Below are 72089 nucleotides of genomic sequence, written 5' to 3'. Positions count from 1 at the left end.
ATTCCTTTGGGACAATTTTCTTCCCCTTTAGGAATCCCTATTATTTGTATGTTTGAATGCTTCATGGAGTCTTGTAGTTCTCTAAGTGCCTGTTCTGCTTTCTCTCTCTTCTGCCTCTTTAACTGCCTGGGTTAACTCCAAAACTTTATCCTCTAGCTCTGAGGTTCTTCCTTCTCCATGGTCTAACGTAGCTTTGATACTTTCTAGTGTATCTTTACATTCCCTGATTGTCTCCTTCATTTCCTTAAGCTCTGCCATATCCTTTCTATATTCTACATATCTCTCATCTGACTTTTGGTTCTGTCTTTCCATTTTCTTGTCCATTCCTTTTATCATCTTTATCATCCATATTTCAAATTCCCGTTCTGTCAAAGTCCTTTAATTCTTTATAGGTGGAGTCTTCCGCAGTAGCTGCCTCATGGTTCCTTGGGGGAGTTCCCCTGTTTTGGTTTTTCATGTTGCTCAAATTTTTCTGTTTGTTCCTCCTCATGTGTACTTTGTTCTTGTTCACCTCCTTGTCCTCCTTTTTCCCCTCTCACTGCCTCCTTTGTGTCAAACAGAAGTCCTTGCTCTTGGTGACAGTATGTTGCAATATGTCTCCAGGATACCAGGTAGTGCTGTGCTTTTTTAGGAGACAGAGCACACAGCGAGCAACCTCTATGGCCCTTATTCCAAACTAAGCTGTCTTTGGTGATCACCTGATTGTTTCCTCAGCATTTAGACCCTGCCAGGTTGTGATCTTAAAAGCTCATAAGAATCTTCAGGGGCATGTCTCACAGTGCTCTCTGACTCCAGCTCCCATGGGGTGCAGGAGCACCCCAGCCTGTCCCAATAGTAGTTCTGATCCTGGAAAGTGGAATTAAGATGGCTGTGCTTTAGGCCCCTGCTAAGATCTTCTCATGAGTTTCCCACAAGAGCAGCCCCCTGACCTCTGATACCTTCTCAGTATGGCTGCCTCACCAGCCACCAAACCTATGGCAAATCGACTCCAACCAGCATTGAAATCTGATTTGCTATATACTGTTCAAGTCTGCCCACTCTTCCAAGCTTGCCACTCCATGTGCAGCTTCCTCCAACAACTGAAAACTCAGGAAAGGTTTCTTCTCATCCCAGACCTCTTTGGGTGACAGCTGATCCCACAATCACTTGCCTAATGCTTCAGATTTCTACTGCTCCAGGTCATATGCTGTATTCAGCTCACCATCATCTCACTGTGCTCCCTGAGCTATGACTCCGGGTAAGATCCCTGCACCAGGTATGGCTTGCTGGGAGAATGGGGACTGAAGACCCTATTCTTGGGAAAGGAAAAGCACCCCCAGAAAAAGAAGAAAATTAAAAAGTAAGCTGAGTGACTCAGAACAAAGAAAAGTCAGCTGGATAACATTTCTGAAATTCTAGCCTGTTGGGGATATAGCTTACAAATACCTTGCTGGGTCTGTGAGCACTCTGAGGAGAATAATGGTCATAGAAAAGTCTATAACAAGTCCTAGAAAAAGATATATCTTCTAGGGCATTTCCTGTCCATTAAACAAGCAAAGCAGATATTTATTGTGGAGATTTGCCTTTGCCTGGAGCAGAGACCAAGGGAGTAGCTTGAGCTCTAAGATATGGGCAGAAGAGCTTATACCCCTTATAGCAGAGGAAAATCCTGTGTGGTGATGATGGGAGGAAAATGCCTCCCTCCCATTGATACCTCAGAGGAGATTAACACTGATGGTGTTTTACTTCATAGAGAATTAGTGGAGCTTAACACCTCCCTAGAAATCTCTGTGTGTGACCTCAAGCAGGAGGCTCTCCCAATCCAAGGCTTAGATTTCAGATTACTGAAGGCCACACTTAAAGTTAATTATAATAACAATAGAAGCTCAGGCAGCGCCTGTGGCTCAGTCGGTAAGGCACCGGCCCCATATACCGAGGGTGGCGGGTTCAAACCTGGCCCCAGCCAAACTGCAACCAAAAAATAGCCAGGCATTGTAGCGGGCACCTGTAGTCCCAGCTACTTGGGAGGCTGAGGCAAGAGAATCGCTTAAGCCCAGGAGTTGGAGGTTGCTGTGAGCTGTGTGAGGCCACGGCACTCTACCGAGGGCCATAAAGTGAGACTCTGTCTCTACACACACACACACACAAAAAAAAAACTCTTAAAAAAAGAAAAAAAAACAATAGAAGCTGATATGATCAGTCTGAGAAACTGCTGATGTCTTTGTTCCCTCCCTCATCTTACCCGCTGGGAAAATAGACTTCAATAAAATCAGAGTGGAGCAAACACTCTGGGCCATTGCTGGAATCCCACCATGGGCAATGGACCCCTGAGCTCCCACTTTTAATTCTACTCTATGTCTCTTGTCTTTCTTTACCATCACTTCTAACTGTATTTCTTCAGTCGATCACTGCCAGTTTCCACATGTTTCAGTGGACACAGCTTTCTAGGTGGGACCCCGACAATGGCTGAGTTCTTTCTTTTTCCCCAGTCCTTCTGAGAGAGCTCAGCTGAATGATCCTTCTGGTCTGCCATCTTACCATTCTCTTCCCCCTCATGCCTTTTAGTCTTGCTGCTGTTCTTTCCAGCACCTGGTCGGGAGAAGGGTGTGAGCAACTGCTTCCATGGCTTTGAAACTGGGCTGCTGGCACAGGCATGCCACAAGGACAAAAGGTAGTGTGACTATGGGCTCTTGGAAGGAAAAGAAGCCCCATAAAACAACCAGATGTGTCACAGTTAGATTCAGAGTAGGTCCACTCCAGCAAATAGGAGGAAGAGAGTAGCACGGTAATTTTGGAAACAAGTTCTACTAACCAGAAGGCAATGCTTACACTCCAGCTTAGTGTGGGAGGGAATGCTAAGGACTCCTGCATTAGCACAGAAGAGAGCAACCATGGCCACCATGGCAGCTTCTAATGGGAAGACTAGAGCCAGAAGACAGGACTGGCCCTGGCCGGCCACCTACTAGCCATGGAAACTTGGGCATGTCCCTTAAGTTGTCCCTTAAGTTTTTCTCATTCGTCACCAAAGGCCATTCCTGAATGCTTGTTCTATTTGTCGTCTCTGCAGCATTTGACTCTAGTTCCCACCCTGACCCTAAGACGCCTTTCTTCCTCCATTGGCTCTCTACCCTCCTGTTCCCTGGCTCTCACAAACCTGGAGCCACTCTGTCTCACCTGCTGCTTTTGCTTCTCCCCAGAGTTCACTCTCAAATGCCAGTACTCCCAGGACTTATTCTTCTTCCCATCTCACGCTTTTGTCAATCTTGTTCATATCCAGGCTCTGACTATTGGGTTGTTTCCCAAATCTTTAGCTCCAATTTCAACTTTTCTCATGGTCTTTGGACTGCCTACAGGACTGGGCATTTTTAGCAGGATATTTATTCTTCAGTCAACTCAAAGTCATCATCTAGTATCAAGTTTGTAGGCTTCTTTCCTTTCTCATCACCACAACCTACTTGTCTAGACACCTCAGAGTTGTCCATTCTCCTTCCTCTCCCTCACCTCAAGGTCAAGGCAGTCATGGAAACAGTACATCCTTTCCCTTTGTGTGCTCACGCACCTTCTGTCTGCCCTATTCCTCTGGTGGTAGAAGCTGTTAGTTTTCTGCCAGTTTTCATTCTAATCTTTCTTCTAGTATAAAGCCACAAGTGTTAGCTGTATATGAAGCTTCCCAGCTAGAGATACATTTCACAGGGTTCCTTAAAGCCAGGCAAGCCCCACAACCATGTGGTCACATAACTGGGTTCCAACCAACAGGAGGTCGGCAGAAGTGATACTTCCAGGTATTTTCCTTAAAAAGAAAATGGTTTGTCCTCTTATGCCTTTCTGGGCTCATAGTTCTGACCTCATAGATAAGGACAAAATGCTAGGTCAGTGTTTCTCAAATTTGTGTGTGCGTCAAAATCCCCTGGAGGGATTGTAAAAACCAAGATTGCTAGACCCTGCATCTAGAGTTTCTGACTCAGTAGGGCCAGGGGAGACCAGAACACTGGCGTTTCTTTTTTTTTTTTTTTTGTAGAGACAGAGTCTTACTTTACCGCCTTTGGTAGAGTGCCGTGGCATCACACAGCTCACAGCAACCTCCAACTCCTGGGCTTAAGCGATTCTCTTGCCTCAGCCTCCCGAGTAGCTGGGACTACAGGCGCCCGCCACAACGCCCGGCTATTTTTATGTTGCAGTTCAGCCGGGGCCGGGTTTGAACCCGCCACCCTCGGTATATGGGGCCGGCGCCTTACCTACTGAGCCACAGGTGCAGCCCAACACTGGCATTTCTAATTTGCTCCCATATGATACTGATGTTGCTGCAGTGATTGTACTTTGAGAACTTCTGTCTTAAGGGAACAAAAGAGCAAAAAGGCAAAAGGAAACTGAGCCCTGTGTGGCCTCACAGAGTGGTGCTCCTTCTGTGGCTCTCTACCACTCATTTTAAGATGATTAGATGGGACTCACCTTTGGGTCTTATTTTGAGTTATAGGAGCTGAGCCTATAAACAGATAATACACTCCTTCATTCATCCTCCTGGTACAACTTACACTCGCTTTTGGTTTTGTTTTTCTTAGAGAAAGGGTCTCACTATGTTGTCCAGTCTGGAGTGCAGTCACCATTCACACATGTGATCATGTGCGGTACAGCCTTGAACTTCTGGGCACAAGTGATCCTCCTGCCTCAGCTTCCTGATTATTTGGGACTACAGGCACCCACCACCACTCCTGGCTCAACTTACATTATCTTTTAAAATCCTGACCTGAAACATACTCTCCTTTAAGTTCTTCAAATCTTTCCTATTGTCTAGCACAGCTTGACTCAGAGAAGATGTCCTGACAAACAAGGAGACCTGGGACGTCTTGCAAAAAGGAAAGAATTCCAGGTAGCAGGCTGAGAATTGGGTATGACCCTCTTCTATACCCTGGGCCACAGTGAGGGATTCCCAAAAATCTGAGTGCTCCCAAGGGAGAAAGTACATAGTGAATTCCTCATCAGACAGTTAACAATAACCACCAGTATCCTGTGAGTTCTATGCCAGCCATATAATCACCAACAGCCCTGTGGGAATCTACTGATAATATGTTCATTTTGGCACTGAACAGGCGGAGACACAGAAGGAAGTAAACTACTTGTGGTGGACATGGAGAAGTGTTGCCCAGGGCCTGTCCGAGGGAGCACTCACCACCCAGAGATGAGGAGTGCAGTTAGCACACAGCTTCCTCTTTCAGGGTGTGCCCCGCTGAAGAGAGCCACATCCCTGAGGGTCAGCCAGGGACAGCCTGTACCTGGTGACTTAGCGAGGTGGGGTATAGAGGCCTGGCCATTTCAGCCTGATATGAGTCAACCCTGACAGGCCCTGCTCACTCCAGAACTTCCCGTCAGGTTGGCTAAGGCTTGGTTAAGCCTGCTGTTTGACATCTTCCTCTGTCCAGCCCACTTCCTCTTTCTTCCCCTCATAGGTATAGATTCTTAATAAACATTTTGAATTCCAAAGTCAGTCTCAGAATCTGCTTCCAGAGAACCCAACTTGCAACATAGCCTGTAAGTGGTATGGCAGGGCTTCAAACACAAGCAATCTACCCATAATCGCAACTCCATACAGGTTGTGAATCAGGATAAATCCTACTTCCTTAGCATGACATTCACGTCCCTTTATCATTTCATTCCAATCTTCTTTGCTCACCTTATCTCCTCCCATTCCCCAAGACAGGCCCTACTCGCACCCATACCAAGCACGGGCTCACATGGTATTTTGACTGGAGTGCCTTGCCTCCTCCCAACGAGTCCTTCCAACTCTAGTTCAGACTTCCCTGAGACCCCCAGAGAGTGAGGAGCAGAACAGAGCAGTGAACGAAGCCTGCCACTCCTGAGTTCAAGTTCAAGCCCCATGACATAACCATGTGACACAGAGAGAATTATCTAGTTCCAACTCCTCTCCTAGATGGGGATAATGGGGTTGTGAATTAAATAAAATCTGCAAATCACCTAGTCTAGTGTTTCTCAGTCTTTAATATGTGTAGACATGTCTTGAACATCCTGTTAAGATGAAGATTCTGAATCAGAGAATCTGGGATGGGGCCTGAGATTCTGCATTATTTTATTTTTTTGCAGTTTTTTGGCCGGGGCTAGGTTTGAACCTGCCGCCTCCAGCATATGGGGCCGGTGCCCTACTCCTTTGAGCCATAGGTGCCGCCCCAAGATTCTGCATTTCTGACAAGCTCCTAGGTGGAGCAGCTGCTGGTGGTCTGTGAACCACATGAGGAGTAGCAAGGTCCAGGCTCAGCACCTAGCCCTTGGCAGGCTCTCAGTGACATGTGCGGCTCCCCACCCACCTCAATCCTCCTTCCTCCTGTACCCGTAACATTTAACTCAGCTCATATGCTTAATGCTCCCCACATCACACACACCATTAGCTGCTGTATCTCCCACTAGACTGTACTGAGGATAGAAATTATATTGTCTGGTTCTCAGTGTCATCAGTGTCCAGGAGAGGGCCAAGTATATAAAAGAGGATCAATAAATGTTTGATGAACTCAACTTATAAAATGAAAATTGAAATAACCCCACTTGTCTCGACAAGTCATTTTAAGAGCAAATGCGATAATGTGGGAGACAGTGCGGAAACATGCTTTGTGTGGTACAAATATCAAGCCTTACCATCCATCAGCTTTCCACCCAGTGGCAGTTCAGACTTAAGAAGCTCAAGCATGTTTAATTGTAGCAGTTGCCCATACTCTGTGATTTTAAAAATTCAGACTCATTTATAGTTTAAAAATAAAACAAATCTTCCCCAGGGCAACAACACCGACACTCCTTGCCTATGATAAGAAAGTAATTATAATGATTTCGATAAAAAGGATGTATCTTTCAATCAATAGTCAATCAATCAGTCAGGAAGCAGGCCCTGTCTCTATAGGTGGCACTGGGCTTACAAAAGACATTTGCTTATCTTCTTTCCCCAAACAAGCAAGCGATATCGGTGTTACCATCTTCTGCTTGTTTGAAGGGTATAACATTTGATGAGACATCCTGAGATGGAGAGAAGGAAATAGAAATATCACAAAATGTAGACCACAGCAAGGCAAAAATTGTTCTCACCCAGCCTGACACTAGAGATGCTTTCTGGATTCATGTTGGTCCTGGAAGTTGCAGACACGGTAGGAGGCAGATGGTCCACTCAGCTGGGTTCTAACGAGATTTCTAATCAAAGGATGACTTACTGAAGGTGGGCAGGGTTAAAATAACTAATCAGAGGCTAGTGAGGACTAGAGAGGCACCTTGGGGACAGCTACAGAGTGACATGTCACCACTCTAATGCCCTGAGTCAGGGAAGAAAGTACTTCTTAATCAGCGCTTGCTTAAATACTGGAGCCCAGAAATGTGGCCGCCTCAGGAGATCCACTGCAATAAATAATGGAGGATTATAAAGTAAGAGAGGGAAGAATACATGCTCTGATCTTCCTCTACATCCAGACTCTAATCACCCACTCACGATCAGCCTCTCATTGGCTTAACCTGCCCAGAAGACACCCAGCAAGGGAGCTCATGTGGTACTCCCCAGAGACCTCACCCTTCCAGGCACAGAGCAGGGCAGAGAAGGGTAGAAAATGAATCAGGGTTGGGAACAGAGTTTGGGCACCCTGTCAGCTCAGAGATATACTTTGAGCTCTTTTCTCAATTGCCCTAATCCTGGTGACATGGATTCCTAACTATCCCTTTCCCCACATTTTCTTGTTGCCTGGCCTTTCTGACTCTTCAGCCTTCTCAAAATTGCTCATAACTGCAGCAAATCCTCTAGTTATGTAACGTAAACCAGTATAATCTAAGACCACTCAGTTTCAACTAGAACCTGAGAGATTAAGACAGACTCAACCATCAGTTCTGCATTAGTCACAAGAGATAAAAATCTTGTGTAGTCCACCAAATTGTAGTGTCTAGTAGCCCAGGTCTGAGAAGTAAATTTATTTTACAAGTCCAGGCATAGTGGATTGCATCTGTGATTGCATTACTATGGGAGGCGAAGGAGGGAGGATTACTGGAGTTCCAGACCAACCTAGGACCGGTTACACTGGCTCATGCCTGTAAGCCTAGCACTGGGAGGCTGAGGTGAGCAGATTGCTTGAGCTCAGGAGTTCAAGACCAGCCAGAGCAAGAGTGAAACCCCATCTCTACTAAAAATAGAAAGGTTAGCAGAGCACTGTGGTGGGCATCCCAGCTAGTTGGGAGGCTGAGGCAGGAGGATCACTTGAACCCAGGAGTTTGAGGTTACTTTGAGCTACAAGTCCATGGCACTCTACCCAGGGCCACAGAGTAAGACTCTGTCTTAAAAAAAAAAAGACCAACCTTGGCAACACAGGGAGACTACATCTCTACAAAAAGTGAAGAAAGATTAGGTGGATGTGATGGCACACACCTATAATCCTCACTACTTGGGATGCTAAGTCAGGAGGGTCACTTGTGCCTGGGAGTTTGAGGCTATAGTGAGCTATGATTGTGCCACTGCACCCCAGTCTGGGTGAGAGAGTGACACCTATCTCAAAAAAAAAGAAAGAAAAGAAAAAGAAAAGTAATAAACCAAAGATTATTTTTTTGTTAATTGTGCACAAGTATATGCAAATCATGCCAAAGCAAAAGTAATTTATTAGGGCCAGGGTGTTTTGCAAATTCCCCCGTGCTTGTAAATTCCTATTGGATGTCCACAAATTCAGAGAGGCATCTGAGTTCACCCTAACTGGAAGAGAGCCTGTGTTCCCCCAAAAAGGACCTCTGCACAGTCAGCAGGCCGGCAGACTTTCAGTGTTTGGCCTGAAAAAGACACTGGCTGAATGCCACAGTCAAAGTTTTCTTTTTAAGCAATATGTTCATCATTCTCTTCATCAAAGTGGGGATAAAAAAAGGCCACAAAAAAGGATGACATAATCCTGGACCTGTTCTCTGTAGTTTACAGTATAAGCAAGATGTACCGGTGCAAATAAATACGTGCACACAGATCATAGATGTGTTGTTGCAAACCAGTTTAAAAAAAATAAAAAAGGAAGAGAATTCATAGCCTATATACAAAAAGAATAATAGCAAGAGTTAACATAGTGGTTGTGCAATAGTTCTATGGGGTGAGTATTGTTATTCCCGTTCTATAGAAGTTGCACAGGAAGTTTTAAACTTGTCACATTCTCATAACTGAGGAGGTAGACCAGGATGTGCACCCCGCAACTACCTCAGACACCTGTTCTAACCAATACACCATACTGCCTGTAGGCTTGGGGTCTGGCAGTCCATGCTCTATCACACTAGTTGTATAACCTTGTAAAAACCTTTGACCTTCTCAGCCACAGTTTCCTTGTTTATAAAAGAATGGACAACGCATCTACTTTGAACAGTTGTTATAAGGATTTGAGGAATTTATGTAAGGGAACTTCTCTCCAAAAGGGCTGTGTTAGTTTGCAGTCCCACCAGCAGTGTTGGAGTGTTACCTTCTCTCCACATCCACCCAAGTATCCAGTGTTTGGGGACTTTGTGATGTGGACTAATCTTGCGGGATTAGGTGATATCTTAGAGTGGTTTTGATTTTCATTTCTCTGATGATTAAAGAAGATGAGCATTTTTTCGCTGGGGCTGGGTTTGAACCCACCACCTCCAGCATATGGGGCCAGCAGCCTACTCCTTTGAGCCACACGCTGCCCAAGAAGATGATCATTTTTTCATGTGTCTCTTGACCATTCGTCTGTCATCCTCAGAGAAGTTTCTATCCAAATCTTTTGCCCACTTATAGAGAGAGTTGTTTGCACTTTTCTTATTTTTATTTTTTTGAGACAGAGCCTCAAGCTCACCCTGGGTAGAGTGTCGTGGCATCACAGCTCACAGCAACCTCCAACTCCTGGGCTCAAGTGATTCTCCTGCCTCCGCCTCCCAAGTAGCTGGGACTACAGGCGGCTGCCACAATGCCCAGCTATTTTTTGGTTGCAGCCGTCATTGTTGTTTGGCGGGCCTGGGCTGGATTCAAACCTGCCAGCTCAGGTGTATGTGGCTGGCGCCTTAGCCGCTTCAGCCACAGGCACCGAGCCACACTTTTCTTATTGTTTGAGTTGTCTGTAGATTCTAGTTATCAGGCCTTTGTCAGATTCATATTTTTTAGTTTTTTTTTTGTTTTTTTTTGAGAGACAGAGTCTCACTTTATCGCCCTGGGTAGAGTGCTGTGGCATCACGGCTCATAGCAACCTCCAACTCAGGGGCTTAGGTGATTCTTTTGCCTCAGCCTCCCAAGTAGCTGAGACTACAAGCACCCACCACAACGCCCGGCTATTTTTTTGTTGCAGTTTGGCTGGGACAGGGTTTGAATCCACCACCATTGGTATAAAGGGCTGGCACCCTATCCACTGAGCCACAGGCACCATCCCCTTTGTCAGATTCATAACAAGTTAAAATCTTCTCCACTTATAGAGAGGGTTGTTTGCACTTTTCTTATTGTTTAATTTGAGTTTTCTGTAGACTCTAGTTATCAGGCCTTTATCAGATTCATAACATGTAAAAATCTTCTCCCATTCTGAGGGCTGTTTGCTCTGTTCGTGGTACTCTTAGTTGTGCAAAAGCTTTTTAGCTCGATCAAGTCCCAGTTATTTATTTTTGGTTTTGCTGCAATTGCTATGAGGGGGTCTTCCTCATAAAAGTTTTTCCCAATATCTTCAAGGGTTTTTCCCACACTCTCATCTAGAATTTTTATTGTTTTGTGTCTTAAATTTAAATCTTTCATCCAACAAGAATCAATTTTTGTCAATGGTAAGAGGTGCAGGTCCAGTTTCAGTCTTCTGCATGTGAATAACCAGTTCTCCCAGTACCATTTGTTAAATAAGGAGTTTCCATTGTGTGTTTTTGTTAGGCTTATCAAAGATTAAATGTCAATATGTGGCTGAGTTTATCTCTAGATTCTCTATCCTATTCCATGAATCTGTGTCTCTATTTTTGTGCCAGTACCATGCTGTTTTTCCCACTATAGCCTTGTAATATAATCTGAAGTCTGGCAATGTGATGCCTCCAGAATTGTTTTTCTTTCTTTCTTTCTTTTTTTTAGAGACAGAGTCTCACTTTATCACCCTCGGTAGAGTGCTATAGCATCACAGCTCATAGCAACCTCCAGCTCTTGGGCTTAGGTGATTCTCTTGCTTCAGCCTCCAGAGTAGCTGGGACTACAGGTGCCTGCCATAACGCCCAGCTATTTTTTGTTGCAGTTTTGGCCAGGGCCGGGTTTGAACTCGCCACCCTCGGTATATAGGGCAAGCACCCTACCTACTGAGCCACAGGCGCTGCCCCCAAAGTACTATTTTTTTAGGATCTTTAAAGTATGATATTGGTGCTTTGATGACGATTGCATTAAATTTATAGATTGCTTTGGGTAGTAAGGACACTTTAATGATGTTGGTTCTTCCCAGCCATGGTATGTTCTTCCATTTGTTGACATCTTCTGTTATTTCCTTTCTCAAAGTTTTATAATTCTTTTTAATTTTTTTTTTTTTTTTTGAGACAGAGTCTCAAGCTTTCACCCTGGGTAGAGTGCTGTGGCATCACAGCTCACAGCAACCTCCAACTCCTGGGCTCAAGTGATTCTCGTGCCTCCAACTCCCAAGTAGCTGGGACTACAGTGGCCCGCCACAATGCCCAGCTATTTTTTGGTTGCAGCCGTCATTGTTGTTTGGCAGGCCCAGGCTGGATTCGAACCTGCCAGCTCAGGTGTATGGGCTGGCCCCTTAGCCGCTTGAGCCACAGGCGCCTAGCCTTATGATTCTTTTGATAGAGATCTTTCACACCTTTTATTAGATACATTCCCAGGTATTTCATCTTCCTTGGTGCTATTGTAAAGGGCGTAGAGTCTTTGATTTTGTTCTCGGCTTGACAATTGTTGGCGTATATGAAGGCTACTGATTTGTGGGTATCGATTTTGTAACCTGATATGCTGCTATATTCCTTGATCACTTCTAAGAGTTTTGTAGTTGAGTCCCTGGGATTTTCCAGTTATAAAATCATGTCATCTGCGAAGAGGGAGAATTTGACCTCCTCTGCCCCCATTTGGATTCCTTTGATCTCCTCCTCTTGCTTGATTGCAATGGCTAGGACTTCCAACACTATGTTAAATAGCAGTGGAGACAGTGGACATCCTTGTCTGGTTCCAGATTTGAGTGGGAATGCTTTCAGTTTTACTCCATTCAATCTGATATTGGCTGTGGTTTTGCTGTAGATAGCCTCTATCAGCATAAGGAATGTTCCTTCTAAGCCTATTTTCTTCAGTGTTTTTATCATGAAAGGATGCTGGATGTTGTCAAAAGCCTTTTCTGCATCGACTGAAAAAATCATATGGTCTTTGTTTTTTATTCATTTATGTGGTGAATTATATTTATAGATTCACATCCTGGGAAAAAAAAATTTTTTTCTAAAAAAAGAAGAAAAGGAGACACAGCAGTGTGTGCCTGTGACCCTAGCTGCTCAGGAGGCCAACTTCAGACCAGGAGTTTGAAGCCAGCCTGAGCAACACAGAGAGACTCTATCTCTTAAAAAAAGAGAGCAAGAGAGACAGAAGTAAATTAACCAAAAGATTAGTAGTAGTAATTTATGAGTTACGGGCTCATGAATACTTTATATTAGTTATGTTTTCTGTATGTTCTAGATTTCCAGTCCTCCAAAACCCCCAGTCATGGACCTGTACCATCCATGGCCTGGTAGGAACCGGCTACACAACAAGAGGTGAGCAGCACATGAGTGAGCAAAGCTTCGTCTGTCACTGTCACTCATCACTCCCAGGTGGGACCATGTAGTTGCAGGAAAACAAGCTCAGGGATCCCACTGACTCTGTATTATGGTGAGTTGTATAATTATTCTTTATGTATCACAACATAATAAGAATAGAAATAAAGTATATAGCAAATGTAATATGCTTGAATCATCCTGAAACCATCTCCCCACCCCCAGTCCGTGGAAAAATGTGTCTTCCATGAAACTGGTCCCTGCTGCCAAAAAGGTTGAGGATCAATGTTCTATAGGGTCTATACCGATATATATTGCTTTTATAATAAAAAGATTAAGTTTTCATAAAGGACATAATAGCAGTAGAAAATCAGGAAAAGTCCTTAGTTACTCCATTCTAAATCTAGAAAAGGCCAGGCATGGTGGCTCACACCTATAAACCTAGCACTCTGGAAGGCTGAGGTGGAAGGATTCCTTGAGGTCAGGAGTTTGAGACCAGTCTGAGAAAGTGAGACCCTGTCTCTACTACAAACAGAAAAATTACCTGGGCATAGCTAGTAGTCCGAGCTACTCAGGAGGCTGAAGCAGGAGAATATTTGAGCCCAGGAATCTGAGGTTGCTATGAGCTAGGTTGACACCATGGCACTCTAGCCTGGGCAACAGAGTGAAACTTTGTCTCAAACAAACAAAAAATCTAGAATCAATCTTGATTCCTTTCTCATTTACCTTTTGCACCCAACTTATCAGCCAGCTCTTTTAACTCTATCCTCAAAATGTATCAAGAATCTCATGGTTTCTCCTCCTCTTCCTCCACCACCATCTGAGTTGAAGCCCATCACCTAGACAACACCGCAATAACCACCAACTGATTCGATTCCATCTTGACCCGTGCAATCCCTTTTCTCCACATCATAGCCAAAGAGAGCTTTTGACACATAAATAGGATCACATTGGTCCCTTGCTTTGGAACCTCCAAAGGTTCCCAAACACCCTTCCAAAGTCCTCACCCCAGCCAGAGCCCATCTCTTCAACCTCCTCTTTGACATCTCCCCCTCTCATTACTTAATTACAGTCACGCCATCCTTCTTTCTGTTTCTCAAACACGCCCAGCTCTTCCACACCCCAGGGAGAGCTTGCATTTACGGTTCCCCCCGCTTACACTTCTCACCCCACAGATGTTCTTCTCCCTGGAGCATCACCATCTGAAGGGGCCTGCCAGCATTCTTTAGCTCAGTGCTCTGATTTTAATTTTTTTCATAACTCTTGATATTTTCTACTTTCTAAGTGCATCACAAAGTAAAGCCATCCTGTCCTACTAGGGGGAATATTTACACCTAATATTCCTAAAATCTGGAAAAGAGCCCAGCACATAGAAAGTGCACAATATTTATTTTTAAAATACATTTGAGGGTCAGACATGATGGCTCACACCTGTCATTCTAGCACTCTAGGAGGTAGAAATGGGAGGATCCCTGGAGCTCAGGAGTTCAAGACCAGCCTGAGCAAGAGCAAAATCCTGTCTCTATTAAAAATAGAAAAACTAGGGCAGTGCCTGTGGCTCAGTGGGTAGGGTGCCGGCCCCATATATCGAGGGTGGCCCGTTCAAACCCAGCCCTGGCCGAACTGCAACAAAAAAATAGCTGGACGTTGTGGCAGGTGCCTGTAGTCCCAGCTACTTGGGAGGCTGAGGCAAGAGAATCACCTAAGCCCAGGAGTTGGAGGTTGCTGTGAGCAGTGTGATGCCACGGCACTCTACCGAGTGTGAGAGAGTAAGACTCTGTCTCTACAAAAAAAAAAAAAAAAGGAAAACTAGCTGGGCCTTGTGGCTGGTGCCTGTAGTCCGAGCTACTCGGGATCATTTGAGCCCAAGAATTCGAGGTTGCTGTGAGCTATGACATGGTGGCACTTTATCCAGGGTGGCAAAGTGAGACTGTCTCAAAATATAAAAAATAAATAAATAGATTTGAGGTTAGAGGAAAGGTGATTGATAGAATTCCAAGGCAAAGAAAAGCAAAATCCCTTTCTCTGGACAATTATGAGGGACAGAATGGGAAAGCTAAGAGATTTAGAGAGGTTTACAATTTTCCCAAATTGTCTCCTATCTACCTTTTTAGCCATCTTCCCCGATATTTCCAAACACTTTTTATTTATTTATTTATTTGTAGAGACAGAGTCAACAACTTTGGCCAACTTTATCGCCCACGGTAGAGTGCCGTGGTGTCACACCTCACAGCAACCTCCAACTCCTGGGCTTAGGCGATTCTCTTGCTTCAGCCCACAGGCGCCCGCCACAACACCCAGCTATTTTTTTTGGTTGTTGTTGCAGTTTGGCTGGGGCTGGGTTTGAACCTTCCACCCTTGGTATATGGGGTTGGCGCCCTACTCACTGAGCCACAGGCACCACCCTATCTTTTTTTAATTAATTTTTTTTTTTACTTTTCAAACCCTCCAGCATCAGTGTATGTACCCAGTGCCCTATCCACTGAGCTATGAGTGCTGCCCACCAAAAAGCCTTCCCTCACGGTATATATGACCTATTACTCTTTCTAATCTCTAAATTCCTCCTTCCCTCTGCCCTCAACCCTTTAGTTACATGATCTATAGTCCAAAACCCACATAACAATCACAAAAGCCAAAAAAACTGCTTTCCTCCTTGAGCATGAGTTCCTGGATCACTCAGGGTTCCCTGAAAAAAGCTTTGGTTTATTCTTTGCACCACCTCTGCCTCCGGCTCCACGCAGGAAATGCTGACATCATGGGAGAGAGATGTTTGGCCAACTGTACCACAGGATCTTTGAAGCCAGGCCAAGACTGAACACTTTGGACTATAGTGTGGATATGAGGACAGACCCACATGGTGTCTGATGACTCTCCCAGGGATTGTGCTCAAGGAGAAATACTGTGAGCAAAAGTCCCATTTTTTGGTTGTGTCACCTGAAGACTTTGCATTTAATAAGTTTTTAAAAACTGACTTTATGCCATCATCCAGAGATATGATTTTTAAAGATACCTGACTCAATAACATGTACATAGGCCAATATCCCAAGGACAGTTCCCTAAGTCCCTTACCCCGGAGGCAACCATTATTACCAACTTGAAAGATCACCATTTCGTTCACAGGATTTAGTCATGACTTCTGATCAGAATTTTCTAGGCTGTAAACATTTTCTCCAGCCCTTCCCACATTTTCAACTGTCACAAAGACATTGTGTAATGAGTATAAGATAAAAAATCAGAAGATCGTTTACCAAATTTGATTCAAATTCTTACCAGGCTATTGCCTAACCCTTTGAGGCCCTAGATGGCCCTGTACTGTTTGCTGCAGTTGGACAGACTGAAAATCTGGAATTCAAGACAAATGTGACATCTGGATAGATAATCTCCCTGTGGCGATTTCAGAGATTAGAATATTCATTGCCCCTTAACCTCACCCACAGGGGCTTTCCAAGATAAGTACAACCCCATCACCTTTGCTCTCAGGCAGCATGGTGTAACATGGGTTCACACGAACAACATGTGCTCAACAGGGCTGGATTCAAACCCCAGGTCTACTTCTTGTAAACTGTGTGATTTAGCACATGCTGCTTAATTTCTCTGAGCTCTTTTTTTCTCTATCATAAAATCAGAGCAGTATCTATCTCATAGGGTGGTTGTAAAGGTTAAATATAACGATACGTGTGGATGTCTCTCATCAAGTAGTCATTGCATGGTTTGTTAAATGACTTTGGATCCATTTAACATAGAGATGTCAGCCAGACACAGTGGCTCATGCCTGTAATCCTACCACTTTGAGAGGGAGGATCCTTGAGGCCTGGAGCTTGAGACCAGCCTGGGCAACATAGCAAGACCCCTTGTCTATCAAAAAAATTTAAAAATTAGCCAGGCATGGTGGTGTATATCTATAGACTTAGCTACGCAAGAGGCTGAGGCAGGAGGCTTGCTTGAGGCCAGTAGTTTGAGACCAGCATAGGTAACATAGCAAGACTCCATCTTTTTTTTTTTTTTTTTTTTTTTTTGAGACAGAGTCTTATTATGTCACTTTTGGTAGAGTGCCATGGCATCACAGCTCACAGCAACCTCAAACTCTTGAGCTTAAGCAATTCTCTTGCCTCAGCCTCCTGAGTAGCTGGGACTACATGTGCCCACCACCAAGCCTGGCTATTTTTTGTTGCAGTTGTCATTGTTATGTTAGCTGTCCTGGGCTGGGTTCGAACCTGCCAGCCTCGGTATATGTGGCTGGCACAGTAACCCCTGTGCTATGGGTGCTGAGCCTGCTCCTCTGTCTTGAATCTGTCTTTGTCCTTTGGCTCTTTTCTCACAGGCTTACTCAAATCTTTCATATTCAAAACAAAACGCCCATGGATGAATCTTAGCTCAAGATTTATGGAAAAATCTCACTCTTTTGCTTTCTCTCCTAACAAGTTTTTTTTAATATAAAAAGTTTTAAAAAAAAGTTAAGTAAACTTAAAAAGAGACTGGATGACTGGTCAGACACCGCAGCCAGGACAGAACTTCCAGGATCAGCTCACGACTGTAGGCTCAGTAGACCCCCTCCTCCTCTTGCAGAGCTGGCTTCCTGTTGGTGTGGGTGGAGAAGCCTTTGGGCACTGGCTGAGGCCTGGAGCTGGGTGGGAAGGACCCAACAGGGTGGAGGGGCCCATTTCTCCTCATTCTTCTCTGCTTTTAAGAGCCTGGGGAGATTCTGGGAGAAAGCCCAGCCTTCCTTCAGAAGAATCAAAAACTCTTTTTTTTTTTGAATCAGAGTCTTACTTGGTCACTCTCAGTAGAGTGCTGTTTCATCCTAGCTCACAGCAACCCCAAACTCTTGGGCTCAAGTGATCCTGTTGCCTCAGCCTCCCAAGTAGCTGGGACTACAGGCAGCCGCCACAATGCCCGGCTATTATTTAGAGACAGGGGTCTCACTCTTGCTCAGGCTAGTCCTAAACTCATGAGCCTGCCTCAGCCTCCCAGAGTGCTGGGATTACAGGCATGAGCTACAGCATCCAGGCTTTTTTTTTTCTTCTTTTTTTGAAACAAAGTCTCACTCTGTTGACCAGGCTGGAGTGCTGTGGTGTCCTAGCTCACCAGCAACCTCAAACTCCTGGGTTCAGTGATCCTCCTGTCTTATCCTCCTGGGTAGCTGGGATTATAGATGCCCATCACAATACTTGGCTAGATTTTCCTTTTTTTTTTTTTTTTGCAGTTTTTGGCCAGGGCTGGGTTTGAACCCACCGCCTCCGGCATAGGGGGCCAGCACCCTACTCCTTTGAGCCACTGGCACTGCCCTAGATTTTCTATTTTTAGTAGAGGCAGGGTCTTGCTCTTGCTCAGGCTGGTCTCAAACTCTGAGCTCAAGGGATCCTCCCGCCTCGACCTCCCAGAGTGCTAGGATTACAGGCGTGAGCCAAAGCTTCCAGCCATGAACAAACCATTTTAATTGAGTTCAAGCTTGACCCAGGAGAGAAAGAAGTCGTGGGGCTTCCCTTCACTCAGAAGTTTGAGGACTACACTTTCAATGAATACCAAGCTGCACCTTTTTCTTAGAGACAGTCTCATTTTTGTCACCCTCAGTAGAGTGCTATGGCGTCACAGCTCACAGCAACCTCTAGCTCAGGGGCTTAGGTGATTCTCTTGCCTCAGCCTCCCAAGTAGATAAGACTACAAGCACCTGCCACAACGCCTGGCTATTTTGTTGTTGTTGTTGTTGTTGTTGTTGTTGTTGCAGTTTGGCTGGGGCTGGGTTCGAACCCACCATCCTAGGTATATGGGGCTGGCGCCCTACTCACTGAGCCACAGGCACCGCACTCGAGCTGCACCTTTGATGTCTCCTCCAGAGAGCTAGTGTCCCACGGGGGCTGAGCAGGAGCAACCCAGGCCCCTTGGATGATGGGGACACTCACACTTCATAAAACACTAGCTCTCCAGACCCTAGATACCAGGAGAGGGTAGGAGGGACTGGACATGATAAGAGGAAATCAGAGCAAAGGCAGCACCTTTACTTTCTGTCCCGAAAGGAAGGAGCTCAGGAAAGTGCTCTTAGTCCAAGGGTGGGCAGATGGTCTTCCCCTTCTTCCCAGCCAGCCTGCATCACTGAGAGCTATACACACTCCTGCGGAGTCCCTTGGGTTGTTGTAATGGAGGACAAACAACCACCATCCACCAGTGGAGGGAAGCAAAAGATGGAGGTCAGAGGGGTCTAGCGGAAGAGGAGTCATGTTGGGAAGAGGGTTCTCCTCTGACTCCTCTGCCAGTGTTACACGCAGAGGAGCTTCCTGCCTACCTTAGGGTTCTTGTTCCTTATGTCTTAGCTCCAGAGGCAAGAGGGAGGACAGAGAGAAAGGGAGGTCTAACCAGCATGTAGGCATGGATCTCAGCAAGCTCTGTGAAAGAACAAGCCACACTCACCTGCCTCTCTTTCTCCACTCCCATCCCCTGCTCAATCCGTCCCTCACCAAGCCGGGGACCACCGTTACTGGGGTTACTGAAGACTCCCTGTGTAAAGAACCCAATGCACTTTAGAGTCCTCACTTCCTGGAGTTGCTACATCCCCTTCTGTAAACTTTCTTTAGCTCCTGCAACTCTCAGATTCTGCTGCTCCCTCTCCGGTATCAGGACTTTTGTTTCTCTTTGTGGGTTTGACCTATGTTTACCCTCTAAAACTTGCTGTCTAGGGATTTTTCCTTGGACCACTGTCCTCTTCTGTCCCACCTGGGCAACCTCATCCAGTCTCAGATTGTTAACTAACTCTTCTGTGTGAGTAACTTACAAATTTCCTGCGTAGCCCTGAACTCCCCTCTGAGCAGTGGCAACAGTACATGTTTAAACTGAATGCTGGGCATCTCCACTAGGAAATCCCAGGCAGCCCTCAGAATTAACATCGCTTAAACTGACCTCATTACCTTCACTCCACTTAATCCCACCCCAGATTCTACAGAACAAACCCTCAGATACTCTCCCCTTAGTCCATATGTAAGTTCACAGACCTGCCGTCTACTCAGACATCTGGACCAGAACTCAGGTGTCCTCTTAGACGTTGGTCTTCCTTATCCTTCACGTTAACGTTTTGTGCCCAAATACCAAATTCTGATGATGCTTGTTTCCTAAATGTCTCCTCTCCACTATAACCAGTCAGAGCTCACCTTCTTTCTTCTGGACTCTAACCTAACTGCCTCTGGACCAGCTCCTTCTTCACATCAGGTGCCATCCTAGAGCTGGAGTGAACCACATCAGGTTCCATCCTAGAGCTGGAGTGAACCACATCAGGTTCCATCCTAGAGCTGGAGTGATAAATCCAAATCTTCCCTGTCATCCTCCTGCAGAAAAACCTGAACGACTCCCTCTCACCCGTGAGACTCTTGGCTCGCCTTGATTTGACCCCGATCTATCTCTCAGCCATCCTCCAAATTATACTCGTTGTCCCCACATCTTGCCATGCTAATCCTTTGCCCTTTGCTCTGGATTGTGCTGGGAACACCCTGCCCATCTCTCTTTACCTGCAAACTCTTACCCTCAAAGATAAAATTCAGATGTTATGATCTCTAAGAATTCTTTTCTGAATCTTAAGGGTGGGTTGTGGTCTACCCTGTGATTACATGTCCCAGGGAATAACCAGGAAGACTAGCAATCAGTCTTCCTAAGACGTTCCTTGGGTGAGTTTGCCAATCCAAAGTCTACACTCAATTTGGCAGTCTCAGAAACCTGATTCATCAGCACGTTAGAAACAGAGGCATCCCTGAGTGGCAGACTCAAATTAACAATTTTCTTGAAAAATGTATAAAGTCAGAATATGAACAGATTAATTTCAATAAGAACTATAATTTCCTAAGATGGTAATACTGGAATATGAGAGACTAGTGCATTTTTGCCCTGCAAACAGACCTACCCTTGGAGACGAATGGAAAACAGAGCAATGGAAGCTATTATAGATAAGGTAAACCACTAGTGGAATCAGGATAAAAAAATTTGATGCTTCCATCTCCATATCAACAATGAGCCTGCTAATGGGTTTATGGTACTAGAAGACTCTTCATTACAGTTCACTCTTCCTGGCTATAGTCCGGAAAGTCACCACGAATGCTGGTCTCTGGAATCCCCTGTTTATTTCCCTGGCCAATCCAGTGTTCCTCCCTACCCTAGCCTGGGTCCTTCTCACTCCTTTAATCCTTTAATGCGGCAGATGAGTCCTTTAATGAGTTTATTGAAGAGCCTGTTAGCAAAGGCCACCCTTTCAGCTCATACTTTGATCCTTTAAGTGTGGATTTCGTAAATTAAGCACTGAACTTTATTTCCAGCCTCAGTGAGCAGACTCTGAGATGTGTAAGGAAGGAAGGGGAAGGAAGGCATAGTTTGTTCTGTGCTTTCACACCTCAGCCCCACTCCCACCCACCAGTCCTCAGTCAAGACAGTGGCTCCAAGTGCAGCTCCTGAGCCCCCGGCTCAATAGAGTCAGCATCACTTACAACTTATTAGAAATGCATCGTCTCGCACCACCACCACCCCCACCACCCTCACCCCCCGCCACACCTACCAAATCAGATACTGTAGGGCTGAGGCCTGTAACCATGTCCTCGGGGTGACTGGCCCAGGACACAGCCCCTGACCCTCCTCACAGGGCACACACCCCAACCCCACCCAGGCAGACCTGCTTTCTGGATCAAGTCCCCTGATGTTAGAAAGGGGTCTACCTCAGTCAGCCTTGGGGACTTGGTTTTATTTATGGGTACAAAGTTCTGCCAGTTAAGTTCCCAAACTTGCCCTCATTAGCTTATGTTGGCAGTACCATACAAACAACTCAGTAAGATTTCATCACCTTGACATATCAGTGTCTCACTGCTGTGGTCATGTTGACGTGTGGTGTCTTGCTGAGTAACATTCATTATGTTGCTGCTTATTTTTGTGTGCTGTATAATGACAGTTCTGGTGGTCATTCCAGAAAAAGAGTTCCAAAATTGCTTTGAAGGGGCCGGGTGCCATGGCTCAAGCTTATAATCCTGACACTCTGGGAGGCTGAGGTGGGTGGATCACCTGAGCTCATGAGTTTGAGACCAGTCTGAGCCAAAGTAAGACATCTCTAAAAATAGCTGGATATTGTGGCAGGCATCTGTAGTCCCAGCTACTTGTGAGGCGAAGGCAAGAGAATCACTTGAGCCCAAGAGTTGAGGTTGCTGTGAGCTGTGATGCCATGGCACTCTACCAATGAGTACAAAGTGAGACTCTGTCTCAAAAAACAAACATATGACAACAACAACAAAATCCACAAAATTGCTTTGAAGGGTGTACTGGGCACTAGCACTGGTGCAAAGCTCCCCAAGGGGAGTACTTCAAATATGACTGTAGTGGTATTTGGCAATGAGGTATATGGCACTATTTCTAGGATAAGTTCGTGGTCTTAATTGTCAGACCTCTGTACTTGTATTCTCTTGGCCTAGCACACAGAGGGCGTTTAACAGTGGGTAATGAACTAAACTGAATTGCATACTTTATGTACATTTGGGATAAGTTAACTCATTCCGTTCCTTAGGTCTCTACAATATAGCCAAGTTCTCTCTTTCATGCCATTTCTTTCAGTTTTCCTCAGGGTCTCTTTTACCTTCTCCATGTCCTGAATTCTGATGTTAGGGGCTCTCTACCTTCCTCTTCTGTGCAGCCTGCCCTTTCATCTCTAAAAAATTCAGTCCCTCAGAACCCAGATACCACTGCTATGGCATAATTTCCAGCTACAGACTCTACCTGAAGGTCCCCACATGTGGCGTCCAAGGTGGCTACCCCGTGCTCTCTGCCCCTTTATTCCTGCTCACCAGCCCACGGTGGCTCCAGCTCCTACTCCAGCTGACGTCCCTGCATCTCTCCTCCATCCGTTGTCCCCATGCTCTTCTAATTGGTACCACAGTAAAGTCTTCCTTCCTGTTAACTGTGAGTGGATCCCAACTGTCCTCCCTACCTCACGCCTCACTCCTGGATTAATTTTCATCTGACACCTCCACTGCCATGATAGGAGGGGCACACTGCAGAACAAACAGCAGTGAACAGGCACCATGCCTGTCACAGGCATTGGCATGTGTCCCTCCTGGGGAGGTCATCCACCTACCTTGCCCTCGGAGCCTGGGGCCTCTCCATCCCATTCACTCTAACTTTTCTCCCCTTCCTTCTCAGACTGCTCTGTAAGATTGAAAATCTACCTTCACTGGGTTAAGGCATTTGAACCCAGCCTTATTCCTGTTGGCTCCTCAGAACTGCCTTTTAATGATCAATGACCCACAAAATTGCTTAGCCAAGTCAAGTTCTTCAGCTAAATACCGTTCTTTCTCCTAAGAGGAGCTCTGTTGACTGATTTTAATCTTAACATGGTATTTTTTTCTCCCCACTCCAGGGTGATGAAGGCCAGAAAAGGTTCAAGTCACAGTGGATCACCATCTAGACCTGGCCTAGAACAGGCCCTTGGGTGGAAGATCAGGCCTCCAGGTGCCTCCTGAGATCACTGGGATATGAGACAGGGAAGGAACCAGCCTCAAGGAGGTGGTGGAAAGAAGGCGCCGAACAGGAGTTGCCCAAATCTACTTGCACAGAGAAAGCTGCACCCTTTTCCTTGAGAAGCCAGTAGAGGTGAGGCGACGGTTAGAGACACAGAGCCAAGGTGCCCTCTGATCGTAGAAAAACCTGGACAAGAAGAGAACCCAGACATTTCTTGGGAAGTCTTCCCAGATTTGCTGGAGATGACATAAGTGTTTTCTTAGTGGATATGCATCTCTTAATCCTGGAGAGATTTAGAATTAAATAGAGATATAATGAAGGAAACCAAAACTCATTTGTTTTTCTTTGTACATTTGATATTTTAAGTGCTTCTAATGTTTGATATTTTAAATACTTCTAATGTTATTAATATTTCCTCGACTTACTTTTTATGTTTACTAAAGTGTCTAAAAATTAACCTTGCAATGCTGATGTTTGTTTTGTTTTTGTTTTAGAGACGGTCTCACTCCACTCCTCAGGCTGGTGTCCAGGGGTACAATCATAACTGAGTGTAGCCTCCAACTCCTGGGCTCAGGCAATCCTCCTGCCTCAGCCTCCCAAGTAGCTAGGATTATAGGCACATGCCCCCATACATGGCTAATTTTTTTCTTTCTAGAGACAGGTTGTCACATTGTTGTCCAGGCTTGTCTTGAACTGCTGGCCTGAAGTGATCCTCCCACACTAACCTCCCAAAGTGCTGGCATCACAGGTCTGAGCCACAATGCCCAGCCAAAATGCTGATTTAAAGTGTATAGCTGACTGATTTTTTGTTTTAATTTTAAAATCTTTTAAAAGTTTATACAGTATTTGGGAACTTTTTTTTTTTTTTTTGTAGAGACTGAGTCTCACTGTACCACCCTTGGGTAGAGTGCCGTGGAGTCACACAGCTCACAGCAACCCCCAACTCTTGGGCTTACGCGATTCTCTTGCCTCAGCCTTCCGAGCAGCTGGGACTACAGGCACCCGCCACAAGCCACAGGCGCCACCCCTTTCTTTCTTTCTTTTTTTTTCTTTTTTGAGACAGAGCCTCAAGCTGTCAACCGGGGCAGAGTGCCATGACATCACAGCTCACAGCAACCTCCAACTCCTGGGCTCAAGTGATTCTCCTGCCTCAGCCTCCCAAGTAGCTGGGACTACAGGCACCCACCACAGTGCCCTGCTATTTTTGGTTGTAGCCGTCATTGTTGTTTGGCGGGCCCAGGCTGGATTCGAACCTGCCAGTGCAGGTGTCACCTTAGCCGCCTGAGCCACAGGCGCCGAGCCAGTATTTGGGAACTTTTAAGAGAAATTACACCTCACTATATGTATTCATTTAATTTATTATTATTAGTTAATGAAACTACTTAATAATTTGGAAAGTTGATTAATTAGAAAATTAATAAATACCGGGTGGTGCCTGTGGCTCAGTGAGTAGGGCGCCGGCCCCATATACCGAGGGTGGTGGGTTCAAACCCAGCCCCGGCCAAACTGCAACAAAAAAATAGCCGGGCGTTGTGGCAGGCGCCTGTAGTCCCAGCTGCTCGGGAGGCTGAGGCAAGAGAATTGCGTAAGCCCAAGAGTTAGAGGTTGCTGTGAGCCGTGTGACGCCACGGCACTCTACCTGAGGGCGGTACAGTGAGACTCTGTCTCTACCAAAAAAAAAAGAAAATTAATAAATACCATTTAAAACGTTTAAAATGATTGACCCAGTGGATCAGACACCAATTTGTTAGATTTATAAATAAAATAATAAAATGGGTAAGTTTAATGTCAAAGCTTAAGATTTTAAATTTGAAAGTAATGAATATTAATTTCTATTTATTTATTTATTTATTTATTTATTTTAAGACAGAGTCTCACTATGTTGCTTTCTGTAGAGTGTCCTGGCATCACAGTCATAGCAACCTCAAACTCTTGGGCTTAAGCTACGGGAGCCGAGCTTGTAACAGATGAACTTTTAAAAACCAAAGTAGCTCAGTGGTTAGGGCACAGGCCACATACACCAAGGTTGACGGGTTTGAACCCAGCCTTGGCCAGCTAAACAACAATGACAACTGCAACAAAAAAAATAGCCGGGCGTTGTGGCAGCTGCCTGTAGTCTCAGCTACTTAGGAGACTGAGGCAAGAGAATCGCTTGAGCCCCAGACTTTGAGGTTGCTGTGAGCTGTGACGCCACAGCACTCTACCGAGGGCGACATAATGAGACTCTGTCTCAAAAGAAAAAAAAACTTTTTCTTTTTTTTTAATTAAGTCTTTTGTACATAGATCATAAATACATTTATGCCATTTTCAATGTGTTGATTCTTTGTACAAATTGGAGTGCTTATCACAGAGAAAGTTCATGAAGAAATAGCCAGACCCATAATTATAAATTCTTCACAATAGTGAATTCCCAAGAAAAGTGCATTTGAGGCTGTGTGAGTAGGAAGCAAGTATGCGGAGTTGGGAAAGAGAGTCAGAGGTTAATCAAGATGACACCATATAAACTCTGACTTCTTTCTTACCTTCTTTCCAGACTTGTTTATCCAGTTGCCTGCATGCCTGGGACTGAACATCCTTGCACCATCCTTAGCTTTTGCATTTCAAAAGCTTGGCTCATCCTTATCTCCATCTCTCTGTTCTTGACCACTGCAGCCAAAAGGTTTCTTTTGTTAAATAATGTGTTTATTGCAGCACAATCAGCCCAGTGCACCCGGCTGGAAACCTTGCAGTCACTGGTCCTTCCTTCTGCTCCTTCTCTGCTCTAGCTCAGCCCCTGGTGCGGATGAGCTGCGCTAGGTCCTCTTTCTCCTGGTCTCCTCTCCCCCCTGCATCCTCTCACACCAGGAATGCCACCCTGGTCTCCTCTCCTGCTGCGGCTCACTCTGCACAGACTTGCCACAATAGTCAGCAAACTTTGTTCTCCTCTCTAACACAGTGTTTGCAAGAGCATTTGTCAAATAAAACCCAAGCTCCCCTTGACGTCTAAGGTCTGTTACCCACAGAGGCACTCCTAATCTTAGCATCCTCATCTTGCTGTATTTCCTCACGGGACCCCTCTATTTTTGTGAAGGTAATTTGCTGGCCATGTTCTCCAATGACACGGTGTCTACACACAGAGCTTTGCATAGACCATTTCCTCTGGCTGGAAGCCTCTGACTCCCTTTGTTTTTGACTCTTCAACTCTAGTTTCTTCCTCTCTTTCCAAATCCTGTTAAACATTCATCTCTTCCTATGCTCTGTAACAGATCTCATTTGGCTATATACGATTCACAACCTCCTTGGCACCAGTTTATATTTCTGTGATTAATTTCCATGTGTTTATATTACTCTGTAACAATGTCTTTGTTTTGCACGTGTATTGTTTCCTTAAAAGGCTCTATAAATTTAGGGGGTGAAGAATTTTATTAGCAAGATTTAATCTCTACTGAGCTCTGGTAACCTCAGCAATAAAACAGCCATAAAATGCTTTATAGATTGGGGGACTGGGAAGATCAAATAAATTGTCATCAATAAAAACTTTTTACAAACTTTAAAGCACCACCAAATGCATAGTTCTCAGTAATGACGTCATTACTGACATTTAAGCTGAGCTTGGAGGATGATGTGGAGAGCCCAAGAAGGAGCAAGCCAGACTGAGAGAAGGGCGAGTGCAGAGGTCATGGGGCAGGAAAGTGCTGGCTGTTTAGAGCCCGTGCTGCTAAATCCTAGTGACTAAGGGGCTGGAGCCAGATCATGCAAGGCCTGGGAGGCCTTAGTGAGGAGTTTGGATTTTATTCTTTGTGCAGTGGAAACTGACTAAAGGGGCTTACATGTGTCAGTCCATTCACACCGCTATAAAGGGATACCTGACAGTAGGTTATCTAAAAAGAAAAGAGGTTTATTTGGCTTACAGTTCTGCAGGCTCTACAAGAAGCAGCTCCCTAGGACCAGCTTCTGGTGAGGGCTTCAGGGAGAAGGTGAAGGGGGAGCTGGTGTGTCATGTGGGGAGAGGGAGGAGGTTTTGCCAGGCTCTTTTAAACAACCAGCTGTCACCAGAACTAATAAGTGGGAACTCACCATTACCTTGGGTAGGGCACCACGCCATTCAGGATCCAAACACCTCCCACCAGGCCACACCTCCAACACTGGGGATCAAATTACAACATGAGATTCGGAGGGGCTCAAACCACATTACATATTATTGAAAATTGTGCTTTTTTTTTTTTTTAGTCGTATTTAGTGTTAATCATAACATAGTGTCTTAGGGCACTTCACAAAGCTACATTTGTATCAAAATATAACTTTAAAAGAAAAAGGAAGCCAGGTGCAGTGGCACCAACCTGTAATCCCAGATACTCAGCTGAGACCAGAAAATTGTTGGGGGCCAGGAGTTTGACACTAGCATGGGTAACATAGCGATACCCCATCTCAAACAAACAAACAAATAAAAAAGAGGACTATGGGGTGGCGCCTGTGGCTCAGTGAGTAGGGCACCGGCCTCATAAACCAAGGGTAGTGGGTTCGAACCCGACCCCAGCCAAACTGCAACAACAACAACAACAACAAAATAGCCAGGCATTGTGGCCGGTGAGGCAAGAGAATCGCCTAAGCCCAAGAGCTGGAGGTTGCTGTGAGCTGTGATGCCACTGCACCCTACCAAGGGTGACAAAGTGAGACTCTGTCTCTAACAAAAAAAAAAAGAAAGAAAGAAAGAGGACTAGGCATTTTGAAATTTGGACCTCCTCCATAGTAGCAGGGTGCACTGAGTAAGGGCTGTTATAGGCTCTACCTGTTGCTATTACTACCTGCCTAGCAAAATTAGGATTCTTAACATTTCACGTGCAAGAAGCTATCTCTCATTGGTTGTGGAGGTGGCAGACACTCCATCTTCAGTTATCCTTTCAAATAGATTGTTTTTTTTTTTTTTTTAATTTTTGTTTTTGTAGAGACGGAGTCTCATTTTATCACCCTCGGTAGAGTGCCATGGCGTCACACAGCTCACAGCAACCTCCAACTCCTGGGTTCAGGTGATTCTCTTGCCTCAGCCTCCCGAGTAGCTGGGACTACAGGCGCCCACCACGACGTCCAGCTACTTTTTTGTTGCAATTTGGCAGGGTTCGGGTTTGAACCCACCACCCTCGGTAAATGCGGCCGGCGCCCTACCCACTGAGCCACAGGCACTGCCCTCAAATAGATTCTTAAATTAAGACTACAGTCACAGGAAGAAGGATACTGTTGATTAACAGATACAGAGTGATCCCTGAAATATGTTAACAGAACAGAAGCCTTGTGTACAACAATGATGTGCCGACATTACTTCTATATGTGTAAATATCTCTGGAATACATAAGAAACTAATATTGGTCACACCTGCATTGAAGGGACTTGGGTAGTGGGGGAAAACAGTGGAAGAGAATTTTTGGTGTAAACCTTTTTGTCTTTTTAATATTTTAAAACTATGAATATATTAAATAATAAATCAAAATCCTAAATTTTTTCAATATACATCTTTATCTGAAAGGAAATGGACAATGTTCCAGAACTGGTGAGAAGGAATTTGGATCACTTGGTAAACCTAAGTTGTTCTTTCTAATTAAAAGGAGGCTTAAAATCTAGACCTATACTATCCAATGCAGTAGTCATTAGCCACATGTATCTACTTAAATTTAAATTGATTTAAATTAAATCAAAAATTCAGTTTCTTGGTCACACTAGCCACATTTCAAGTGCTCAGTAACCATTAGCTACATGTGACTAATGGCTACTATATTGGTCAGCACAGATAAAGAATATTATTGTCATAACGGAAAGTTCTATTGGACAGTCTGCTATAGATTTACACAAAATACCACCAGGGTTATGAACTAACTTAGCTGATCAATACCTAGAAACTCAGGAGTATAATAATTCAAAGATATCCTGACTGGAATTTTCCTAAGACAACTCGCTAGAATGGCATTTTGAATTGCAATCAAAACTCCCAGTATTGGATTTCTAAAGCAGGCAGGGATGTGCTGGACAGGCGCCTACATACACAAATAATTTTGTCCGTATAAAAAATCAGTTCGTACTAGTATAGACACAGATAGTTATGGGCTAAGAGTTAAAGAATTCCTTTTCTCAGTATGAGCTTAAAATTGACATGCTTGATATTTACTGAATTTTGTATTTGGCGCCGATTCAATAAATGAGTCAATAGTACTAACATGGTAACAGGGTGGGTAATGAGATTTGATTATACTCAATATCTTTAGCATAATTTGTCGACTTTTCTCATTTTTGCTATCATTATGGACTCATAGCTTTTCACTCCTGAAGGCATTTCAACTAACCATAGTCATTGTTTTTGTCTTCATACTCAATTTGACAGAATCTAGTCAATACGTGTTCCATTAAACTGGCTCCTGTATTCTTCTATGTAACACTGTTATTTTTAAAAAGCATCCTTGCTTTCTGGCCCGACACAATGTTCTGAGTCCCAGACATGGAATCAGCCATTGGTCCAGCAGGGGTTCTCAACCTTCCTAGTGACTCCTAATGCTGCGACCCTTTGATACAATTCCTCATGTTGTGGTGACTCCAAACCATAAAATTATTTTTGTTGCTACTTCATAACTGTAATTTTGCTACTGTTATGAATTGTAATGTAAATATCCGATATGCAGGATGTATTTTCATTGTTAAAAAGAGATCACGACCCACAGGTTGAGAACCCTGGTACCAAGGCATGCTGTCTTCCTTGAAGTGAAGGTTAGTATTAGACTCCAAAATTTAGACAATAGGAAGATGTACTATCGGCTCATGATGGTGGAGTAATATAGGTTTTGGCCATTTCATTGAACAAAGCTAAGATGATTCTTAACATTTTATTATATGTTATTAGTTTATGGTAATTTTCCAACTTCATTCTCACATTACTTCACACTTACTTCAGTTTTTTATTCTTCTTCCAAATTATAATTGTATTTCCTTTTCTCTATAATTCAGTGAAACACCCAATTATGACTGTAAATAAAAATGTTGGATCCTTAACTAAGTTAGCATAATCATGAGAATACTGGGGCCATAAAACAATAAAGGTTAGCATAATCACTTTTGTTATTACTTTTGTTTGACCATATAAAAAAGCATAAAATGGTAATTACAAGTATTAATACTAACAGTAAAAACTATTGAATAACATTTAATTTTCTTTGCTTTTCTCTTAAAATGAATGTCACTGAGGATGACCAGGTCAATTATTTCCCCATCACTATAAGTATTCATTTTACTTTAATGCTTATTAGGTAGCAGATAGACTATTTTCCCATTATCTTTTTTTGTTGTCATTTTTAGTGTTTAACTTGGAATTTTTATCAAGAAGGAATATGTATGTATATATATATATACACACACACACATACAAGGTCAACATACACGTGCAATTTTAAAAGTTTCACATAGTAAATTGCACACAAACTTCATGGGCACCCTGTATGTATGTATGTATGTATGTGTATAAAATGCATGTGTATGTGTGTGTATGTGTGTGTATGTGTGTGTGTGTGTATATATATATATACACATATAAAATTTTCTTGAGACAGGCTGTCAGTCTGTTGCCCTGGGTAGACTGCAGCAGCATAATCATGGCTCACTGAAACCTCAAACCCCTGGGCTTAGGCAACCCTCCTGCCTCAGTCTCCCAAGTAGCTGGACTCCAGGCACTCACCGCCGTTCATAACTAATGTTTTCAATTTTTTTGAAAACAGGTCTCACTATTGTTCAGGGTGGTCTCAAAGGCCTGACCTGAAGCAATCCTCCTGTCCCGGCCTTTCAGGGTGCAAAGATTATAGGTGTGAGCCACGGCACCTGGCCAGGAAGGAATGCTGAATTATACGCATATCTCATGCCTGTTTCTTTTCTCTTGCATTGATTATATCAGTTTTCTCACTGGGCCTAATCACGTGATTATATGATTTTTTCCGTTGATATTTTATTTGTATATATTCTCGGAGTACAAGTGCAATTTTGCTGCTTGATATACTGCATTATGGAAAGTCAAGGCCTCCAGTGCTTCCATCACTGGAGCAGGACACATCCTTGGAGGGTGTTTGGGGGGTGTACCAAGCACCCTCCCATCACCCACACCCCAACTCTCCATTGTTCCACACTCTGCTTCCCTGTGCACACATTATTTAGCTCTCACAAGTGAGAACAAGGGGAATTTGTATTTCTGTGTCTAAATTGTTTCACTTAAGATAATTGCCTTGAGTTTCATCCATATTTCTTTTAACAATAGATTTTTATATGAAAAGAAATAAATAGGGTGGCACCTGTGGCTCAGTGAGTAGGGCACTGGCGGGTTCAAACTTGGCCCTGGCCAAACTACAACAACAACAAAAAAAGCCGAGCATTGTGGCAGGCACCTGTAGTCCCAGCTACTCAGGAGGCTGAGGCAAGAGAATTGCCTAAGCCCAGGAGTTGGAGGTTGCTGTGAGCTGTGATGCTACAGCACTCTACCGAGGGCAACAAAGTGAGACTCTGTCTCTAAAAAAAAGAAAAGACAAGAAATAAATAATGCTCCAAAATTATTACTGAAAAGAAACTGCCATAATCTGGGTAATCTGAGAAATTGGTTTAAAATCCAGAGTAGGCTGGGCATAGTGGCTCATGTCTTTAATCCCAACACTTTGGGAAGCCAAGGCAAGGGAGGATTGCTTAAAGCCAGGAATTTGAGACCAGCCTGGGCAACATAGTGAGACCTTGTCTCTACAAAAATACAAAAAACTTAGCAAGTGCCTGTAGTCCCAGCTACTCAAGAGGCCGAGATAGGAGGATGGCTTGAGCCCAGGAGTTCGAGGCTGCAATGAACTATGATACCACTGCACTTCAGTCTAGACAACAAAGAAAAGACCTTGTCCCTAAAAATGAATAATTAATGATATCCAGACCCTGTAACTACAAATTTCCAAGGCAGAGATACACCAGACAGGTACCTACACACATAAATCTGTTACTACAATCATTCAACATACACTTGTGAGGACACAAGTAGTTATCCATCATTTAGCATAAATATATTTTCTTGCTCAGCTTATGAATGAGTCAAAAGAAAGATTTGTAGAAGGGAGTGCTGTTCATACCTGATTGGTTTCCTCAAAGAAAAAGCCTAAATAAAGCAATGAACTATAGTTACAGGATCTGCTAAATACTTAGTAACACAAAGCTAGAATTGATTTCTTCCTTTCTGATGGGTAGTCACTGATGACCAACTGAGCTGGCCTAACCCAGAGCAGGCAGCCCTGCCACCCAGTGCATTGCCGGTGGGCCTGGACCTGGGGTTTAGCTGTGTGCTGATCTCTGGGCCTCACTTTGCTCCCCTGAGCTGTTCTGAGTAAAGGAGTTTATTAAATTATGACTATTATTAAGTTAAGAAAATGCAACCCGATTTCTCCCCTTAGGGCCCTAGTCCCAAACACTCCCAAAGCTGATTTCAGGGCAGTGTGCTTATGTAACCAGAACACCCTGTGCTCGTTACTCACATTAAACAAGAATTTTTTTTTTTTTTGTAGAGACAGAGTCTCACTTTATCGCCCTCAGTAGAGTGCCATGGCATCACACAGCTCATAGCAACCTCCAACTCCTGGGCTTAAGCGATTCTCTTGCCTCAGCCTCCCAAGTAGCTGGGACTACAGGCGCCCGCCACAACACCCGGCTATTTTTTTTATTGCAGTTTGGCCGGGGCCAGGTTTGAACCCGCCACCCTCCGTATATGGGGCCGGAGCCCTACAGACTGAGCCACAGGTGCCGCCCAAGAATTTTTTTTTTTGAGACAAGGTGTCTCTGTCTCCTGGGCTAGAGTATAGTGGTGTCATCATAGCTCACAACAACCTCAAAGTCCTGGGGTCAATCACCCCTCCCACCTTAGCCTCTTGAGTAGCTGAGACTACAGGTACCCGCTACCACACCACCTAATTTTTCTGCACCCCACCAGACTTCTTGATGTTAGACTTAAATACCTACTGAAATCAGTCAACAATGATTTATCTCAGGTATGAGATATATGTTATTCTAGGTACATCCTAGATAGTAGTAGCTTGAAAATTATTTATAAATCTCTAGGGAAGTAGTCAAATTTTATAGAGAACCTCACAATTAGTTTACAAAGATAAAAAAGGGAGGATTCCCATGGTGTTGATGTCATTATACATTCTTCAAAGTAAGGATTCTTTTGTCCATTTCTTTTTTTCATATATTTTTAGTCATGTGTATTTTAAGGGTAATATGATGTTTTCACACACATATGCATAAGCAGCATGTAAGGATCAAGTCAGGGTAATTGGAATATCTATCCCCTCACACAGTTATCTTTCCTTCATGCTGGGAATATTACATTTCTTCTCTTCTAGCTATTTTTGAAATATTCAACAATTTATTTATTTATTTTTTAGAGACAGAGTCTCATTTTGTCACCCTCGGTTGAGTGCATGGCATCACAGCTCACAGCAACCTCCAACTCCTGGGCTTAGGTGATTCTCTTGCCTCAGCCTCCCGAGTAGCTGGGACTAAAGGCGCCTGCCACAATGCCGGCTATTTTTTTGTTGCAGTTTGGCAGGGGCCGGGTTTGAACCCGCAACCCTGGGTATACGGGGCTGGCGCCCTATTTACCGAGCCACAGGCGCTGTCCTTCAATAATTTATTTTCAACTATAGTTTTCCTACTGTACTATTGACTACTAGAACTTATTCCTTCTATCTAACTAAAATTTTATACCCATTAACTAACTTCTCTTTAGCCTCTTTCCTTCCCAGCCTCTGGTAACCACCAATTTACTCTCTGCCTCCATGAGAGCCACTTTTTTAGCTCCCACATATGAGTGAGAACATGTGATATTTGTCTTTCTGTGCCTGGCTTATTTCTCTCAATGTAATGACATCCACTTCTGTCCATGTTGCTGCAAATGACACAATTTCATTCTCTTTTTTGTAGCTGAATAATATTCCATTGTCTATATGTACCATGTTTTCTTTATCTATTCATCAGTTAATAATACAGGTTGATTCCTTATTTTGGTTATTATGAATAGGGCTGCAATAAACACGGCAGTGTAGGTATCTCTTCAATATACTTATTTCCTATCTTTGGGATATATACCCAGCAGTGGAATTGCTGGATCATATGGTAGTCCTATTTTTAGGGTATTTTTTTTTTTTTGTCATCCTGATAGAGTGCTGTGGCATCATAGCTCACAGCAACCTCAAATTCCTGGGCTCCAACGATTCCTTTGCCTCAGCCTCCCGAAAACTGGGACTATAGGCACCTGCCACAACATTCTATTTTTAGAGACTGGGTCTCACTCTTGCTCAGACTGGTCTCCAACTCATGAGCTCAGGCAATTCACCTGCCTCGGCCTCCCAGAGTGCTAGGATTACAGGCACCCTATTTTTAGCTTTTCTAGGAACCTCCATACTGTTTTCCATAACAGCTGTACCACTTCACATTCCCACCCACTGTGTACAAGTAAGTGTTCCCCTTTCTCCTCGTCCTCTTCTGTATTTGAAATTCTTTGTCTTTTTAACAATAACCTTTCTACCTGGGATGCGATGATATCTCACCGTGGCTTTGGTTTTCATTTCCCCAATGATGTTGAGAATTTTTTCATATACTTGTTAGCCATTGGTATGCCATCTCATGTGAAATGTCTAGTCAAGTCTTTTGCCCAGTTTTTACTCAGATTTTTATTATTTTTGCTATTAAGTTCCTTATACATTCTTGTTACTAATCCCTTATCTATTTCTTTATCTCCAGTGTGTGAAGGTGCTTAATATGACTCAGTCAATATGCTTTGTTCATACCTCTTTTTAATCCCAACCCAGAATATTTGTCCTTTAGTCACCTCCCAGAGACCTCAGTTTGAAAGTTCTTTTAAAAGCTAGACTGCAGGGGGGCGCCTTTGGCTCAGTGAGTAGGGCACCAACCCCATATGCTGAGGGTGGCGGGTTCAAACCTGGCCCCGGCCAAACTGCAACAAAAAATAGCTGGGCGTTGTGGTGGGCTCCTGTGGTCCCAGCTACTCAGGAGGCTGAGGCAAGAGACTCTCCTAAGCCCAGAAGTTGGAGGTTGCTGTGAGCTGTGATGCCACGGCTACTGAGGGCGATTAAGTGAGACTCTGTCCCTAAAAAAAGAAAAGAAAAAGCTAGACTGCAATCTAGCTTTCTTAACAAGCCAAGATGGAAGCACAGATATTTAAGATATATTGCCTAAAGTGCCTACCACCATTAGTTTCTGCAGATTTGGTAAGTCTTATGTCACATTCAGCTCTCAACAGAAATGCCTTTACTGGATTATAATTAGGCATTTTTAAGAGCTGGCAAAAGAAAAAATATTTGCATGAAAAATCGTTCTTTCATTTAAAAAAATCAACAAGATAATTGCCCAATTCTCTAAAAAGTAAGTTCCATGAGGGCAGAAACTTTAATGGTTTCATTTTCCTACGTGGTGTGCCTTAAAGAGTACACACTGGAGACCTAGATATCAATAAACATTTGATTACAGTGAATGAATCAAGGAATGCATCATGTATTGTCCTTTATATAAAGAGTTATACAATAAATTCTTTTTAAGAAAAAAGTTAAAGTTCGTCTTCCTGAATAAAACCGGTGTTCTTCTTTTGGTTAGACGGTAAGAATTTGTCTTCTTTGACTTCACTTCCAGGAAAAGCAAAGTAATACCATTCCAAGAATATCTTAATTGGTCCTTCTTTGCCTCTCATCTTTCAAATCCAGTACTTCTACCCTGCCACCAGAATTATCATATGAAAAAAAAAAACTGGAGGCCAAAAGATTAGATCTTATGCTCCCTTTTTATTTAAGCCTCAATCTACTTTTCTGGTATTGAAGCCCTGACCTGCTTTTTATTGTACTTGTCCTTCCCCATCCCCTACCACCTCTAACCACCCCCCCCAACTTATTTCAGCCACAGGATTTTGCCATCCCCTTAACACATGCCGTTTATACCCACCTCTATGACATTCGTGATGTTATTTCTGCCACCTGCAAGAAATAACATCTCTTGTTTTCCTAAGTACCAGTCCTCCTTTAGTTCCCAGATCTAAGACCTCATCCTTTGGGACTTCCAATGCCTGTGTTTGAATCAAAATTGCTTTACTTCTTAAGCCTCCGTTTCTTCATTGGCAATACTGTCCTTTTCTGCCTGGTAGGGTTGTGTGGAGGTAATACAATTTCCCATATTCAACACATATTCAATTTTCCATGTTCAATAAGTATCCATGCTTGGTAAAATTTCTTACAATTTCCCGAAATATATTTTTGCCAGTCTTCTTATCTTAATCAATGTACTTAAGTTATCTGTGCCTTAACAACAGTGGTCCTAGAGTGATTCATCTCAGAATATTCTCACATTGACTCCTCCCTGTATAATAGGCAATTAAGCTCATTTTTTCTTTGTCATGCATGTAATATTTAATACTGTCTCAGTGTGGTCACGGATTTTTCCTGTTCTTTAAATTAATTTAGGATAGTACCAGTTGTATCTTTTGTATGTCTGTACGTGTATGTCTCTTTTCAATATTTCTGCCATAAATTTGAATTTGGTATCTGCCAAATCAATTGATGCATGGTTATATTTAGAGAAATAGGAGGTACTAAATAAATGGTAGCACTGTACATTATGCCATTTAAGTTTACATGCAATATTTAACTCAAGTCTTACAAGAATCTTATCGGGTAGGTAGGAGCATTTCTGTCAAATTAAACAATGATTATAATAAGTACGCTGTTTAACACAGGTGGCTATCCCTTTAAAAGAGCGTTCTGTAAGACACTTTAGCATTTTGAGATGTCTTAGTTTCTTATTCTCTTCTACAAAAAAAACTTTTTTTTTTTTTTTTTTTGAGACAGAGTCTCCTTCAGTCACCCTGGGGTAGCATGCCTTGGTGTTATAGCACACAGCAACCTCAAACTCTTGGGCTCAAGTGATCCTCTTGCCACAGCCTCCCAGGTAGCCAGGACTACAGGCACCTGCCACAACACCTGGCTATTTTTTTTAGAGATGGCATCTCTTTCTTACTCAGGCTGGTCTTAAACTCTTGAGCTCAAGCGATCCACTTGCCTTGGCCTGCCAGAGTTCTAGGATTACAGTGCTATGATTACTGTGCCTAGCCTTCTACAAAAAAACTATTAATAACCTTCTCTCTCAATATTGTTTCTGTGTTTATGAGTCTGTGTTCATGACCATATGTGGGTCTCTGTTTCAGGCTTTATGTTTTCTTACGTGGCAGTTATTTTCTCAGAACTAATGTCACGTTACAACATCTGACACACAATCTAGGGACAGGACCCAAGTTCAAATGCCTATAAATTCCTTTCTCTGTTCTGGGTTGGTATGAGAAAAAATATGCAGTGAATATGGAAGAAAACATAAAATCTAAATGAGACTCTGATCATGCATTACAATTTGTACATTTGAACAGGTGGTATGTTCTTCACCAACTCAGCAAACCAATGAAACAGATAACTAATCTTCTGAAAACACTGCATAGTCTGGGTCTTTTCATAGACTTCACATAATATTTTTCTAATTCAAGGAGCTACAGAAAGTATACCCCTTCAGTTGGGAGGGGTATTATATTCACTTATTATCCAACTCAAATATATCTCTCAATATCACTAAAGATCTTATCAGACCACCCAACTTTAAATTGTCTTAACATTATATATAATACTATAAATTATTCTGAATATATTCTAGATATAGCCTGGAAATTTCTTATAAACCTCTAGTGAAGTTCATGTGAACAAGTTCTCTGGAGAACTTTACAATTTATTCATTAGATAAAGCAGATTAATTGAATGATGTTAATGTCATTAGATATTCTTCGACACCCACAGTGAGACGCTGCACATACAAAAACATTATTCTGTCCCACAGCTTGCAATCTAAAATTAGATAAACACAGGCAAGCCAGATAAACATAGACAGTATATTTTTTAAGACCAAAGAAATGATGGTAGAGAAAAATGAGAGTAGTGAATTAAAAAGGCAAAGGAACTGAAAAGTATTCCATGTTCTGCCTTTTATTTGTAGCCTTAATTACTTCCATCAGAATCAGTCAAGCCAAGACAATGAGTGAGACCCTATCTCTACAAAAATAACAATTTGCTGGGCACAGTGGTATGTGCCTGGAGTTCTAGCTACTCAGGAGGCTGAGGTGGAAGGATCGCTGAGTCCACGATTTCCAGGGTGCAGTGAACTATGATTGCACCACTGCACTTGAGCCAGGGCAAAATAGAACAAGACTCCATGTCTTTAAAAAAATAATGAAGCAGCAACCATAGCTCTGCATCAAAGAGGGAGTTTTTCTGATTGCCCCTGAAGATGTCAGAACATTAGTGGCAGTATCACTGTACAGTATTCTTGGCTTCGAAGATCCAGGAACTCCTTTTGTCCAGTAGTCCTTTGCTTTTCCTGCTTGCCTGACTTTGGATACTGGAAGCTACTACCTTGAAGCTCAGCACCAGAAATGAAAACCCAGCCAGCATGTTAGGAAATAAATTCCTATAATAACAGCTAGTGGAGTTAAGAAATAGTGTGCTGCAGCAGGCCAAGCAGCCTGGAGGTGAAGAGAGTCCTAGGCACCCATGTGAACATCAGGGTGAAACCTCCTTATGAGATTTCATCCTATGTGGTTAGTCTATAAGCCTTGGCTGCCTTTCTCTCTAAATGTAGAATTTTAAAATACAAAAACATAAACACTTTCAATGTTCCAGGCTTCAGGCTAAGTGGTACAGATAAATATGACATAAATTCTCTTTTGGAGCTTACACCTTATTTTGGGAGACAGCTCATAAACAGACCATTTTAATGTAATGTGGTAAATGTAGTGGCAGAAGAGCGGTGAGGGTACATCCCAAAGGAAGGGTAGCCAGTCTGATCTGGTGGTCAGGGAAGAGTTATTGGAGAAAAGGAACAAGTCTGAGAGTGAGGCAGAAACGAGAGTGTATCCCAGAAGCCCTGAGAGTGCTTGGTGGCTCACATCTGCAATCCTAGCACTCTGAAAGGCCAAGGTGGAAGGATGACCTGAGCTCAGGAGTAGGAGACCACCTTGAATAAGAATGAGACCCTGGCCTACAGCTGGGCATTATGGTGGGCACCTGTAGTCCCAGCTACTTGGGAGGGGGAGACCAAGAGGATTGCTCCAACCCAGGAGTTTGAGGTTGCTATGAGCTATTACATCCTGGCACTCTACCCAGGTTGACAGAGTGAGACTCTGTCTCAAAAAAAAAAATAAATAAATAAAGGCGGGGGGTGGGGTGGAGAAGAATAGTTTATTTTCCTCAGATCTGCAGATGTTCAGTAAAATGTACCTGAAAAAAAAAAGTTCATTGGATTTGACAAATAAAAGAGGGATGATTGGTGACTGTGAGTGATTTTCAACTGGTGTGCCACTAGAAGATTTTTAAAAGACCATTAATTTTTAAAGACCATTAATTAAATTATTTTGGGAAGTTCAAAGCACAGTGAGCATATATATATATACTTTTTTTATCAACATAAGTGTGCCATGCAAGTTTAACTATCAGTTCAAGTGTGCCATGACATAAAAAAGGTTGAAAAAACACTGGAGACTGCTGACAGGGAAGTCTAAGTGGGAGTGGAAGAAGTTATGTTGTAGTGTGTTAAGGAGGAATAAGGGAGATACAGTAGAAATAAAAAGTTTTGCTGTGCAAAGAAAGTGAATGAAAGAGAAATGTGCTATTAAAGGAAGGTTTGTTTCCTTTTTGATCAAAAACACAGGTTTCTAATTTGACAGAAAGGAGCTAGTTGCAAATAAAGAGAAAAGAGGTGATTGTTGGATCTAGGGAACATGATCTACATTCCAGTTCCAGATCTCACTCCAGTTTCCTCCTGGTTTGGACTCCAACTCTTCTGATTCTATTGCTCCCTTTCCTCAGGGACAGATTTTGCTTCTTTTCTCCTGTTAAGCTCAACTGTACCTCCCTGAAGTATGACAATGATATGCACTAAATATCAAGAGCCATGGCTTCATAGAATTCCTGACCATCAGCTCCCTTCCCAAATCATGTATTAATCGACAAAGAGCTTGTGTAACTTTCTAGTAAGAAAATGCTTCTATCTGTCATCCAGGTCCTGTAAATAAATGGTAGGCATCATTTTCTTTATCAAGCCAGCCTGGAGGCTGAACTATTAATTCCACCTATCAGCTGGAATACTGTTTGTTCAAAATACATTTATAACAAAGGGAAGTCTTTTAAGAATTATTTAATCCAGGCTCTGGCAAAACCTGAAGGTAAGATCTATCTAGTGAATGGAGTGCTAACCTACCCAGGACAATGTTTGCCAAATACTTGCTGATACAATTTTCTAGATTTGAAGCAGACCATTATATTCAGTTTTTTGATTTACAATTATGTTTAATGAGGTCCACAATATGTGCCCTCATCTTCCTCTACCATAATTATATGCAGAAACTCTGTATAGATAATTTTAAGTAATTTCGTGTAGGTTTTAGTAGTTATACCTCTTGGTATAATTTCCAAATTATCAGAGGTTATCTCCCTTCACCCTTTTTACCACATACTTCCTTTCTAGTATAACTGTTTTGAGTTTTTGTATTGCCTCCTTTCAGTAATTTCATGACAATACTAAAATGAAGTCATGTTTCCCTTTAAACTACACTAAAAGAATTTTCACCTTTATTTTTAAGAAAACAAATTTCAGATCTAATAGAAAATTATGACAGCCTGATAAAATGCTAGGATTCAATGCTTATTGCACTCATTTTAATGCTTGTATTTATATGATTACTAAAGAACTCATCATAAGCCTCTTGAGGACAGGAATTTGTTGTCTGCTATTTATCTTCCTTACTTTACACAACAGTATTCCACACTTGGTAGGCATTCAATAACTATACTGAAGGATTGATTTTAACCACAGAAATTCTTCCAGATTGAACAATTGGTGATTTATAATTTAGTAAGAGATATCTTCCTCCATGTAAAGCGCAATCCTAAGTTTTGCATTTTGCCTAATAAAGCATACAAGGCAATGTTTTTCAAAAATATTATCTTCTTCCTAATAGGGGCAAAATAGCATTTATGTGAGGTTGTAATATGAGAACAGATATAAATTATCCAGTCCACATCTGGCAATACAGTTGGCAATCCATTAAGGTTTATTGAATTTAAGAATGAATTGGACAATCATTTTACTTCTCAGAGACTGTTCCCTTAACAGCTAAAGTTATTACTACCTGCTCCACCTCCCACACAAGACCGCTCTCAAGAACCCATGACAGTACCTTCATGTGGGTGCTTTAAAACTGCAACAACACGTTACTACTTTCAAGGGGAATTTGTACGTTCATGTGATGTCATTTCTTTAGCTGGTTTTTTTTATGGTTATCAACTAAGCCCGCAAATCAATGTGAAAAATATTTATTTAAAATTATGTTGATCTCAAATTTTGTCTGGTTACAAGGCTGTGGGGCCATATGCGAGTTGACTGTGACAAACTCATACTGTAAAGAAAAACTCATTTTTCACGAGTCTTGTTTTATACTGCTAAGAAATATCTGGCAGAAACAGTACGAGTCAATGATCCCAATTTAGCGCCTCACAGAAATAAGTGATCAAAAACCTCCAACACAGCCACACCGCGTAGAACTGGGCTGGAAAACCAGAGGACACGGAACACAAGGGCCCCTCCCCCCCACGCAGCTCCGCCGGGCAGCGGCGCGGGTCAGGCGTCCAGGACGGTTTGGGGGGCCCAGAGCGGACCGCCGGGACCCGCGGCCAGTTGGGATCAGCGAGCGTCGCGGCCGTTGGGGACTCCAGCTCCCAGAAGGCACCGCTCCTGCGGCCGACGCGCGTGGCGGCGCTGCCCGCTGGGACTCGTAGTGTGGTCAGGGTAGGAGAAAGGAGGAGCCACCCCTGGCTCTTTCCTTGCACGTTTCGGAAACCGAGCCTGAGGGGATCACGCCGGTCCACTCGCGCTCGGCCTTCCCCGAGGCGGCTGCTAGTGTAGCCAAGAGGCCAGCGGCGGGAAGGGGGTCCCGGGGGCTACGCACGTGGGTGGTGGTTAGCGCGGAGGAACCCGGAAGCCCCGCGCACCGCCCACCCCCGCTGACGGGTTAACGCTCCTCCGGGTGGAGGTGGGAGCGGGGTGTGTGGGAGTGGCGGTCCCAGACAGCTCCTCGGAGGGCAGCCCGCGAGCCGGTCCTCCCCTCCCCCACGGGGCCTACGCAGTGCGGGCCCCGCCCCCGACGCGGTGCGTGCGTAGAAGCCCCGCCCTTGAGGCCCAGCCCCACCCCCCACACCCACGGCAGCCGCCGCCGCCACCTCTCCCTTCCTCTCAGCTCTTTCCTCCTCCTGTTTTCTCTTCCCTCCTCCCCCTCGCCTCCTTTTCTCCTCCTCCTCCGGCGCTGACGCTCGCGTAGGGCCTTGGCGTCAGACGCGCGGGGGCGGGGCGAGTGCGGCGGGGGGTATAAGTAGAGGGTGCAGGAGGCGGTGCTTCCCCTTCTCCCCGGCGGTTAGTGCTGAGAGTGCGGAGTGTGTGCTCCGGCCTCGGAACACACATTTATTATTAAAAAAATCCAAAAAAAATCTAAAAAAATCTTTTAAAAAACCCAAAAAAAATTTACAAAAAATCCGCGTCTCCCCCGCCGGAGACTTTTATTTTTTTTCTTCGTCTTTTATAAAATAACCCGGTGAAGCAGCCGAGACCGACCCGCCCGCTCGCGGCCCCGCAGCAGCTCCAAGAAGGAACCAAGAGACCGAGGCCTTCCTGCGGCCCGGACCGACACCGCCACCCTTGCTCCCGGCCGGCAGCCAGCGGCGGCGGACCGACCCTGTTCTGCGGCCGTTGAGTAGTTTTCGATTCCGGTTGATTTTTGTCCCTCTGCGCTTGCCCCCCGCTCCCCTCCCCCCGGCTCCGGCCCCCGGCCCCAGCACTCGCTCTCCTCCTCTCACGGAAAGGTCGCGGCCTGTGGCCCTGCGGGCAGCCGTGCCGAAATGAACCCCAGCGCCCCCAGCTACCCCATGGCCTCGCTCTACGTGGGGGACCTACACCCCGACGTGACCGAGGCGATGCTCTACGAGAAGTTCAGCCCGGCCGGGCCCATCCTCTCCATCCGGGTCTGCAGGGACATGATCACCCGCCGCTCCTTGGGCTACGCGTATGTGAACTTCCAGCAGCCGGCAGACGGTGAGGACCGGGCTCCGCGGGCGGGCGGGCGGCCATGAGGCTCGGGCGGCGGCGGGCGGGCTAGGCCGGCGGGCCCGGGGGTGGGGGACAGTAGGGCATGTCACCTCTGGGGCTGGCGGGGAGACGTTCAGGCACTGACGTCCCCGGCCCAGTCTCCAGAGCTGCGTTCCCCGAGCCCGTGGGGACCCACGCAGCCGGCAGCCGCACGCCCGACCACTTCCTTCTTCGCGACCATTTTCTCGGCCTCAGAAGCTCTCAAACTTTAGGGCGATGACGCGCCGGGAGGGTGGGTGAGATTCGGTTCTTTACACTCCCTCCAGGAGCAGCGGGACTTCGAGCCCCCTTCCCGGGTGAGGGTGGAGGCGCGCTCACCACCCCGGTGTGTTGCCGGCGCTCCAGCCTCGGGAGGAAGTGCGAGTCAGTGCTCGAAAAATACCACGTGTTGAACCCTGTAACCTCACAGGCCCGAGGCCTGCGTCTCCGTTGGCCCAATCGCCTGGGGGAGCCACAGGGCCTTAGAATAAAATTAATGTAGTGATGAGTGGTGGTGGTGGTGGTCCTCAAGCTTGTAATTCCACTCTTATAACTTCATCAGTAACTGATGGATCTAGAAATGCAGTTGACCAATGAGACGTGAGTTGGGGTTTTTCCCGGAGATCAAGCACTTCACTTCCTTTAACAGCAGGGAGGGAGGAGTGGATGTGGAAGAGAACTACTCTGATGGCCAGTTTTCTTAGGGAACTTAGATCACTTTTTAATCAGTTAGACCTTAGTTTCACAATAAGCAGTTTGTTCAGTATGTTTTTTTCTAAGCTTGTGAAATAGTTTCTGTGGATGAGGGGGCTTCTTAAAAACATTTACCAGTTTTGGCTGTAAAATGTTACTTGTTAGTGTAATCTTAACTAGATCGTTATCTGTAGCAGTCAAGTAGTTTCTCATTTTTACAAAGTTGTCCAGAAGATCCGTAAATCTTGGAATAATTGAGTACAAACTGACCAAGATTAAATTGAACTTGAAATCTATTGGGGGGATGCAGCTAACCTGCTCTGTAGCCTGATAAGTTGATAGGATTTTAGTCTAGTAGCAAAGGCCTGAAGGGTAGAACTTAGGTTAATGATCAGATTTTCACTAGATAGGTTTTGGGTGACTAGAATATTGAGTGACACAGCCAGAAGTTGTAAACAGCAGGGAGGTTTTGCCCTGTAGGCAGTAACTCCAAATATCTTCATAACAGTTCTGAACTCTAGGCAAGATATATCACTGGATATCAGATTAGGGAGGATAACTTTAGGGCAAATAATCACAATCAAGTTGGTAGAGAAAACTAGAATGGATTTTGGAGACCGTAAGATGGTAATTCTTTCTAAACTTAACATTCTTAGATGGAACAGTTTAAAATTTCTTGGAATTTGAAAAGTTGGACTTCACGTTGCCATGGTTACAGTATACTGTATAAGTATTATCAGTGTCTACCAGTAGACCAGCTCTGAAACTGCTCAAAAGATGACATTTTCCTGTCTTTTATTTCTCTTTTATATGTGCAATTTGGCATCTTCACAAATGGTTTCTTAGTGGATTTCTTCCTTTTTTTTTTTTTTAATGTATTGCTACATTGTGGACTTGGGGAATAGCTTCTGAAAGTGACCAGTAGTCAGTTTAGTAGGAAGAGGTGACTCATTGAAAAGAAGCTCAAGCAAAGTCAGCTAAAAAAAAACTAGGGGAGCTGAGTAGGTGTGGTCCGTTGATAATGAACTGGCAGCTGATTATCACTATATTCTAGAAACAAACTTTCATTTATAAAAAGAAGTGGCTGGAAAATTTGTCCTGTCAATAACTTTACAGTTACATTAGCATAGAATTTGTGGACATTGTTTCAGGACTTCAAATAGATTGCCTCCTCTTTAGGGACTAGTCTTTACTTAAGGATATATTTTTCCATTTAGAGCTTTACCTTATATAATAAGTGTTTTTGGTATAATTACACATAATTCAATCCTCCATAGACCCTGAAATTAATTATAGGTGGGTTTTAAAATTTTTAAGCACTATTTAGAATAACTTGATTAAATCAAGTTATCTAGTGACAATTTTGAAGTAAGTCTGTCAGTTAAATACATCAGTGATCTAAGATAAAATTGATTTTGTGTATCAAGAAAGCATTGAAAGTGAATTTTGAGTATTGTGTGTAGATCTGGCATTTTTAATAATTCTAGGGTATCATGCAACTAAGTATACCCAACTTCACATTACTTCTTGAGGGCATGATTCAAATCTTGCTGTAGCCTTTTTTTAACATAATAATAGAAATGGTGCCATTAATCACTGAAATTTCCCCATTAATTCAGAAACTTTTGTTTTTTAAGAAATGGGTAGTTTTTATAAATATTGTTCATTAATATGTAATGAAATGTCCAGTTTAAACAAATAGGAAGATATTAGAATGCTTAAGTCAGTGAACTATACTTTAAGTCTATAATTGCCTGAAATTTTTTATTTGCTTATTTAAATGAATGATATATGAAAGAAACATGGTTTTATGTTTTACTAAGAATAAAAAGGTACTTTTTAAATATAATGGCAATTAAAGGAAGAGATTTTTTTCGGAAATTTTATTTTATTAGCAGTATGTCATCCTTTCACATATAGGAAATTTGGAGCTTCTGATATTTGTCTTTACTTTTTGTTACACAATTTTAATATAACAGTGTTTAATTGAAAGGTCCAGCCGTGTTGAAGTTCAAAGAAAGATTCAGCTGTCAGACCCATGTGCCAATGTATTCCCCCCATCATACTTTATATAATCATAAGTAGCTAGTAAGAATTTTGAAGTAATACTCTGAAAATGTCTTTCCTGCAGCGGAGCGTGCTTTGGACACCATGAATTTTGATGTTATTAAGGGCAAGCCAGTTCGCATCATGTGGTCTCAGCGTGATCCATCACTTCGCAAAAGTGGAGTAGGCAACATATTCATTAAAAATTTGGACAAATCCATCGATAATAAAGCACTGTATGATACATTTTCTGCTTTTGGTAACATCCTTTCATGTAAGGTAAGCAAACATGTGACAGGTAAACATTTACAGTGTTTAGGTACTTCAGTGCTGTGCTTTTAATGGATAGCCTTATTTCACAAATACCCAGATGAAGTGGCTAACATTATTTCTGAACACTGGAAAAATGTTAAGTCAATAGCAAATATGTAATAAAGATGGGTATGTTTTTCCTAGGTGGTTTGTGATGAAAATGGTTCCAAGGGCTATGGATTTGTACACTTTGAGACACAGGAAGCAGCTGAAAGAGCTATTGAAAAAATGAATGGGATGCTTCTAAATGATCGAAAAGTGTGAGTATGACTATTTAGTTAATTGTATTTCAGATTTGTTTTTAATAGTTCCAAATTCTTCATTTTAAAAGTTAACATATTTGTACTCTTAATGAATGTTAAAGGGATAATTTAGTACATTTTGATTTTATAATTGAGTTTTTTCCATATTTAATATAACATAAAATAACAGTGGATTTAATAAAGTTGCATAAGGTAGGTAAAAAGGGATGTAAAGCTTTGTCAAAATAAGTGCATTGTTGAAAAGTCAGGAATCTAGGGCGGCGCCTGTGGCTCAGTGAGTAGGGCGCCGGCCCCATATACCGAGGGTGGCGGGTTCAAACCCAGCCCCGGCCAAACTGCAACCAAAAAATAGCCAGGCGTTGTGGCGGGCGCCTGTAGTCCCAGCTGCTCGGGAAGCTGAGGCAAGAGAATCGCGTAAGCCCAAGACTTAGAGGTTGCTGTGAGCCGTGTGACGCCTCGGCACTCTACCAAGGGCAGTACAGTGAGACTCTGTCTCTACAAAAAAATGAAAAAAAAAAAAAAGAAAAGTCAGGAATCTAGTCAAACAGTGTAATTCCTATCATACTAATTAAATCAGCTTATTTTGTAGTTGAGGAAACTGAGGCTAAAATAATTTGCTTTTAGAATAATACAGACTGGTATGACAGACTGATAGCTGATACATGCCTGATGGCCTGAATTCACAGCCCACTCTTTATATGTGGCCATACCGCTAATACTGTTGCGTTTATTGACGGGTAGCATAAAAATGAAACAGCGTTAAATCTTTTCATAGTTACTGTGTCCTGAAATAATGCGTGATTTTTCTTGAAGCATACTTGCTTTTAAAAGTTAAAAACTATTAAAACCAATGGCACTGATAAAACCTATTCTAAAACCTACTTTACAAGGCTATTTCTGCTATAGTTTTAAGATGCAGATTTTATTTTTTTTAAGATGCAGATTTTATGAGTTGTTAAAAGAAATGACAAATCTTAAACTTTTTGTCCTTGATGTCAAGTGGATTTCACTTGATTATATGGGAAAATTCAGCTGTAATGTCAAATTATAAATGATGTGTGTTTTTGTTGCTGTGTAAGCTGCATTGTGACACACAAGTTGGATTTTGGTTTTAAGACAAAGCACAGCAGTCTTTTAGGTGGTTGATCCATAAATGACTGCATCAGATGGTATAGTGTATATCAATTTTGTGATTAAGGAAAGACATTGTAATACGCAACTCCTGAATAATGAACCTTGGTATCGACCAAGGCTAATTTTTAAAAGAGAAATATTTACCATCATTGGTACTCGAAAATGCTTGTCAGTAGCGCTTTAGGAAAAAAAGAATGCCAACGTTGATGGGATTTAGAAGTGATTATTTTCTGAGTATAAAAATGATGTGACTTTGTCAGTAAATGGTTTGACTATATGTATAAAAGCATTTATATTCCTTTTGAACTCCGAACTATTTAAGGGCACCTGAGAGTTCAAGGCTGTTGTGCAATGTTATCGTGCCTGTGAATAGGTGCTACACTCCAGCCTGAGCAAAATAAATTCTGTCTTTAAAAAAAAAAACAGAAATTACAGCAATATTTACAAAGTGGAAAGTTGTGATGTCCACAATCAAATATACTTTCCTTGAGAACTGTGGTGTGGAGCAACCCCACCGTGTATTACAACAAGATGAGACAATAAAACCATTAATTTATTCTTGAACAGATAGAGAATTTATGCTAATCCAGATATTTGGTGGGATTATGGGAGGTGGTTTTTCCTTTTACTTTGATGAATATTACAGTGTTCTATGATACATTTATTACTTTTATGTTAAGGGAAAATTAAGTTTTTAAAATTTTTTTGAAAATGGTACTGTTTACCAGGCTGTTTATGTTAAGAGTACTGGATTGGGAAGGTTAAATTTTTATTTTAGGGGTTGGCAAAGAAAGTGCAGGACCAGAGCAACAATGAAAGTTTTTCTTTAGATCTTTTCACTGGTGTGGTTTATACACTTCCATTTATTTGTATTGATAGAAGTGATACCTTTCACCTTGGGTTAGCTAGACAGCAGAGAGAAGCATTCCCTTTTCGTGCTTGTAGACAAGGTTTATTTTTCGTATATTTCGTTTTGTATCTCTACCTACAGCCCTATTTCTATTTTGTAGTGTGCTTTTTATTAGATTCTGAAAAATCTCACTAACAATTACAGAATCAACCATCAGGCTTAATTAATCTGAATTTATAAAATAGAATCTAATGTTATAGTCCTTACATATTTTATTAGATTTGTTGGACGATTTAAGTCTCGTAAAGAAAGAGAAGCAGAACTCGGAGCTAGGGCAAAAGAGTTCACCAATGTTTACATCAAGAATTTTGGAGAAGACATGGATGATGAGCGCCTTAAGGATCTCTTTGGCAAGTTTGGTAATGTGTCTGAATTAAATTTTTACACTCAAAGTTCTGAGTAATTGCTCAACATTACTTTTGGCTAATTCTTTACACTAAAAAAAAAATGAGATGAGGCTTACATGGTACTTAAAAATATTTGTAGTTACTTGAATTAAGCTACATAGTAGCATATAAATAGAAATCTATACAGATCATGATTTTTATTAGTTTTTTTGTTTGCCTAATCCCTGGTATGCAGCTAATACGCAGTTTAGGTTAAAGGTTAATGGTGTTGGATTAGGACAGTAATGACTGAGTAATTAGAACATATTTTTAAAGGGTTTTGCTACATTTAAGTGTAAGCATTACACACTTAGAGACCCCAGTCTCGTCAGGTATGTATTTGACACAGCCATCTTACCTAGAACACAGTTTCTAGTTACAGGACAGTATAGCTACCCACTAGTTTACTGACATTTGAATAATTTAAAACAGTAACTTCCAAGATGAAGACAAATCAATATTTTGCAGTGGTACCTCCTTGGGATAACCTTCTGGATTTGTAGGATCTTAAATAATTTTTCCTTGCATTTCAGAGTAATTTCATAAAACTTAAAACTAATGAAATATAAACTAGCCTTACTTTAGGTAGGTGTATCAGATCAGAAAATGTATATTGTAGGTCATTTGCTTGACCCTACCCTTTGTTTTCCTTTTGTTGAACCTAGAGGTAGCTTTTTTTTTTTTTTTTTAAGTACGTCAGATAATAAAGAATTAGAAAATATAGTACTTTATTCCCAGGCTGATATGCCATGTTGAAATCTCTTTGAACAAGTTGGGTTATTTATTTATCCCAAATAAATAATCCTATGGGAGTTGGCCATCAGTATGTACATGTCATTTTTTCATGACTTGTTTTGCATAGCAGAGATTTGAAGTATGGCCTTAGGACAGGCACATTCAAAGGAAACAGTTCACCTGTGCCTGTACATCTCATAAATTCTCTGTAATCAAATGTGATTTTTAACTTATTCTGCCCCTCTTGCCTTAGATACCACCCCCTTCAGTTAAGTTTCTCTTACACTTGAGGGATATAGAGGAAAATACGTCTTCAGTAGTAACATGCCTCTTCCTATAGCGTGATTTAGCTATGTCTTGCCAAAGGGTCCAACCGTATATTATTCCTCTCCTCCCTGTGAAAAATCAGATGGACCAAGGCTTAAATTCTTGTTTCTTAATTCTCAAAGAAAATCAGATTATTGGGTAAGAAAAAAAATGCAACTGCTTTGTACCAGAAGTGAGAAGAAAACTTTCACAACTGCTCTAAAACATACCTTTAAATGTGAAGGAGGTATCTTTTAGGGAGTAAAAGTATTTACTTCGTTAGTAGTATTCAAGAGCCTAGGACATGGAAAGCTTGGAGAAGGAATCAGTTTCTGGAATCTTAGGATTTTTTTATCTCTTTTTTTTTAATAGCTTTGTTTTTGTACATTGAAATTTGAAACGTAAGATCTAAATGTTACATGGAATATCTTTGAATTATTTAAACTTTTTTTTTTTTTTTTAGGACCTGCCTTAAGTGTGAAAGTAATGACTGATGAAAGTGGAAAATCCAAAGGATTTGGATTTGTAAGCTTCGAAAGGCATGAAGATGCACAGAAAGTAAATCTACTTATTAAATATGTGTTGTTATTTTCAATTGTTTGCATTTGATGCATTAGTTTTGAAAGTATAAATTGGAAACATGTATTATCCCAAAACCTCAGCTTTTGCCATTTATTTTAAAGAAACAAACTTCTGGCTCACTGCCTGTACCACAGTAGTTACGGCACCAGCCATATGCACCGGGGGTGGCAGGTTCCAACCCAGCCCAGCCCTGCTGAACTACAATGACAGCTGCAACAAAAAAATAGCCGTGCATTGTGGTGGGTGCCTGTAGTCCCAGCTACTTGGGAGGCCGAGACCAGAGAATGGCTTAAGCCCAAGAGTTTGAGGTTGCTGTGAGCTGTGATGCCATGGCACTCTACCGAGGGCAACATAATTGACACTCTTATCTCAAAAAAAAACTTCTATATTACAAGTTAATAGTTAAACATTTTGTGATTTTTGTTTTCTTTTCTTTGTAAGGCTGTGGATGAAATGAATGGAAAAGAGCTCAATGGAAAACAAATATATGTTGGTCGAGCTCAGAAAAAAGTGGAACGGCAGACAGAACTTAAGCGCAAATTTGAACAGATGAAGCAAGATAGGATCACCAGATACCAGGTTCATTATTAATTGAACAAGCAAAATAAGATAGGGATAAGGAAACTATTTCAGTTACAGCTAGGTACCTAGAGGGTTTGAGTGGGGAATAGAAGAAACGTGGGATAAAATAGGAGGTTGCATGGGTACTACATGGTTTTCTATTTCTAATACTTCTGTTTTCTTCTTTTTAGGGTGTTAACCTTTATGTGAAAAATCTTGATGATGGCATTGATGATGAACGTCTCCGGAAAGAGTTTTCTCCATTTGGTACAATCACTAGTGCAAAGGTAAAAGCATATGATGCATTGGAAAAGTCTGTGCATATTGATATGTATGTATACAGTTTCACATTTCATATATCCACTAGAGTGTGTTTGCCTACTTTTTAAACAGGCAAATAGCTCTCTTCTAGAAAAACATCAGATTTTTTTTTTTTTTTGTAGAGACAGAGTCACACGGCTCACAGCAACCTCTAACTCTTGGGCTTACGCGATTCTCTTGCCTCAGCCTCCCGAGTAGCTGGGACTACAGGCGCCCGTCACAACGCCCGGCTATTTTTTTGTTGCAGTTTGGCCGGGGCTGGGTTTGAACCCGCCTCCCTCGGCATATGGGGCCGGCGCCCTACTCACTGAGCCACAGGCGCCGCCCAACATCAAATTTTTTTAAGAAATCAAGTTTTTACTTCATTTCTTGCATTCACATTTGAAATATTGGTAGTATGCTTTTGCAGATGATGAGTTCTGAAGTCTTTTCCTGGGGAAGACTGCATTTGATGACCATAGTTAGTAATTAATCCACATGTGATATGTACTGTTCCATACTCTCTTAAATTATTTCATTGGTTAAAGAAGGTGATTTATTAGGGAACTTATTGTAATTCTAATTATGCATTTGCACAATTCATTCTAGTTCATTAAATCCCAACTCTCCTCCCCTACCCTCAGCAGTAAAGGTAAATAAATAAAGATCGTATTTCTTTATACTTGAAATCAAAAGTTAAGAAATAAGACAGGATTTTAGTCTATGTTCTGAAATTTTGTTTTAAACCCTGCTGTAGATCCTTTTGGCTAGTGTCCCTGGTCTAAGAATACCTCTGGGCAAAGTTTTGTACACATGTAATTTTGTTTGGGTGGAGAAAGTGCACAGGAATAGTTTTAACTCACTGATCTAGAATGACCCTGTAGCTGGTTTTGGTAAGCTTTTCCTAACTACTCCAAGGGTGCCTCTATGAGAGTAAGGAAATATTAGGGGCACGGTAAGTGAATACAAGTAAAAATTTAAATGCCATAGTTGCCTTCTGTTTGAACTCATGCCTTTCTAAGAGTACTTGAAGTGTGGTAGAGTTTGTTCCTCAATGTCTTTATCAATATATTTACTGAAAAGTTGTTTAAATTGAATATTGCATCTGTTTTTTTTGTTTTGTTTTGTTTTGTTTTGAGATAGTCTCACTCCATCACCCTTGGTAGAGTGCCGTAGCATCACACAGCTCACAGCAACCTCCAACTCCTGGGCTTAGGCGATTCTCTTGCCTCAGCCTCCTGAGTAGCTAGGACTACAGGTGCCTGCACAATGCCCAGCTATTTTATGTTGTTGTTGCAATTTGGCCGGGGCAGGATTTGAACCCGCCACCCTCTGTACATGGGGCCGGCGCCTTACCCACTGAGCCACAGGCACCACCCTGCATCAGGTTTTTTATTTTAATTTATAAAGCATGCATGTTTTTCAGAGAAGAATCTAATAAAAGTCTTTTTTTTTTTTAAAAAAAGTCCTTTGTGGATTATATCATTCACTGTAGAGGTAAAAAGGTTGGTAAGAATTTATTCTGGAGGAGGCCATTACGTTAATTTAATAATGTTCGCTGAAAAAAAACCATTTACCAAAAAGACAAAAGGGTAAAGAGTGAAAGGTCACCCCTCCATCCCCATTTTTAATTTGCAAAAGAAGCTGTTGCAATTTAAAACATGAAAGCAGAGGAAAGCTGTAGCAGTTTGTAAACCCTTCTGAATTATTTTCCATACTGTTCAAACATCTTTTATATATGTGAAGTATTTTAGAAAATGGAGTCTTGGGTGGCGCCTGTGGCTCAGTGAGCAGGGCGCCGGCCCCATATACCGAGGGTGGCGGGTTCAAACCCAGCCCCGGCCAAACTACAACAAAAAATAGCCGGGTGTTGAGGCGGGCGGCCTGTAGTCCCAGCTCCTTGGGAGGCTGAGGCAGGAGAATCGCTTCAGCCCAGGAGTTGGAGGTTGCTGTGAGCTGCGTGATGCCACGGCACTCTACCGAGGACATTAAAGTGAAACTCTGTCTCTACAAAAAAAGAAAATGGAGTCCTACTACACATGATTTGCCTTTTAGTAGCAGACACATTTACTTCAGACATTTTCTTTTGTTAATGGTCAGATATTCATATAATAGTTGTACCATAATTTATTTTACCATACTTGTATTGATAAACATTTGGGTTGCTTTGCGTATTTCTGCAGTTAGAAAATTGCAAATATTTCTCTATTAAACATTGTTACATCTAAATTTCTAGAATTAAAATGATCAGTTAGTGGTAATGTATTTAAAAATGAGACATCCAAATTGTCTAAAAAGGCTAAACAAATTTGTACTGTTCTTGACAGATTAGTCAATTTAGTGGAAAGTGGTATCTCATCTTTTTTCCTTTTTTTTTTTTTTTAAGAGATAGGTCTTACTGTATTACACAGTCTGATCTCAAACTTCTGCACTCAGTTGATCCTGTCACCCTGACTTCCCTAAGTGCTGGGATTACAGATGTGAGCCCCTGTGCTTGGCCCCTCAAGTGTATTTTTTTGACTTAGTGATAGATATAGTGATGTACTTTCAAGTATTTATTATTTTCACCTCTTCTTTGCATGGTTTTATACTGGCATTTGTCTTCATTGATTTGGGGAGCATTTGTTTTACATTTCACATATTTTCTCATTGTCTTTCACTTGTGACTTGGGGTTTTGTATCATTTTAGAATAATTTTCCCTATAGGTTTTTGCATTTTGTGTTCAGACTCAGACTCTCTGGCACTTAATGATTTTTCTTTTCTTTTTTTTTATTTGAGACAGTCTCACTTTATCACCCTCCTTAGAGTGCTGTGGTGTCACAGCTCACAGCAACCTCCAACTGCTGGGCTAAGGTGATCCTCTTGCCTCAGCCTCCCAAGTAGCTAGGACTACAGGCACCCACCACAATGCCCAGCTATTTTTTTGTTGCAGTTTGGCTGGGGCCGGGTTCGAACCCGCCACCTCGGTATATGGGGCTGGCGCCCTACCCACTGAGCCACAGGCGCCACCCACTTAATGATTTTTTAATGTGATGTGAATGCTAGCTCTAGCTTAATTTTTTTTCCTTTGTCCCAGTGTGCCGTGTACTTAGTAGTCCAAAGTCAACCCTTTTTCTCTATTTTAAAATGTTAACTTTAACATACTCAGTTCTCATAATTGGATAGGTATGTTTCTGGACTCTTTTATAGGCTGTTTGTTAGTTACTGTCCATTAGCATAATGTTTAACTTAGTTTTGTAGATGCTTATGTATATTGCTGGCTAGTGAGGGTTTCTTTGTATCTCTTCATTGTTCATTTAAAAGATTTTTGCTATCCTGACTCGGTGCCTGTAGCTCAGGTGGCTAGGGCGCCAGCCACATAGCACCAGAGATGGCAGGTTGGAAACCAGCCGGGGCCAAAAAAATAGCTGGGTGTTGTGGCAGGTGCCTGTAGTGCCAGCTACTTGGGAGGTTGAGGCAAGAGAATTGCTTGGGCCAAGGAGTTTGAAGTTGCTGTGCGCTATGATGCCACGGCACTCTATCCAGGGCGACAGCTTGAGACTCTGTCTCAAAAAAAAAAAAAAAAAAGACTTGCCATCCGTTTTAGAAGTTTCCTCTGGAATGTTGTCTGTACCATAATATTTATGGCTCCTTTACACTTAAATGTGGACCTTAATTTTAAAATGAATATAGTGTATCCTCAACTGCTTTTATCTCAAAAGAGTAGGAAAACATCTTACGGGCTTGAATTGCTAAAATAATCAAAATTTCATTGGGGATGTTTTTGTTTTGTTTTTTTTAGAGACAGAGTCTCACTTTGTTGCCCTCAGTAGAGTGCTGTGGCATTGGCATCATAGCTCACAGCAACCTCCAACTCCTGGGCTTAGGTGATTCTTTTGCCTCAGCCTCCCAAGGAGCTGGGACTACGGGCGCCTGCCACAATGCCTGGCTATTTTTTTGTTGCAGTTTGGCCGGGGCTGGGTTTGAACCTGCCACTCTCAGTATATGGGGCTGGCGCCCTACTCACTGAGCCACAGGTGCTGCCCAATTGGGGATGCTTTTAATGGGACCAAAAAGCCTATTTATTAGGCCTTAGATACATTTATTTAGGTAATTAAATTTTATCTCATATATCTAAAATTCTGAAAGATTGCTGTTGTGTACCTCTACCCTTTTCCTTTTAGCTCTTAGTTGACTAGGATAATGTGTATGTGTAGTTTGCCCTTAATATATGGGCTTTGAGGAAAAATTATGAGCTCAAGGGGTAGGTACAAGATGATTACAGCATTAACAGGTTAGTTACTTGATGTAATAACTATAATTGACTTTAAATGGTAGTGTTCTTTTCTGTATCTCATTCTACCATTGCATTAACTTTTTTTTTTTCCTTTTAATAGGTTATGATGGAGGGTGGTCGCAGCAAAGGGTTTGGTTTTGTATGTTTCTCCTCCCCAGAAGAAGCCACTAAAGCAGTTACAGAAATGAATGGTAGAATTGTGGCCACCAAGCCATTATATGTAGCTTTAGCACAGCGCAAAGAAGAGCGCCAGGCTCACCTCACTAACCAGTATATGCAGAGAATGGCAAGTGTACGAGCTGTGCCCAATCCTGTAATCAACCCCTACCAGCCAGCACCTCCTTCAGGTTACTTCATGGCAGCTATCCCACAGGTAGGTTTCAGGAAGGAAGAACTTTTATAAAGGTTTTCGTATTAGATCATTTTTAGTGTGTTTTGTATCCTCCCTAAATAATGGAGCCCTAAGATGAAAACATCATTAGGGGAATGTGACTTATGCCTAGGAATGTTTTGAGAACGTATTACTAGTTGGCATTGTTTGTTTCCTTTATTCAGCTAATAAATTTACTTCCTCCTTTTCTGTAGACTCAGAACCGTGCTGCATACTATCCTCCTAGCCAAATTGCTCAACTAAGACCAAGTCCTCGCTGGACTGCTCAGGGTGCCAGACCTCATCGTAAGCCTTTCTTTTCCTCTCTCTTTTAATTAAAAGCTTAGTTGCTTGGGTGGGGGGTGGATAGAAAATATGTATGAGGCAAAATAGCTGTTCAACTGTTCTCAAAATTTATTGTTTGGATATCCATTTTGGGGATTCTAGCATTTTAAAAACAATCAAAACGTTTCACCATTCCTATAGATACGTAATGTCCACACTGGTTTGTTTTCCCTTTAAAAAATGTTGGGAATGGGCGGCGCCTGTGGCTCAGTGAGTAGGGCGCCGGCCCCATATGCCGAGGGTGGCAGGTTCAAACCCAGCCCCGGCCAAACTGCAACCAAAAAATAGCCGGGTGCTGTGGCGGGCGCCTGTAGTCCCAGCTACTCGGGAGGCTGAGGCAAGAGAATCGCTTAAGCCCAAGAGCTGGAGGTTGCTGTGAGCTGTGTGATGCCACGGCACTCTACCAAGGGCCATAAAGTGAGACTCTGACTCCACAAAAAAAAAAAATAAATAAATAAATAAAAAATAAAAAATGTTGGGAATGAATGTAATTTAATTTCATATTAAGTAAAGATTTTTTCCTTAAAAAATTCTTGTTCTTTCTAATGGTGTAGGAACATTTTAAGTCTTGCCATATGGAACAGTGCTGTGTCTCAGGAGCACTTGAAATTTTTATCATGTTTCAGATACTTGTAAATACTTGTATGGATTAATGTTTTTATTTACTAATGGCTCTGATCTGATAAGACTAAGAAAATGGCAAGTAGGTTTATATTTGTTCACTTCCAGCCTTTTTTGTAAACCTCAGCTCTGAAAAAGTAGCATGAATACTTTGACTCAGTAAATACGTCTGTATCTTTAAATACAGCATTCCAAAATATGCCCGGTGCTATCCGCCCAGCCGCTCCCAGACCACCATTTAGTACTATGAGACCAGCTTCTTCACAGGTTCCACGAGTCATGTCAACACAGCGTGTTGGTGAGTTTAACTCTTTCTGTAAAAATTGATCTCCAATTTGAAGTAGCAAGGTAAAAATTTAAAACTTTTTATTTTTTAGCTAACACATCAACACAGACAATGGGTCCACGTCCTGCAGCTGCTGCTGCTGCAGCTACTCCTGCTGTTCGCACCGTTCCACAGTACAAATACGCTGCCGGAGTCCGCAATCCTCAGCAACATCTTAATGCACAGCCACAAGTTACCATGCAACAGGTGTGGATTTACTGATGATTCTTTACAAAAACGACAGTCTTCAACTGAAATTAAAGATTTGTGGCAACTGCATACTATGAAAGCTTAAGCTATCTGGAACACTTTGTGAATTGAAGATAGTATGTAAAAATTTCTTGTGTCTCACAGACATTAGACAAACAACCAGCAGTACCCATCCTGAATTACTTAGGTGGATTTTTTGTTTGTTTTGTTTTGTTTTTTGTTTTTGGAGACAATCTCACTATGTTGTCCTCGGTAGAGTGCTGTGGTGTCACAGCTCACAGCGACCTCCAGCTCTTGGGCTTAAGTGATTCTCTTGCCTTAGCCTCCCAAGTAGCTGGGACTACAGTGCCCACCACAATACCCAGCTACTTTTTACTTGTAGTTGTCATAGTTGTTCAGCAGGCCTGGGCTGGATTCAAACCCGCTAGCTCCCGTGTATGTGGCTGGCGCCCAAGCCACTGAGCTACAGGTGTCAAGCCTACTTAGGTAGTTGTGGGAAAGAAATGATGAAGGAAAGTTAGTTTAACTGGGAGATTGGGAGTATTTGCTCACCCTGGGACCGAAGCATGATTGCAAAGAATTATGGTATAATAAGAAAATGAAATTAGATCAAAAGTGATTGTACCTTATTGAGCATTTAGGTGTTAATAGCTACCTTAGCTTGTATTTCTAAATTACTAAGCTTCTCTTAATCCCAGGGAAATGATAATCTTTATCACTTCAGTGGTTGTCCATTGATGACTGTTTGTATTTGCCTTTCTATACTTGAAACTTACAAGTTGTCCTATTTTATATGTAGCCTGCTGTTCATGTACAAGGTCAGGAACCTTTGACTGCTTCCATGTTGGCATCTGCCCCCCCTCAAGAGCAAAAGCAAATGTTGGGTAAGTACCTTTCTCCCTTGTGTAGTTATAAAGAAATTAGAAAATTTAACTTAGACACACTTTGCACCTAAAAATGACAGGGCAGTGGAATTTATCTGAATTGGCATGATTATGATGGCACGTTTGGTCTGCCAGACTTAATTAAAACACTCGAAGGCCAATGAGGAAGTATGTTAGTAATGAATGGAAAGGATTTGGGAGCATTACTTACCATGGAGGCTATTCCACGTTTGGGAGAAGAAATTTGAACCAAATAGACAACTTTGAACTTTGCTTGAGCATAGATTTAACAACCTAATGGTAGCAGCTTAATTGTCAAATTAATAGTGCCAAGAACTAATTGCATTGTGGGAAATCTTACTCTGTTCTTCCCTTGAACAACGTAAGAAAATTGTGGCTTACGGGTTAGTATATGCAATACATACCTGAGTTTAATATGGGTGCCATTATTTTTTGATTTAAGGAGTTTTTGAATGTTTTTGTTCCTAGGTGAGCGGCTATTTCCTCTTATTCAAGCCATGCACCCTACTCTTGCTGGTAAAATCACTGGCATGTTGTTGGAGATTGATAACTCAGAACTTCTTCATATGCTTGAATCTCCAGAGTCTCTCCGTTCTAAGGTGATTTAAATTTATCATTTACCTATTATCTCTAATACTGTGTATTCCGAGGCTGTTTATAGGAACTTAATTCTATAGAACATTTACGTAGTGGCTTATACATGCCATGTACAGTATGGCTTTATAAATATTGCAAACCTGTATAGTAACATGGCACTATTACCCTATTCTATGGATAAGGAAACTGAAATAGGTGAATAATTATTGCTCAGTGCTTTTTATATCTAGTAAGTAGGAGAACTGGATTCAGATCCAGTTAGTACTGGTACTTGCCTCCTCTTTTTAGTTTTTGTCAGGGAGAGGAATGTGAGGGGACTTCACAATTCTAGAACAGTGGTATAATAGGCTCGAAGGGGCATAAATGCAGTTGAAATGTTTTGGGATTTGATTTTTTTTTAATTATGGTTCTTTCTACTTTGATCTGAGGAAAGGAGTTCATCAAAATTTGTGTATCAATTTTTGAAACTCTTATTTCCAGTTACTGCTTTTCTGAGCCAACTTTTTCTTTCTTTTTATAGGTTGATGAAGCAGTAGCTGTACTACAAGCCCACCAAGCTAAAGAGGCTGCCCAGAAAGCAGTTAACAGTGCCACTGGTGTTCCAACTGTTTAAAGTGAGTTTTTTCCTCTGGTTTATTATTCTGGGCTTCTTCATCTTTTATAACACTTTGTTGAGCATATTTTGAAATGTAAATAGCAAAGATTCATTTTTTAGTTAATTTAAATGTTTTGTTAATTTTTGAAGAGAAGTAAAAATAGAGGAATTAAAGAAAATTTTGTCTGTTACCCTGGTGTTAACTTCTTTGTTCTAAAATCCAAGACTTTTGTTGGATAGATTTTGTATAGTAATTTGTATTAAACAGCCTGTAACAGGACCTGGCTTTTGTAGTTAACATCTTTCCTTACTGGGTGGTGGCTACACCAGTTGTCCTTGGGCCTTTACTGTTACCTTTCATTACTCTAAAGAAACGGTAATGCATAGTTGTGTTCATCTAGGATCAGGACCAGCAATAGGTAAAACCTTTCAGGGCCAGAGAGGAAACATTATGGGCTCTGTAGGCCATGCCATCTGTGTTGGAATTACTCGGACGGTATGCAAGCAAACGGGTATGGCTGTGTTGTGATAAAGCTTTTGGCCAAAGGCTTTAATTTGATACTGACAAGTGCCAGTATTGGTTGTCTTAAATTTTTTTTTCTTACATTTACAGATTGATCAGGGACCACGAAAAGAAACTTGTGCTTCACCGAAGAAAAATATCTAAACATCGAAAAACTTAAATATTATGGAAAAAAAACATTGCAAAATATAAAATAAATAAAAAAAGGAAAGGAAACTTTGAACCTTATGTACCGAGCAAATGCCAGGTCTAGCAGATAAAATGCTAGTCCTAGATTACTTATTGATTTAAAAACAACAAAAAAAAAAACACAAAAAAAATAGTAAAATATAAAAACAAATTAATGTTTTATAGACCCTGGGAAAAAGAATTTTCAGCAAAGTACAAAAATTTAAAGCATTCCTTTCTTTAATTTTGTAATTCTTTACTGTGGAATAGCTCAGAATGTCAGTTCTGTTTTAAGTAACAGAATTGATAACTGAGCAAGGAAACGTAATTTGGATTATAAAATTCTTGCTTTAATAAAAATTCCTTAAACAGTGTACAGTTTTGCTTCTTCTAATTTAAGTTCTTTTTGTAATTGGCATACATAGATAGTATATTTGTAGTGCTGAGCTGAAAGTAGCTGACCTTAGTCCTTCATGAAAAAGGATTCATAAAAGTCAAGGGTGTTTTGGTTTTCTTATAATGCACTTTGTAGATTTATATTTCCATAGTTAATTCTTTTAATTTTTATTTATGTTTGAGACAGTCTCACTTTGTCACTCTTAGTAGAGTGTGTTGGCGTCACAGCTCACAGCAATATCAGACTCTTGGGCTTCAGCTATTAACTCTTACCTAGGCCTCCCAAGTAGCTGGGACTACATGTGCCTGCCACAATACCTGGCTATCTTTAGAGACGGTCTTGCTCTAGCTCAGGCGATCTGCCTGCCTCAATTTTATTATTGCTATTTTTTTTTTTTTAGTTTTTGAGACAGTCTCACTTTGTTGCCCTCAGTAGGGTGCTATGGTGTCATAGCTCACAACTTCAAACTCCTAGGCCCAAGTTATAATCTTGCCTCAGTCTCCCAAGTAGCTGGGACTACAAGTACTGACTACAATGCCAGCCTCTTTTAGAGATGGGGTCTTGTTCTGGAACTCCTGAGCTGCAGCAATCCATCTGCCTCGGCCTCCTAGAGTGCTAGGATTACAAGCGTGAGCCACTGTGCCTGGTTCTCCATAGTAATTCTTGAACCAATCTGTATTCGTTAAGTGACCATAATATTGTAGAACCATCAATTTTTTTTTTTTTTTTTTTGAGATACTCGCTCTCTTCAGGCTGGAGTACAGCTCCACCGTCAGCTCTCTGCAGCCTCAAAAACTCCATTCTTAAGCCTCCCAAGTATAGTAAGTAGCTTAGGACAACATGTGCGGGATACCATACCTAACTAGTTTTTCTTGCTTTGTTGCAGGGTCTTAGTGTGTTGCCAGGCTCATCTTGAACTTGTGAGCCACAGCACCTGATCTCTATCAACTGCTGAAATTATACCAGTTTATGACTAGGCTGGATTATTAGTTTAAACATTTGTGTGGTAATAGTAACAGCTAAAACAGTAACAATGGCTAATCTATGTTGGTGAAGTGAATGTAGTTAATATTTTTCTAGGCTTTGATACAGTTTGTATGTTGATAAAATGTTAAGTTACAATTAGTTTTAAACCTTAACTTGAAAGGTCTTCAGTTTGGTGGTTCATGATTGTGACTTAGTGTACCTTATCCAAAGTCCTTGTTGAAGATGTAGGGGTTCTACCTTCCCAGAGGATGGATTTAGATCGGGCCTAGGGCTCAGGATATCTGCATGTAACTAATCACAGGCAATTTGTACTTTTGAGAAAATGGTCTGTTCTTGTGTTCCATTCTCTACGAACTACTGCCAGCCAGGGTTAGCTCACATGCAGTATTGTACTAGAAACGGCTCTTGTTGCCTACAGGATTACATAAATCAAAAAAGTAAAAAATCCAACTAAAACCCTACCTTGTGACAAAGATAGCTCTCCCTGCTGATAAGTCTTCTGAAGGAAGCCTTCATACCTAGAATGCTTTTCACTTTGGCTTCCTCCTTTGAAATTCAAGGTATACAAACTGCTGTTCTACCCTGTAGCCTAATTCTGCATCCAGTGGGCATTTGGATGATTTTACATTTTTCCTGACCATAGATCAGGGGCTGACAATGAGGCAAGTTTCTTCTGGGTCTGTGAAAGATTTTCTTTTTTTTTTCTTTAGAGACAGTCTCACTTTTATCACCCCTGGTAAAGTGCTATGACATCACAGCTCACAGCAACCTCCAACTCCTGGGTTTAGGCAATTCTCTTGCCTCAGCCTCCCCAGTAGCTGGGACTACAGGCGCTTGCCATAACATCCAGCTATTTTTTTGTTGTTGCAGTTTGGCCAGGACTGGGTTTGAATCCACCACCATCTGTATATGGGGCCGGTGCCCTGCTCACTAAGCCATAGGCACTGCCCAGTGAAAGATTTTCTTCAAGAAGGCAGAACAGTATATACAGGGTGGCCGTAAAATTGCACATGAACTTTATGGCCACACTGTATAATTTTCTAAGTTTTAGTACAAAATAGTTAATTTTGAGGGAAAAACAGACTTTAGTTTGAGATACCTTAGAAGCTGAATCTGTAAGTTCCTGCTGTAGTTCCAAAACTGAGTGTTGCAGATAGTTTACAGACTCTGGGTTGGGATTAAGGATTTCTAGTGGGATAAGAAGTTGAATCATGCTCATCTGTTCTTGAAATGTCTTTTTGTCCTTAGGCTATGTAACAAATTCGAACCTTGTTGAGAAGGGACAATACATCTGGAAAGTAGATCTTTGGCAGGAATTGTTTTAGGAAAAATTAACATAGGCAGTCTTCATTATTTATGGATTTTGTCTGCAAATTTGCCTACTTGAACTTATTTGCAGCTCCAAAGTCAGTGTACATGCTGCCTTCATGGACATGTATAAACAAAGCAGCAAAAAGTTTGAGTCACCTGACCCGTGCATGTTCTCAGATGAGCTGGATGACGTTCTGCTTTTGACCTGTCATGCTGTAAACACATGTTCCTTTCATGTGTTTAGTCCTTTCTGGGGCTTTTTTTTTTTTTTTCTTTAAATTTTGCTGTTAAAAATGACCTCCAAGGTCTGTAGTCCCAGCTACTCGGGAGGCTGAGGCAGGAGAATCGCCTAGGCCCAGGAGTTGGAGGTTGCTGTGAGCTGTGTGACGCCACGGCACTCTACCGAGGGCCATAAAGTGAGACTCTGTCTCTACAAAAAAAAAAAAAAAAAAAAAAATCTGGAAAAAAATGACCTCCAAGGGCGGCGCCTGTGGCTCAGTCGGTAGGGCGCCGGTCCCATATGCCGAGGGTGGCGGGTTCAAACCCAGCCCCGGCCAAACTGCAACCAAAAAAAAAAAAAAAATAGCTGGGCGTTGTGGCGGGCGCCTGTAGTCCCAGCTACTCGGGAGGCTGAGGCAAGAGAATCGCTTAAGCCCAGAGAGTTGGAGGTTGCTGTGAGCTGTGTGAGGCCATGGCACTCTACCGAGGGCCATAAAGTGAGACTTTGTCTCTACAAAAAAAAAAAAAAAAAAAATGACCTCCAAGTGTAGCACAAAAATGCTGTTACTCCTAAGCACAAGAAGGATGTGATGTGCCTTATGGAAAAATATAGGTGCGGCTCAGATCCTGTGGCTCAAGCAGCTAAGGTGCCAGCCACATACACCTGTGCTGGCGGGTTCGAACGCAGCCTGGGGCCTGTCAAACAACAATGACGGCTGCACCCAAAAGAAAGCCGGGTGTTGTGGCAGGCGTCTGTAGTCCCAGCTACTTGGGAGGCTGAGGCAAGAGAATCACTTGGGCCCAGGAGTTGGAGGTTGCTGTGAGCTATGATGCCACAGTACTCTACGCAGGGTGACAGCTTGAAGCTCTGTCTCAGAAAAAAAGAAAAAATACAGGTGTTAGTAGGTAACCCTTTTTCAGGCACAGGTTACTAAGTTACAGTCCTGTTGGCTGTATATTCAATACTAAATGTTCAACAAGGTGTCTTAACAGAAACACATAAAACAAGGTTATAAATAAATTGATCAAAGCGTGACAGGCTCACAGGTACCTAACTATTTCCTCTCAGGGCAACAATTTAGTACAGTTGACTGGTTTCTTTTTTTTTTTTTTTTTTTTGTAGAGACAGAGTCTCACTTTATCGCCCTCGGTAGAGCGCCGTGGCATCACACAGCTCACAGCAACCTCCAACTCCTGGGCTGAAGCGATTCTCTTGCCTCAGCCTCCCGAGTAGCTGGGACTACAGGTGCCTGCCACAACGCCAGCTATTTTTTTTTTTTGGTTTGCAGTTCAGCCGGGGCCAGGTTTGAACCTGCCACCCTCGGTATATGGGGCCCGGTGCCTTACTGACTGAGCCACAGGTGCCGCCCAGTTGACTGGTTTCTTTATCTGAAATGTTTGGGGCCAGAAGTATTTCAGAAATTTTTGGATTTTGGAATATTTGCATATATATATAATGATCTTGGAGATGAAACCCAAGTCTAAACAAAATTCATTTGCTTCATACATACTTTATTGCCTGAAGGTAATTTGATAAAACATTTTACATAAAATCTCAAGTGCTATGTAGATAGATGACAGAATTATAGGTGAACTTAAGATTTTAGCTAGTTATTCTAGTCGACAATGACAAATTTGGGAAAGATTGTATTATCTACAGAAGCAAGAAAACATGCAACTTACTTGCTGACATCTTCACTGACAATATGGCCAGAAAACAACATGGGTTATTAATTAGCTCTAACATTTTTTTCTGTAGAGAAAAAGCTCTTCACATTAGAAATAAGGAATATTTGTATTTTTCAGAAAGGTCCCACAAAATACATAATCATTGAGGTATATATGAATAGCTGGATTTATGAATGGTGATGGGGTTTTGTTTCTCTAACCCTCTCAAGTAAAAAACATGGTACATGAGATGTTTTTTATTATGCTTATTTCAAATTGCTAACGTGCCAGCTTGACATTAAAAAAAATTTTTTTTTTTACCATTGATTGCACCCCGCTCCAGGTGGGGTGGCTGCTGTGAACCCCAGGTGGGTCCAAAAATTTTTATAAGCCCCTGAACATATTTCCCAAGTTATTAAATTGATAGAAGACATTGTGACCATTTTCTTAAGCGCAAAGTTGTAATGTAAAATGAATCTAGTGCCAGACTATATTCTAAACACAGGTCTTTATTATTTTTAACTTAAATTTGTTAAACACATCTAATTTTTTATAAGTAAATCATTCATAGATATTGGTGACTGTTCTTCACAATACCAATTGTGATACACATAGCTTGGGTGATGGCTGGGGACAGTGGCTCATGCCTGTAATCCTAGCACTCTGCAAGGCCAAGATGGGTGGATTGCTTCAGCTCAGGAGTTGAAGACCAGCCTGAGCATCAGCGAGACCTGGTCTGTACTAAAAACTAGCTGGGCATTGTGGCAGGCACCTGTAGTTACTTGGGAGGCTGAGGCAAGAGGATAGCTTGAGCCCAAGAGTTTGAAGTTGCTGTGAGCTATGACTCTATAACGCTTATGGAGGAACACAAAGTGAGACTGTCAAAAAAACAACAAAAAGAAACTTGAGTGGTACTGCATTATGACAAGAAAATTGTAAAATAGTTGCCTGAGGAACCAAGCTTATGTGCACTATAAAAAGAGTAGTTAGGGGCACCTGTATAGACCAGTGATTTTTAAACTGGGGCCATGTGAGTCTTAAAAAAAATCACAGAATTATTTTTTTTGAACAATGAAAGAAATGCCTATTTTTTTTTTTTTTTTTTGTAGAGACAGAGTCTCACTGTACTGCCCTAGGGTAGAGTGCTCACGCGGTGCACAGCAACCTCTAACTCTTGGGCTTACGTGATTCTCTTGCCTCAGCCTCCCGAGCAGCTGGGACTACAGGCGCCCGCCACAACGCCCGGCTATTTTTTTGTTGCAGTTTGGCCAGGGCTGGGTTTGAACCCACCACCCTTGGCATATGGGGCCGGCGCCCTACTCACTGAGCCACAGGCGCCGCCCAGAAATGCTTCTTTTTGAATCAATCATAACTGCTGATATTGAGCATATGTTAATTATCAAGTGAACTCTTTATATGCACTATTTAATTCTTATAACTTCTCTCTGAGATTGGTTTAGTAAGGAAATAAGCTTTAAGAAGCAACTTGCCCTAAGTCACATGGTAAGTGATGAGGAGGGAAGGCTTTGAGTCCAGGCCTACAGACGCTAGAGTCCATGGTCTTAGGCTCCACATAAATGGTGTTAAACTACAAAAAAATAAAGGTCCATAAAGATCTCAGGTATGTGGACTACATTCAGCCTGAGGGGTGGAGGGAGAACACAAGGGGCAAGTTTGCATGTTTATCAGAGCATGCAATAGTAAGTCAAAACATAAGATGCTTTCCTGTAGTCACATTGGAAGGCAGCCAGAAGGAAAGAGAAAGTCATTGTTTAGGAAAAAAAAAAATCTTTAACCATGCTGGGTTTAAAATTCTAAATCAGGTGCTTCCTCTGAGCATCTTGGATTTCCTGGGAATATCAAATATTCCTTTAGTGATCCTGTGATCATTTTTCTGAGCTTGTTCATATTCCTGTTCTAGTTTATCTTGGAATTCATCGACTTAACCAAAACATCTTAATTATCATAAGAGTTTTTTTATAAGACTTGCAAGACAGGGGTGGTGGCTGTGGCTCAGTGGGTAGGACGCTGGCCCCGGCCAAACTGCAACAAAAAAATAGCCGGGCGTTGTGGCGGGCACCTGTAGTCCCAGCTATTTGGGAGGCTGAGGCAAGAGAATCACCTAAGCCCAGGAGTTGGAGGTTGCTGTGAGCTGTGATGTCACAGCACTCTACCGAGGGCAATAAAGTGTCTCTAAAAAAAAAAAAAAAGACTTGCAGGATTAATGTTCTGACCTTGTATTGTATTTCTGTGCCACTTAGGAAGATGTCAACCATTCCTCAACAATTACTAAAAAAAAAGAAAAGGTGTATTGTATAAAACACCAATTACAGGCCAGGAGAATTAGATCACGCCTGTAATCCTAGCACTCTGGGAGACTGAAACGGGCTGGTGCCTCCATCTCAGGAGCAAAAAACTCTAAAAACGGCCTGGCTTGGCGTCCAGTGCCTGTAGTCCCAGCTACTCAGAAGGCTAAGGTAAGAAAATCACGTAAGCCCAAGAGTTTGAGGTTGCTGTGAGCTATGATGTGACAGCACTCTACTGCAGGTAAGGAGGTGAGACTCTGTCTCAAGAAAAAAAAAAAAATTACTTCTGCTAAAGAACAGATTTCCAACAAATGGGGAATGTTTTCTTCAAATGGATAACACAGACTGCTTGTTAAGTAGCAAAGCCCAGTCTAGAACTCTTGGCTCTCCTCAGACTCTTGGGCTCAAGCGATGGTTCTGCCTCTGCCTCCCAAGTAGCTGGGACTACAGGCGCCCACCACAACACCTGGCTATTTTTAGAGAGGGCATCTCCATCTTGCTCAGACTGCTCTCAAACTCCTGAGCTCAGTCAGGCAGTTCTCAAACTCCTGAGCTCAGGTAATCCACCCACCTGGGCCTCCCTGAGTGATGCGATGACAGGCATGACCCACTGCTCCTGGCCTAATGGCTAATAATTTTTAAAAGAGTTTTTTAAATTGTCCCTTAAACTTAGCTTTTTGTCTGATCTCGGATGGAAACGACTGATCCTGTGTTTTGTGTGCCATGTGTGTGTAAACAGAATGGTGTCCCAGCTCCTCCCTTGAAGACACAAAGAATAGATTTATTTACCAAAGGTGATTGCAGCTAGAGCTGCCGGCTGCTATAAACAAGCTGCCCTTGGAGCATTTCCTTATCATCACAGCTTCCATAAGTGGCAGTTTGGGGACATCACCCCTTGTCTTGCCTTAGAGTTTTAAAAAATGTCTCCCTGTTTTTACTGCACTGAGGTTTTATTTTTGCATAAAATTTTATTTAATTCTTTTATTGAGGTCTCATTTGTATACAGCTGAGTATAAAAATCTAAAGAGGACAGCTTTATCATTTTCAACCAGGGTTTATACTGATGTAAAATACAGAGGTTTCCAGCATCTCTAGAGGGCTCCCTTGTGCCCTCACTCAGTTGATGTTTGTTCCCTTTCCCAAAGGTAGACACTCCTACCACAGTACATTTGTGTTAGATGTTGTGGACTTCATATAAATGAATTCATACATACGACTGTGTCCTTGTCTGCTTTTGTTCAACATTATGTCCGTGAAATTTACATACATAGTTTAGTTACCTGTATAGTTAGTGCTTTTGCTGTGTGGTATTCTGTGTATGAATATGCCATAGTTCATCTGCCCCTCTGATGATGGAAATTTGGGGTTTTACTTTCTGGCTGTTAGGGAAAAAGCAAGCATGAGGCTAGGCCTCTGAATCACAGACAGCAAGCAGGAGATTACGTGCTGCAGTGATGATTGCTCTAAGGCCGCCAGCAAACTGCAGCTTGATTTATTGCATTGAAACAAGGCCAGAAACTTCACAGACGATGTAACATTGATAATTGCAGGACAATCAATGTTTTCATATTGATTCCCAAACAAAGGGAAAATGTCTTCAGAAGCTCTGCAAAATCAGAGCAAGTCTTAAAATGTGGACTATTACTTGAAATTAAATGAAATACCTTGAAATGTATACTGTTATTAATACATTGTGACTTTAAAACAAACCCACATACAAATTCCTTTCTCTTTATACACCTTTTCTCAAGTTTTAGAGAAGGGCTTTTTTGTTATTTGAAGGAGAAAGGCTACAACTATAATGACAAGTACAGTGAGGATGATTCAGGGATTTGCACTGACATCCACCCTTGATGTCAGTATCCTTGACGCGGGCGACTTCCACACAATGGGAAAAGCAGATAATGGGAGCCAGACCCATCTCTGTAAGAGCGCTTAAGGGCATGATCATGGCTAAAATTCTCTCTCAACAACTATACTTGTTGAATGAATGGTTCAAACATCAAATACTATTTCTCCCTCCTTAGGTTATGAATTTCTGAAATTAGAAACTGATTACTCGAGGGATAGCACACTTTTTGTTTTCATTGAAATAATTTCAAACTTGCGGAAAATTACAAAAATAGTATTGAGAATTTTCACATACCCTTTACCCAAATTCACCAATGTTTATCATTTTGCCACATACACTTTTTCATTTTCTTCATATATTTTTGAACCATTTTAGAACAGGTTGCATATATCATTTCCCTTTACCGCTTGATATTTACCTGTGTATTTCCTAAGAACAAAGATATTCTCTCATACACAGTTGTAGTAGTTGGATTCAGGAATCGATGCAAAACTTAGCCTCATATCTCAATTTGTCAATTTCTCTGATAATGTCAATTATGGATTTTTTTTCCTTCAGTCCAGGATCGTGTTTTGCATTTTGTTGTTTTCTCTTTTGCTTTCTTTAATCTTAAGCTTTGTTGGATGTTTCCTTAAGATTAGATTTCAGGTGATACACTCCCTATCCAAATAATGTTGTGTCCTTCCCAGGGCGTCACATCCAGAGTTCACCTGTCCTTCACTGGTGATCATTTTGGTTTGGTTTCTCTTCTGTACAGTTACCATTTTACCTTCTATAACTTATTAGCAATCTGTGGAGAGAAACTTTGAGATAATACAAATATTCTGCTTCTCATCAAACTACCCCCTCCCCCATTTAGCTTTCATTCATTATTCTTTTTTTTTTTTTTTCCCCTCGGCGCCGGGACCAATGATCACCAGCTGCCCAGATACCAAAAAATTATGCTTCCGAAATTTCTTGATGTCAGTTCCTCATGAAGAGCAGTTGAGTTGCCCCACGTGTGCCACTCACAACAGAAGCCCTTTTTTTTTTTTTCCATTCATTATTCTTGTTTGGACCAGCCTTTACTAGGATGGTTGAAAGTGGTGATTTTTCCAATTTCACAACTTTCCTTACACATGTACAGTTGGTACAAGGGAGTACCTCCCCATGCTCATTGAGCGATTGATTGACTGATTATCAGTATGAACTCACAAATTCCTGTTTTATTTATTTATTTATTTATTTTTTGTAGAGCCAGAGTCTCACTTTATGGCCCTTGGTAGAGTGCCATGGCATCACACAGCTCACAGCAACCTCCAACTCCTGGGCTTAAGTGATTCTCTTGCCTCAGCCTCCCGAGTAGCTGGGACCACAGGCGCCCGCCACAACGCCCAGCTATTTTTTTGTTGCAGTTCGGCCGGGGTGGGGTTTGAACCCACCACCCTCGGTATATGGGGCCAGCGCCCTTCCGACTGAGCCACAGGTGCCACCCAACAAATTCCTGTTTTATACCCAGGTTTACAATCCATCCCTTAGTTGGATGCTTGCTTTTCTCAGACTTGGCCATTGTACATTTAACCATCCTCCATCCTGCTTTTGTTTTTCCTCTCACCCAGGCTGGAGTGGAGTCACGAGATCATAGCTTGCTGCAGCCTTAAACTTCTGGCCTCAAGTGATCTTTCTGCCTTGGCCTCCCCAAATCCTGGAATTAGAGGTGAGAGCTACTGTGTCCCCCACCCCCACATCATGTTTTTGAACATTTTCTCACTCCTTGGTTTATCTTGTACCTTCCTTACCTCAGCCTTTGAGACTAGATGTTTCTCTAAGGATAAAAACCAAGATCCAGGTCAGCACCTATAACTCAGCAACTAGGGGGCCAGCCACATACACCATTGCTGGCGGGTTCAAATCCAGCCCGGGCCTGCCAAACAACGATGACTACAACCAAAAAAAAAAAAAAAAACAAGATCAAGGCATTAGATGTGCTCATTGTAAATGATTGAACACTGCCCCAAGCCTTTTCAGGGTTAGGAGATGTGAGAGTTATAAGAGTTCATATTGACAACTCAAACCCCAATCCAAGCTCCAAAGTGTTCTCTTTCTTCCCTCTGCCATGTTGTGTCTCTCCGCTGCCATAGCAGAATCTCATCTGCTTGAACTTCCTAACACACACAATAGTTTCATAGTTGCTGCACTCAGACCCTGAAAAGCCAAACTACTACAAAAAGTTCAAAATGTGTTTGCACATTGACCAAATATATTCAAAATTTATTTGAATGCGTTTTCCCCTGCCCATCCTCCTAGAGTGATTATATTTATTTGAAATACCGTTGGTTTTCTTTTCTTTTTTCTCTCCAGTCTTATTAGTCATTTTCTAAATATGTAAAGCATTAACAAGCTTATTGTTGGAATTTTTTTCTTAGGATAAGTTCCTAGAAATTGGATGCCAGGCGGTAGATAAATGCCTGTGTAGTTTTCTTAAATATTGCCAAATTATCTTCCACGCCATTTTGCAGTCCCCCAGAGGCGTATGACAGTGCTGTCAACAGAGCATATTGTTTGTGCATTTACATCACTCTGACGGGAGAGAAAGGGTAGCTCGGGTGATTTGAATTTGCATTTCTCTTACTATGAATGAAGCTAAACATTGTGAATGATATATATATGCCATTTTTATATCTTTTGTGAATTGTTCCTGTCTTTTGCCAATTTTTCTGTTGGATTTTTGGTCTTCTCCCCCTTATTTTTTAACACATTAAAGGTAATTGTGTTATTTGTTTATTTATTATAACAAATTAA

At 42.1% G+C, this 72089-nt stretch overlaps 1 protein-coding gene and 1 non-coding gene across 4 annotated transcripts; one reads left to right on the top strand and one right to left on the bottom strand.

The window, feature by feature from the left end:
• Nucleotides 1–42290: 42290 nt before the first annotated feature.
• Nucleotides 42291–60942, top strand: PABPC1 (poly(A) binding protein cytoplasmic 1). 3 transcript variants are annotated; one of them, XM_053558945.1, is made up of 15 exons: nt 42291–43371; nt 46229–46422; nt 46600–46715; nt 48982–49112; nt 50653–50747; nt 51213–51350; nt 51524–51619; nt 56010–56282; nt 56495–56585; nt 57433–57543; nt 57623–57777; nt 58580–58664; nt 59154–59284; nt 59803–59896; nt 60491–60942. In XM_053558945.1, the coding sequence occupies exons 1-14, from the start codon at nt 43179–43181 to the stop codon at nt 59893–59895; spliced, it is 1902 nt and encodes a 633-aa protein (XP_053414920.1). In that variant the 5' UTR covers nt 42291–43178; the 3' UTR covers nt 59896; nt 60491–60942. The 3 variants fall into 3 exon arrangements, with proteins under 3 accessions (XP_053414920.1, XP_053414918.1, XP_053414919.1); XM_053558943.1 differs by having other exon boundaries at nt 48982–49121; XM_053558944.1 differs by lacking the exon at nt 60491–60942 and having other exon boundaries at nt 48982–49121; nt 59803–59962.
• Nucleotides 60943–70201: 9259 nt separating this feature from the next.
• LOC128564194 (U11 spliceosomal RNA) lies at nt 70202–70335 on the bottom strand. The gene has a single exon (XR_008374061.1). It is a non-coding gene; the product is annotated as a U11 spliceosomal RNA (small nuclear RNA).
• Nucleotides 70336–72089: the final 1754 nt, after the last annotated feature.

This window comes from Nycticebus coucang, chromosome 13, assembly GCF_027406575.1.
Source record: "Nycticebus coucang isolate mNycCou1 chromosome 13, mNycCou1.pri, whole genome shotgun sequence".
Lineage (NCBI taxonomy): Eukaryota > Metazoa > Chordata > Mammalia > Primates > Lorisidae > Nycticebus > Nycticebus coucang.
Note: the sequence above shows the minus strand (reverse complement) of the source record. Positions and strands in the feature narration are given on the sequence as shown.

What these genes read in the sequence shown, in the direction of transcription:
- PABPC1 (XM_053558943.1), top strand. Translation starts at nt 43,179, where the DNA reads ATGAACCCCAGCGCCCCCAGCTACCCCATGGCCTCGCTCTACGTGGGG. An exon ending in GGATCTCTTTGGCAAGTTTG is followed by an intron (nt 49,122 to 50,652) that starts GTAATGTGTCTG and finishes TTTTTTTTTTAG; the next exon opens with GACCTGCCTTAAGTGTGAAA. An exon ending in GGCATGAAGATGCACAGAAA is followed by an intron (nt 50,748 to 51,212) that starts GTAAATCTACTT and finishes TTTCTTTGTAAG; the next exon opens with GCTGTGGATGAAATGAATGG.